General features: G+C 41.9%; 1 protein-coding gene across 1 annotated transcript; it reads right to left on the minus strand.

Annotated features, from left to right (window-relative positions):
- Positions 1–14,963: 14,963 nt before the first annotated feature.
- On the minus strand, positions 14,964–58,932 carry KDR (kinase insert domain receptor). Its single transcript, XM_028506487.2, has 30 exons — positions 58,563–58,932; positions 54,779–54,872; positions 52,633–52,829; positions 49,173–49,303; positions 48,764–48,932; positions 48,031–48,170; positions 47,216–47,393; positions 45,683–45,797; positions 45,433–45,596; positions 43,415–43,571; positions 42,232–42,355; positions 41,622–41,730; positions 40,627–40,947; positions 38,532–38,678; positions 37,881–38,012; positions 35,509–35,615; positions 34,949–35,084; positions 34,462–34,566; positions 33,009–33,122; positions 32,216–32,304; positions 31,519–31,672; positions 29,479–29,576; positions 27,143–27,265; positions 26,877–26,988; positions 26,515–26,614; positions 25,848–25,953; positions 24,586–24,737; positions 19,085–19,184; positions 18,522–18,607; positions 14,964–16,762 (listed from the first exon to the last, which is right to left on the minus strand). Exons 1-30 carry the CDS (start codon positions 58,627–58,629, stop codon positions 16,540–16,542), a joined length of 4,050 nt encoding a protein of 1,349 aa, XP_028362288.1. The 5' UTR covers positions 58,630–58,932; the 3' UTR covers positions 14,964–16,539.
- Between the last annotated feature and the right edge of the window lie 13,157 nt (positions 58,933–72,089).

Consider the following 72,089-nt stretch of genomic DNA (forward strand, 5'->3'; position numbering starts at 1 on the left):
GGAGCACACTGGGTCCTGAGCAATGTAAGTAAAAATAAATGTTTACCTCGGCTCCTTGTAATAAAACTATAAACCCTAAATTCAAAAAGAAAAATCTTAAAGCTGAAAAGAATAAACCCAAGTATCTCCAAAGGAGTAGCAATTAGACAGCAAACTTCTCATCAACAGCAAGTACCAAAAGATAACGGAACAATACATTCATAGTTGTGAAACCATTGTTAAGAAAAAAAATGCATAACTGGCTAAACTGTCACTCATGAATGAAGATGAAATAAAGGCATCTTTCTACTGACAAAGGTTGAGGATATTTTTAATGCATAAATCCTCATAGAAAGGAATGTATGCAAGAAGAAATTGAAACCAGAAGAAATAAATGCATAAACTATAGTGAACCAAAACATGGTAAGTGTGTTATTAAACCTAAATAAAAATTCATTTTTTGAAAATTAATACTTATTTTAGAGGATTTTAAGTCTAGTTAACATTGCAGTTGGGGACAGGAACAGTTTAAAGCAGATGCTTTTTAAATTCTTGTGTTGCAAGCGTTGGCAAGGATGTGGAGAAAAGAGAACACTTCCCTGCTCTTCGTGGGAATGCAAACTGGTGCAGCCACTGCGGAAAATGGTATGCGCGTTCCTCAAAAAACTAAACATGGAACTGCCCAGTGATTCCATTTGTGGGTATACATCTGAAGAAACCCAAAACACTAATTCAAAAGAATATATGCACCTGTATGTTCATTGCAATGTTATTTGCAATAGCCAAGATATGGAAGCAGCCCACCAATAGATGAGTGGGTATAAAAGCTGTGGTACATGTATATAATCCAATATTATTTGGCCATTATAAAGAATGAAATTTTATCATTTGGAACAACATGGATGGACCTAGAGGGTATTAATGCTAACCAAATAAGTCACAGAGAAAGACAAATACCACATGATTTCACTTATATGTGGAACCTCAAGAACAGTATAAACAAATAAACAAAACAGAAACAGACTCACAGATACAGAGAACAGACTGATGGTTGCCAGAGGGGAAGTTGGAGGGGAAACTGGGTGAAAAAGACTGAGAAGTGCAGACAGGTAGTTACAAAATAGTCATGGAGATGTAAAGTACAGCATAGGCAATAGAGTCAATAATATTGTAATAACTTTGTATGGTGCCTTTAGGTACTGAAAATATCGGGGCGAAACACTTTCTCAAGTATATAATTGTCCAACCCCTATGCTACACAATTGGCATTAATACAAAATAATATTGAATGTAAACTGTATTTTTTTTAAAATTTTTGTGTTGCCTGAGAGGAAGAAAGTGATTAATGTTTTACTTTCTTCAGGACAGGTAGATTTTCTCGTAGAGCATTATTTTTAAGTATTTTATGTAAAAATATTTTCATTTTCTAATCTTAAAAATAATATATCATGTAGGCATTGTATAACAAACCTCAGGTAAGATATGTAATTTTTCAATGCTTTAATATCTGACAAGATTTAACAAATAAATTTAATGCATTTTTAATTTCATACTTGTGCAAGGAGATTTAACGTATATTTTGAAAATTCTATTACCCCCAAAGGAGGTAAATTAAGAGTTGTGTATTCATCATGCCCACAGTTGGAGCATTTTGGGCGGAATAAGTGAAACTTTTAGAAGTAGCCGGCTACAGCCTGGGATGAGAGTCAGAACGCCTGAACCTGCGGTGCCATCCTGGGGAAGTCGCTCCGACTCTCTGCATGTTAGTTTTCTGTGTCTGGAAATATGAGTTAGACGATCTCCGAGAACCTTTCCGTGTTCCCACAGCATTTAGATTGTTCCCGAAAGCTCACTGTTTACAAAGGATGCTGCAGGGGCATTTTTGTATAGATAGCCACCTCCTGCATTTGTTTAATTTAGATGAATTCCTCAGTATAAATTCCCAGAAACAGGATTAGTAGGTATAAATATTTTTAAGGCTTTCAATAAAACCGACAAAATATATTCTCTCAATGGCTTTCCTACAGCGTTGCATCACTCGTATGAATTGATAAATCCGTAGTAGTTAATAAAGTCTTTAAAAATGTTCTTAACCTTAAGTCTTGAACTCCATCTCTATGAATAGGTCTCCAAAAGAAAGAAAAGAGTAACACAACAATGTTGATCAGATTGCTAATGAAAATAAAGAAAACTTGGAAAAGAAACACATGTCAAACCACAGCGACTGGTTGTTAGAATCCTATGCCAACACCAGAAGTCACAGTTTAGGAAGGTATTTAATAGCGTGGGGAAACGCTCACAGTATGAGTGCACTGAAAGAGCAGATCCACAAGACGCCGTGCATAGTCTAACCCCATCATGTCTTTACATATGTGTGTGTGATATGTATGTATGTAAGAATATATGCACATACACACTATATATGTGTTATTGATATTACTGTTTGGCTACTAACCTGTACATATATGCTAAATATATATGTATATATTCTAAATATGTATATGTGTGTATATATAGGAAACTTAAATCACTTATTACTTTCTACCCAAAAACATTATTTTTGGTTTTAACTATGCTTATACTATTAGAATATATATTCACTTACTATTTGGTTTTAACTACATATGTTCTAAATACACACACAATAATTTTTTTCATGCTCAGGTGTTCAGATAAAAACTCATCTGCGGAGAGATGACGGCGCCCTCGTTGTGGAGAGGACTGTGCCATTAACGCAAGCTGCCGGCTGCCAGGAAAACGTGGTAGGCCAGGCCCACGAGACAGCAGGCGCGCCGTGGGAGCCGCTCAGGCCCACCACGCTGCTGATGGGCTTTGTGCCATTAAACAGCAAGTGAGTTCGTAATTGCCGTGGTTTATCTCAACACTCCCTGCTGCTTTTAGCCCTTAACTCAAATGTGATGTTCATCAGCTTCTGCCAGGAAGTGAGAGGGAGAGCTTTATCAGAAAATGTAAAAAAAAAATCGCCTTGTAATTATTATTTTGTCTTAGGGTAAAGCCACCCTAAGTGCCCCCATGCAGCTTCTGGGGGGACATTATCTCCTGGAGACTCTGGAAATGAGTACCGCGGCATTTAGATTTCCATCCATGCCTGCCCCACTCCACCCACACATGCGCTTTAAAAAAAATGCCTCAAATCACACAGAGTGGCAATTGATAAGATATGGAGTAAGCTGTGTTTTTGTCTCAGCATATCCTGGCTGACCTGGTCACTCTTTACTCCGGTCCTACCTGGTCCTTGCTGGCCACAGAGCCACTTACTTTCCTGCCATCCTGTCTGTTGCACAAACCCTGTCGTCTGCTGCACTAAGTGCTCATGAGAGTCATGCTGTTCCCTTCAACACTTCACAGTGCAAGGCCCCGGGAAGATTGGAATGAGAAGCCCAGCAGGCTGCCGAGGTCAGTAGTAGCCTGAGACTAACTTTTAATTAAGTTCCTGGTGGGAGAATCTCTTGTCATTACAAGAAATCATTAAAGCTTCCACTTAGAGTGATTCAGTCTCTAGCAATGTCCCATCACAAGTCAGTGGATCAAAGATCCAACTGGCATCTGAAAGAGAGCAGTTACCTCACAATTTGCCTCTGCAGAGAGGATGCAAATTGGAATCTCAGATCAGGTGTTTTCCATCTTCAAATATTTCTGATTGGAAGACGCAGAGAGGAGACCAGAAGAGAAAGAGAATGCCAGCTCCCACAAAGGCAGTATGCTAACTACTCACCCTTGAGCATCTTATCCTGCCTGGGCACACACACTCTAGAGAGCCTGACTATTGGCCTGCTAGCTGGCCAACCCAAAGGAAAGGGACTTTCCCTAGATTTTGCTTTAAAACCCCAAATTCGAACACAGGGATGCATATATCTTTTCAAATTTGTGTTTTGTATTTCTTCTAATAACAACCCCAAAGTGGAATTGCTTGGTCATAAAGTACTTCTATTTTAAACTTTTTAAAAAAGATTTTATTTTTTTTTAGAGAGAGCAGAAGAGAGGGAGAAAGAAAGGAAGAGAAACATGTGTGGTTGCCTCTGGCACACCCCCAACTAAGAGCCTGGCCCACAACCCACCCAGGCATGTGCCCTGACTGGGAATCAAACCTGCGACCCTTTGGTTTGCAGGCTAGCATTCAATTCACTGAGTCACACCAGTCAGGGCTGTTTTTAATTTTTTGAGAACCTCCATACTATTTTCCACAGTGGCAGCACCAATCTGTATTCTCACCAACAGCGCAAAAGGATTCCCCTTTCTCCACATACACCCTCACCAGCACTTGTTGTTTGTTGGTTTATTGATGATAGCCATTCTGACAGGTGTGAGGTGATATCTCATTGTGGTTTTAATTTGCATTTCTCTGTGATTAGTGATGTTAAGCATCTTTTCATTTGTGGGTTGGCCATCTGTATGTCCTCTTTGGAGAAATGTCTGTTCAGGTTCTCTGCCCATTTTTTAATTGGATTGTTTGCTTTTTGGTGTTAAGTTGTACAAGTTACTTACATGTTCATTGAAGCATTGTTTACAATAGCCAAGACATGGAAGCAGCCTAAGTGTCCATCAATGAGTGGATGAAGAAGATGTGGTACTTATATAATGGAATATTACTGGGCCAAAAGAAATAATAAAATCTGGCCATTTGTGACAACACAGATGAAACTAGAGGGCATTATGCCAGGTGAAATAAGTCAAACAGAAAAACAAATACCACTTGATTTCACTTACATTTGGAGTCTAAGGAACACAATAAATGAACAAACAAAAATACATAGACTCATAAAGAGAACAAACTGATGGTTGCCAGATTGGAGGGGCTTGAGGTGGGAGGCTGGGTGAAAAAGTTGAAGGGATTAAGAAATACATGTTGGTAATTACAGAATGATCACTGCGAGGTAAAGCACAGCATGGGGAATATAGTCTGTAACATTACAGTAAATGTGTGTGGTGCCAGTGGATATGAGACTTGTCAAGGGATCACTTCGTACATTATATAAACATCTAACCACTATGCTGTGCCCCTGAAACTAACATAAGTAATATTGAATTTCATCTCTAATTAAAAAAGAAAAAATAACAGCTTAAGTCCCTAAAAAGATAAACACTCAAATTTTAATTGCAACAGTTTTCCCAGCATCCCACCCCAACTGTTGGTTATTTGCCTGAAAAGCCCTGTTTATAAAATGTGAAGATACTCAAAGGCATGATCACAAATGCTCTTCACTGATTGCTTTGCTCTTTCACCATCTCAGAAAGCTCCCCAACAACATCAAGTCAGCTATGGCAGAAAAGCCCCAGATGAGTTTCCAAAGATCAGGCTAGACCAGCCAGACAACGAGAGAGGACATAAACGAGCTCATTGTTATAGGCTCTATCAGCAGCTTCATCTAACACAGTTTACTTTCCGTTGATCTTGATCCCAGTTGGAATCAGGAATGGCAGATCTCTCTGTACGGCTTATGGAGAGATGTTCCTGAGGAGCCCTAGAATACCTGCTATGAGTTTGAGCTCTTGAATCAGCTGCTGGGATGAAAATCTGGATCTACTGCTTATTAACTGCATAATTTTGTATAAATAAATTAAACTGCCTGTACTCTAATTTTCTTATTTTTAAATCAGTGAAAATATTAGTACCTAGCTCATAGATATACATTATGAGATGTACATTATGAGATATACATTAGGTAACAGATATATAACTATAGTACTGTGCTTAGCACAGAGTGAGCTCTAAATAATTATTGGCTATTATTGCTGTTGTTATTATTATTTATAGGAAATCAATGAAAGGAATTTGGAAGGTGCCAAAGGAAAGGAATTTGGAGGAATTGCTGGCACATAAGGTGAGGGCCATTTAGCAGTTACTTTGCCAGAAGTGACACTCAGAGTCCCCTTCCTTCTGACAGACTGCAGCTCAATGGCCTTGCCAGGCATCCACCTGGCAGTTCTGGGGGGCACTCCGCCTTCACCAAGGTCACCTGGCAACTCACCACAGCATGGACCCTGTGTTAGCCGAGAACACTGAGCGAGCTGGCTGCTCCATGGGGCCTTGATGTGACTTCTTTCTCAGAGGCAACTCTCTTGCCCTTTCTCTTATATTAGGGAAACAAAGGGCCAAGGGCCTTTGGTCGTTTATGGCTGTGCTCCCCCATAGGTCCCTCTTCCTTTGGAGCCCAGGGCTTGCTGAAACTGCCATAAGCTCAGCCTCGTGATCCATCATCAGTGGCCGTTCGAATGATCTGGCAGGAAAAGATACCTGCCCTCAGTTCCTCTGGGGCAAATTCACAGTAATCTATGAACTGGCAGAGCACCCCTTCCTCGAGACTTAATATGTTTAACAGCTAATTACATCTGTGTAGGGATTACACTTTACATTGTCCAGCTTTATGCAAACAAAATCCCGGCTTCCTCAGATTCCCTTAAACAGCGCCTTATCTCTGGGAGGGAGATCCTTATCGGGGCCATATGTTAGAGGGCCTGCACAGTTTCCAACCGACCCCAGGAAAGTCTGGGGCCTAATCACTCTGCAGGCTCAAGGAGGGGCCTGACCGAGCTCCAACCTGATTCAGCTAAGAGGCCAAAGCCAAGGGAGGTTTCTCCCTGCCTTCCATCCTCCATAAACCTGTCAAAGGCTGAGTCTGGACAGCGACGGCCCACGTCATCTCCTCTTCCCAGGAGACCAGGGCTTCCTATGTTGACCTCCTTCCAACGTGGAGCTTGAGTGTGCAAATCCCAGCGGATTATGGGGCTCTTCATCCAAAGTCAAAGTGAAGTCTCTGCCCCTTCCAGGGGTGCTGAGAAGGATTATTTTGGTAGTGACACTTGGCTTTTTGACTCATAAGCTGACTACTCCCCGCCGCCCCCTGAGGTTACAAGTTGACACTACTGGCTTCCTTTCGCTAAGACGGGAAAGCACACCCCAGCAGGAGAACCACTTGCCACACGCACAACTTTCTCAAGGCTTAGGAGATTACCAGCTTTGGTAGACACTAAAAACACTCCTTCCCTTGGGTTATAACAATTCAGTGAAAGACCTTGTCTTAGGGAACTCCCGGGGGGTGGGATGAATGAGGGGGCCGGGGATTGCGAAAAGCAGGAAACATCTCCCAGTGGGAGGAGCCCAAGAGCCTGAGGAGCCCCGCAGGAGCTTCCCAGCCTGTGACTCAGGAAGAAACTTCCCTGAGTAACCCAGCCCAGACTCCAGCTCCTGGGCCACTGTGTCTCAGCACCACTTCCTGTCTCCAGTCTGCCCAGACCCCTGAACAAAGCAGAAGGCTGGAGTCCACTGCAGAGACTGACGGGCTGTGTATATATTCGGGTGTCATCTGTGGAAGCAGCTATTTGGAAAACAAAAAAATAACTTCCCTGCCCTCAGAAGAACTTGGAGAACTCCTGGAAGAGCCTACTTTAACCATTTGAGACTGAAACCTTGGTTATCACTTCTTGAAAAAGGAAAAGTAGGCATAGTACATTCCTTTTCATTGATTCATAATAAGAATAGGTAAGGCAAGTGTTGTGTGCACTGTCCCAGGCACCATTCTAGGCGATTTATGTCCATTACTTTATTTAATCCTCACAGCGACCTCGTGAGGTGTGTATTGCTATTATCTCCATTTTATGAATGAAGAAACTGAGGCGTAGAGAGGTCAGGTAGCTTGCACATGATCACTCAGTTCCAAACATGGATCCAGGCCTGGGTATGTCTGACTCGATGTCCAATATGCTGGGCTGAAAGGGAACATGGAGACCGCCTGGTCCAATGGGTGCTCTGATTCCTTAACTCCTCATACCTTCTTAGCTTTTCTCCAACAACCGTACGGGGCAATCTCTACTTACTCTGTGGAAGGGGGAGCCCATGAGTCACAAAGAAAAGAGCATGTGATTAGAAATCAGATGACCCAAGGTCTGACATTCTCGTGGCCTTTATCCATTGACCATTGACAAAACTTGCCCTTTGGGAAGACAAAAGAGAATCAGAGTACTTTCCGTGGATATCTCTTCGTTTATTAAAAGAGAGCCCTCGCATATGCCTATTTCCAGTTTCCCAACCACTCCTTACGTGAGACCCTTCTCTCCCTCCTCTGGGTATGCAGCAGTTTGTCAAGTTATCTCTTAAATGTGGTTACAAAAATGGAGTGACAGAATTCAAGTGGGTCTGATCAGCTTGGACACAGTGGGACATCTCCCTCCCTTGATCTCCACATGTTTATCTAGTTACTCAGCTTAAAATCTCCCTCACCTCTTTGGAAACATCAATATGCCCTGAAATACAGTCAACAAAAGCCCCTGATTTTTTTTTTTTTTGCTCCTCCTGGTGACTAGGAGAGCAGGATAAAATGCCAAAAATCAATTCGCTGAGAGCCAGTTGGCTGAAATTCCATTTGCCGGATGACTGACTTTATTGTTGCATTCTGCAGATATTGAATGCTTATTCCGCAGATACTGAATGCCTGCTATTGTCAGGCACTGTTCTAGGCACTGGAGATAAAGGGTGAATGAGACAGAAATTCCTGTCTGGCTGGGACTAGCATTCTTGGTAATAATGGAATTGCTCCTGACACTTTTGAGTTCTGACTCCTTTGTCATTTCAACATGCCTCAAACATCATTTAAGTTTTAATTTTACATTTCTAGCTATTGGTAAGAAAATTTCAACATTTCATATTGATGTGATTAGTTTGGATCCCTTTGTAGAATTTCAAAATTAATGGCAAATATATAATATAATATTCTATTATGCTGAATTTGATGAATTTGAATGAATCATTGGAAGCGATTAAATATTTTCATGAGAAATTTAAGCCTTTTGAAAAATTGAACATTCTAGCCTTGGTCGGTGTGGCTCACTTGGTCAGAGCATTGTCCTATAACCAAAAGGTCACAGGTTCAATTCCCAGACAGGGCACACACCTAGGCTGCAAGTTGGTCCCCACTCCTGGCATGTACGATGCCCCATCCAGGCACATACGAGAGACAACCAATTGGTCCTTCTCTCTCACATCATTGTTTCTCTCTCTCTCTTCCTCTCTCCCTCCCTCTCTCTCTAAAAGCAATGAAAAAATCTTCGGTGAGAAAATTCCATAAAGTTCTGCTTGAAAGACATAAAGAAACAGTTTGTCACAATTTCACAGAAAACTTCAATATCAATTGTGGTGAAGTTTATAAATAATTCTTAAAGGTTTGTATTTGCGAATATTGATGAATTTAATTTGTTGAGTTAATCATTGTGCAAACTGACCATTCGACAAAATGGATTTTTAGCAAATCGGTCATTGTCTAATTGATTTGGCCAACTGATATTTGTTTGTTTCAAGCCACAGAGAAAACCATGGTGCTGCATCCCAAACTTTGTGCACAGAAATTAAATTGATTTGAGTCAGCCTTTGAATCCTGACCAGTGAGCCCTTTCTTTTTCTACTAGAGTATAATTGACACACAATGTTATGAGTTTCAGGTGTACAACACAGTTATTCAACATTTATGTACCTTGCAAAGTAATCGCCATGATAAATCTAATAGCCATCTGTCACCAAACAAAGTTATTATAATACCATTGACTATGGTCCCTGTGCTATGCATTCCATCCCTGTGACATACTTATTTTATAACTGGGAGTTTGTAATTCTTATTCCCCTTCACCTTTTCACCCCTGCTTTTCCTCCCTTCTCTCTGGCAACCATCAGTGCATTCTCTGTATCTATGAGTCTGTTTCTGTTTTGCTTTGTTTGGTTGCTTGTTTTGGTTTTTAGATTTCACATATAAGTGAAATAATACAGTATTTATCCTTCTCTGTCTGACTTATTTCACTTAGCATAATACCCTCTAGGCCCAACTATACTGTTGCAAGTGGAAAGATTTCATTCTTTTTTATAGCTAAGTAACATTCCATCGTGCGTGTGTGTCTCACACATTCTTTCTCCAGTCATCTGTCGCTGGACACGGGTTGCTTGGCTATTGTGAATACGCTGCAGTGAATCTGGGGATGCATGTATCTTTTCAAATTAGTGTTTATGTTTTCTCCAAAAAGATGCCCAGAAGTGGGATTGCTGTGCCATATGGTAGCTCTATTTTTAGTTTTGGGGGGAAACTCTATATTGTTTTCCACAGTGGCTGCACCAATTTGCAGTCCCACCAGCAATGCACAACTGAGCTTTTTCTGAATCCTGACTCTCTCACACTACAGTCTTCCCAGGCACATGCCATCCAGCCCTTTGTTCATCATGCTGAGATAATCCTGATGCAAGTCTTTAATGGATAGGGAGAGTGGGAAGTTTAGTAATGAACAACACAGTCCTCAAATATTGTCTCCAATTTAAGGAGGTAATATGTGAGGCGTGCATAGCTCAAGGCCTGGCATATGGTAGGTGCTCATTAGTTCTCTGACCTTCAAACTGCTCAGGTCTCAGAGGTACTTGCAATATCTATTGTTATGAAACATAGAAACATAATGAAAGTTAAACTCATAATGCATATTTATCTAAAACTTCTATTATGTTGTGATTAAGCCTGCTCTAACATATGTCACCCAAAATTAATACTCATCGGTACTTTTTTTAAATGAAAAGTATTAACTAATTCTGTAAGATCTGACTCAGGGATGGTTTCTGGCATGACATCCTCTTGTCTCGCTCCTCAGGTACAGAAGCAATAAGCTGTCCTCCAGCACAAAGGACCACAAGCATGAAAGCAGGGCAGGATGCTGAAATTCACTGATGGGGAAGGTGATAAGGGAAGAATGAGGATCTTTTTCTCTGTTCATGACAGGTCCTCAAGGTGATTTGCCAACCATATTGGACAGGGGAGGGGGGAAAGGCACAGCAATATGTCATGGTTTATCCACGATGATTGAACTAAAAGAAAATTCATTTCTATTGATTTGAAGTACAGGCTGCTTAAAAGATTCTCGAGGTGGTTTACACACTTTGATTTGTGAGACGGATGTATGGAAGAAATGCTGCAGAGTACGTGATAATCTAATACCTCCTAATGACCAAGGAGAAGTCATTGTATAAACCAACCCTAGTTGCTGAAGAGTTCCTAGCAAAACTAAGAACAATGTTGGAATTTACTCTTTCTGTGTTTTGGATTTGCAGCCACTGGAAACATTTAAAATGTAGAATAGTAATATAAGGACACCACAGTGTTATTTATGATAAAACCAAAGATTCTTTCTGTTTTTCTACATAATGTCTGCCAACATGGCATTCTTCCGGAGCACTATAGGAACCCCATCTTGCTTTGTAAGTGAAAGGCAAATTGTGCAACATGAGGTAAGCCAGACAAAAATCAGCCTAATGTTCTCAGCCTTCTGTAAGATGGCTTCTTACTTGGTTGTTCCCAGGCACGTTCTGACTCTGAAGTAGGTTAAGTGCCCCCAGGGTGGAATCTATGTATCGTACAATAACTAGAAGGGTTCTTGAACTCAGATATTTATTCAATATCTGAAGAGAATCAGTAATGAGAACTATCCTCAGTTGTTAAGGTGAGGCTATAATAATACATAGAGTCCTGAAATAAGATTGGGTTGCTCCTCTCTGTGGTTCTGTTGCTAACCCTTAACCCATGCAACTAAGGAAATACTCGTAGTTTTGACCACGGCCTCCTAAGGTGCCTGGCATATAGTAAATGCCTAACAAATGCTTGTGAAAACCATCAGAGAAGATCCTTTTATGCATCCTACTCTGGCTTGCCATCTGGTCTATACTGTGCTGCCTACATCTTGCTTTCGGGTCCCTACTGATTAACTAAGTAATATTAAAAACTTTTTAAAGGAGTATCTGGCACATTGTAAGCATTTTACAAGTACAGTTAAGTATAAGCAAACAACAAACACATACATAAAAAATTGCTCGTTTAAAGTTTCCTATTAAGGGCTGAATCTTTGGTACTTGACTGTATGGGAGGCGGAGCTTCCCTGCAATGATTGCGGCATGACACCATCTGCTAACTTTCTCCTTAACCTGAGGAGTGAATGTGAGATGCGTTTGATCACCGTCTATCTAGATTGAGTTCTCTACTTTGCATCTGGCTTTTCATTTCCATTTATGTTCTCTCTGTGGCAATGAATGGAATGTTTTCAATCCTCTTTGTCAGGATAAGTCATTTCAGCTTAAAGAGATCACCCACACAGCACAGCACCAGGCTCCCATCAAACCTCCCCTGGTTAGAGTAGTTCAGAGGGCTCCCGAGGAGCCACAGCACGTCTGGTAGCTGGTGAGCTGCGCAGGGGCTGAGTCAGAGAATGAGGGTTCACTGGACACTGAAGAACTCAGCCCACCTTCCTGAATTTACTTCCCCCAAATGTCGCTTCCTGACAAAGGGAGGGCACAAGCAGAACAAAGACTGGAGCAGAACCAGAACAGAGTCCAGTTTCCTTATTCCCTGCCAATGCATCTAAAAATCGAGAGCATCACATAATTAAGGCATGAGGGTCCACTATCACCAGTTATTGGTAAGTACACTGAGCATAGGTTCTAAAGGACCTGGAATAAATGATAGGTGAGGCTAAAATAAACAACTAAGCCATATATTTCCATTCTTTCATTCTTAAACAAAAAAATGAGTAAAGCTACTGAATTTAGTGTTGTTTCAGAAGTGTCTAGAAGTTACATTAAAAGGTCCTATGCTGTGTTGTCAAGAAAGGTAAAAGAGAGGTCTTCTCACTGCCATTCACTCGATATCAATCACAGTTTACTGTAACCCTTGTCTTATCAGTCGTCTTCCTTTTTTTGAAGGAAACTTTTTCCCTGACTCAGGTTCCTTATCTCTGAGTCAGACCTGTGCTGGGACTGGTCTGTTCTAAGATTTTCAGTCCAGAATGTCAGGCCAGTTGGGCTGTTAAATTTCTCTCTGAGTTGCTCCTCCCTGAGTTGCCCACTTCTCTGAATTCAAAACAGAGTAAATTATTTTTACCTTTTTAATCTCTTCATCACCTGAGATCATTCTGTAACTGCCCCGCCACCAAAAAAATGGATTTCAAATTGCTTTTACAAAAACTGCCTAGATTTTCCCGCTTATACTAAGCCCTGATATGAAAGATATTCATGTAACGAATGCAATTTTATAGAAACAGATTAGAACCCCTTCTGAGGCACTCACTACCTACCCGGGAAGGCATGCGCATGGCACTACCAACTAAAGGAAAAGGGCATGCAAATGCGGAAAGATGTGCATGGAAAGTGATCATTCAAAGGCTTTAGCTTTCTGGGTTTGCCTACATTTTATCATCCTGGCAAAACACACCTGAGTGAGAGGCAGAAAGAAAGACACGCGAAGAGACAGAAAAAATTGGGTTTCATTAGCTGTAAAGTACGGTTGTGAGATTTTTACTTTTCTTCTTTCTTTCATTGAAGAGGACAAAGAAATGTGCATTAACAGGGAACCCTAGTCCACAGGTGATAAACTTGAACCTCCCACAAACTCCCATCCTCCCTGTTGATGTGGTTGAGGAGCAGGGCTGCTGGGGGCGGGGGTGGCAGAGACAGAAACAGAAGGGGAAGCTGACAGGGGAGTTTGGGAAAGGAGCAGAGCAAGTACAGGGTGAGGGGAGGGAGGGCGGGAGCCAAGGGGAGGCAGCATGGCCTCATCTAAAACACAACAAATGCCTCCAACTAAAGCTTTGAAATAAGGCCATGCAAGAAACACTTCAAAAAGCCACAGAGTTCTCTTCCATACAGGGGCAAATGAGGAGAGAAAAGCAGCTAAGAACAAGGGGCGTGGATGACAGAGGAAAGACAGGGCCAGACCTCACCTCCTAATCAGTCTGCCTGAGGTGCTGAAAGCATTTCTTTACAGTGTGAACTAGCAACCCAATCCAAATTCCTGGCACTGGAAATGGTGCCAGGGGCCGCTTACAAGAAACAAAATCTCTTTTTTCCTAAAATGAAGAAGATTCTGTTTTTCTGTGAGGTCTTTTCTATCTTGACTAACCTACACTCTCCTCCTATTCACTTACTGCACAACACTGTACTTAACGGGAAGGGCAAAGCCAGGCCTGACCTATAGTTTAACATCCGTCAGAAAACCCCAATCCACTAATGCCAGACAACAGCCCAATCTGTACGTGTTGTCCCCAGAAACCACACACACCATAGCCACATTGCTCACCGTAAACTCGTGCAGAATGTCTCAGGAAGGTGGCAGGGTTTGAAAAACTGATATAATGTGTATTCTCCCAATCACAGAGCGGGGAGCAGGGAGAGGTATATGAATGAATGGTGCTCCCGTGATTGACAGCTGCTGGAAGAAAACCAAGCTAGAGCCCTACCTAACTCCATGTACAAAAATAAATCCTACGTGCATTTGAATGGAAAGAAAAAAGAAGAAAATTTAGAGTTCGGGGGTAATTTAGAATTGGGAAGACCTTCCTGAATAACACTAAAACGCCTAGAAGCTACTAAAAAAAAGATAGGCATATTTGACTACACACATATTTCAAAATCTTGTATAAAAATATCACAAAGAATAGGGCCACTCGTTGGTATCGATGATTTGTTAGATAATTCTGCTCACTGAACTCAGGCCAAAGTAATCATTAAAAATGGCACCACTGGAACTGATGTTCTGACACTGTAAGTAGAGAGTAACCTGTTATGGGAACTATCAATATGCTCCCGCTTCCCTGCACTGCCTGGGTCTGGCCACCTGTCTCTGCATCTCCCACCCTCTGACTTCACGGCTGGCTATTCTGACAGGCATGGGGGTTACTGGAGGCCACAGATGCCTTAGAGAACTGGTCACGTGTCTCTCAGTACATGTTTCAAGACTCCCAAAACTGCTTGGACTATAATGAGAGTGCGTGTGTGTGTGAATTCTTTGTGTCCTGAGGAAAGGGAGGGAGAGAAGTAATTCTATCTCAAGCCAGAAGTATATACCTTCAAAATAGGTAGGATAATATTATACCATTTTTTTTACTAAGAATACTTTTATTGGTTTATAAAGTATATAAACATTTTATGAAAATATCCTTTATAAGAAAAATAGAACAAGTAAAAATAAAAAAACTACCACATGGAAATGACGTCTGATTTCCCTCCTTCGTTTTAGAAGTGAGAGAAGTGATAGATACAGTCATGATAACTTGCAAAAGGATTCCTTCAAGTTTTTCAGTTTTTCTTAATACAATGGCATCAATTACTGAAAGCATTATGACCTTTGTTATGCTACATGTACTGATAGAAAATGTGAATAGTACAAAGTTCATTATATATAATATAAGGTTTTAATATATTACATTTGTTTCTACATAAACAGACTATAAATATATGTGCCATAGCATGTTTTATAGTCATGGTTCCCAGCATATCACACTATGGTACCAAACGAAAAATACGTTTTGTTTTGTTTTTTAAAGGAAAAGAACAAAGGCAGAAATCAGTAGAAAGAGCTTTACATGTTAAAAGTCTACACAATACAATAGATACTGTTATAACTTCAGCTATAAAATAATTTTGAAAGCTGACTAAATTATCCAGAGAGAGGACAAACCAAACCAGCTTTTACTAGGGTGCAGAGGCCAAATGTCTAAAATACTGGCAAGTTGGGGGGACGGGAGGGGGGTGGCAGGGGGAGGGGAGAAGGAGCCACTGAGGGAACTCCTTCCCGGAGTCTTGACACCACAGCTTGATGCTGAACCTGCTGCATTCAGGCTCGGACACGTCACACAGGGCCAGACATGTGAGCGTTCATCCACGAGAAGCCAGAAGCTGGTTTGTACAGTCAGAATTCTTCAGCACGACAGGGAGCCTCTGTCTGAATGTCCTTTCTTTGTGGCGCCTGAATAAAGGATCAGCCTGGGAGACAAGCAGCCAGAGCTGCATCATTTCCTTCCTGGGGCTTGGCCAGGGGACACGTAAGAGTCCGGAAGGAACTCTCATTAGGAGTCGGAAACAGCACAAGGAACTCTCATTTAGCCCAACTGGGAAGAGCACGCAACCTTCTAAAACCAGTCACCTCGTCTGAAGCCTTTGCAGTGCCTCACAGCCCCCATGCCCACCTCCACTAGAGCCTACACAATGCACTGCGGGCTCCAGCACACTCTCAAAGGAAGCCAACATCTTCCTTTCTATCGGTCCAAACCCCACACGTCAGGCTTGGCTCAGGGCCCACATCCTAAACAAAGCTTCTTAGATGCACTCAGCCCTAAAGGTCTTTCTCATCTTCAACACCAAAAGCACTTCCATTGCCTGGATTACCTAGTTTTACAGAGGTGTCAACTCCCCACGCATAGCTACGTCTTGGAAGATGAAGCCATTTCTTGAACTTCTTCTGTTATAACCTGTGGGGAGACCCACAACAGGGAGTATCATACGTGTTTTTCCAATAAATGAAAAAGAGAATAAGGTCAACACTGGGGGAAGACACAGACACATTCTTGGGTCACAAGCATCTTGTCAGGAAATGCCTGGGGGGCTGGCTCCCTGCAGTCTGAGATCCATTTTTTTTTTTTTTTGAAATGAAAATCAAATGTGGCTACTTCCTGGTGGTGGAAAGAACAACACTTGAAAATCTGAGCAGCACCTCTCATGTGATTTCCAGGAGTGGGGGACTTGGGTGCCCCCTTTTAAATAGGAGGAAAGCTCAACATGGTCCCAGAGTCAGGCTGGAGAATCTGAGCTGTGCTGCCAGCCTGCGGCCCAATCTCCATCAGCTTCAAAAGTTCTGCCTCCTCGCTGGAGTACACAGTGGTGTCCGTGTCATCGGAGTGGTACCCGGACTGGTAGCCACTGGTCTGGTTGGAGCCTTCGGATGCCACAGACTCTTTGCTTTTGCTGGGCATCAGTCCACTGTGGAAAAAAAATGTAACCACAAGAGTTGGCAGAGAGAAGGCAGCTCTTCTGCTTCTTACCCTAACCCCCGCCCCAGCCCCATGAGGGCTGTAATCTCCCTGGAGACACCAGTGCCTATCTCTCCCACTTGTTAATCAACGTATCAGGTTTACTCAGACAATGTCTATTTTCAGGTACTAGCATGAATTTGTCCTTTCAGATAAGTCCTCTTATTCAGGTCCAAGTCTTTCAAGCCTGAGATGAGATGAAAGGCAGCTCTCCTGAGTTATGCAAAGGCTCCAACCAATGGAACATTTTTATGGCCTTACAGATTGACAAGTTTGTATACAATGATAGGAGCCAAAGGGACTCTTTCATGATATGAAAGGAAATTGGGATGTTCTGAAGCCCACTTGTGCTTCCCCACTCTGTCAATTAGAGGACCGCAAGGCATGTGTATGGCATCAATAAAGTTCTCGAGCAACGTTAAACTTTAATAAGTTGATGTGTGTGTGCAACCAAGCCAGACATGTCAGAAACTGCTTTTTTACTCATCAGAATCACGTTCTTCAGAATGACTGCAGACCTGGATCACTCAACAGCAAGAAGAGAATGCTTTCAATGGTGTGGATTCATGACAGATGGTAATCGTGTCAAAGCTTAGAAGCGCAGGCTCTACTGATCTAAAGCTTCAGGACTTACACTTCTTGAATCATTCTGAGATGTGGGTTTTTTCCCTTTAATAAGTACCTTACCAAATTGTTCATCTTAAACATTGCAAAAAGAATTTTATTAACTCTGTGCTCATACATGGTTTAAAAATTATTTCAGATTGCTAGAAATGCAATTTTTCTTTCAATCTAACCACAATAAAAATAATTTAGTGTCTCAAGCAATGGCATGGTAATTATCACACAGTCACTGCTCAATGGATATTATTTTGAATCCGCGAATAAAACATGATTAGCTCTCACAATGTCTTACCTTGGGCTTCAGGCAAGCAAAATAGCACAATGGAACATTTTAATGTTTTTTTTTTCCCCAGCATGAACATCAATAACCCATGGGTTATTGGTTTAGATTATAAGTAGATCAAAATCTTCTCTATTCTTACCTAGAGTGAACCCACTAGCAAATAAATAATTATTCTGCACCCTACTATTCTTTTTTAATTTTTAAATATTTTATTGTTATTCTATTACAGTTGTTCCAACTTTTCCCCTTTTCCCCTCCTGTATCCAGCCCACCCCCTGCTCCTACAGTCATGCATCTTATTATTTTTATAAATTCAGATTTTCATTTATTTGTTAAGTCAAAGCAGGTACATCTATTCAAAGCAACTACAAATTCCTATTGAACCTCATGGAGAAAATGATATTCAAAACATAGTATTTTTCCTACAGTTAAGTAAGGTGAGCTCAGCGAATAATATTTAAGAATCTAAACAAGTAGCTATTGGCTTACTTATATATTTTACTTCTCAAGGACAGACACATCTTTTATGTACAGGTTTGAAAACTCTTCAGGGATCACAGCCAATGATTTCTTTGTTATTTAGCCAGTACCAGACAAATCTCATAAAAATCATTTGATTCATTTAAAATTTTTTTAGGCTTACACTTCATTGTTTGATTTGTTTAAGCTCCTTATTAAGTTCGATGTAAATCTGCCCAGCCAACAACACAAAATGCAAAAGATCTGCAACTGCATTGAAAATCCTAAGTTCCTTCCAAAAATTCCCATTGAAATTAGTCTTTTATATTTGGCTGAGCCTTACCTAAAAGATGGAGATAATTTGGTTTTGTCTTCCAAGGTTTTCAGCTCTTCTGATGCAAGAACCATACCACTGTCCGTCTGGTTGTCCTTTTTAAGAGACAATGAGATGGCAAGGTGATTGAGTGTGTGCACGGACCAGCTACTTAATTAAACTGGCTTCTTAACCCACCCATCAGACAACACATTCCAATGTTCTGCAGAGGGAGGTAAAGGTACCCGAACCAGGAACTGCGCAAGCTGCACGAGTAGCTTCCTAGGAGTAGACCCAGGCCAGGAAGAAGACAGGAATTTAGGAAGAAGCTGAGGGACCCATTTTCACCCTTCTTTTCCCTTGATAGTGTTTACACTTGAGCGGAATTGGACATGAGGGTAGAGTATCTTGAATTTGTACCAGGGGCTTTCCTTGCTGAATAAGTTTCATTTCAGTAGCGACCCCATGACACAGACCCTCAAGGAAAGCCTTATAATTTGCCTCCAACTCTCCAATGCTTAGGCTAATATTTACTTAGCTAATGTTTCATCTTCTGTATAATTTTTAAGACTATTTTTAAAAGATGTACTTACATCTGGGATTACTTTTACTTCTGGTTCTTCCAGTGGGATATCTTCAAATGTTTTTACACTCACAGGTCGGCTCTTTCGCTTACTGTTCTGCAGATACTGACTGCAAAAGAAAAAATATTTATATTTTAGTGGTGGTATATTTGGCTGCAGATACCACAAGTGATACCTAAGTTCATTATCTTTCAACCACAAGTTTAATAGTGACCTTCAAAACATCCTTTGGAAAAAGAAAAACAAAACAAAAATCTTTCTCTGCTAGCACACACTGAAGGCTTAATTTCCTGTGAAAGTCCATTTAAAAGTATAATATAAATGAGGGGCCTAGATGAGCCCCTCTTCCTTTGAATTGTGCTTCTGAGGTCCAGGGCTGGACTAAAGACAACAACAGCAAACTAAGTGATCAACTGCCCTCTGCTTGGCTTCCGGATTGCATGAGACTCCTCCACTGACTTCTCAACGCATTACACAGTGTTTCACATCCGCCGGGCCGTCTCCTAGGAAAGTTTTTCTGAGTAATGTTCACAGAGCAAACATTCAGTGGAAGATGGGTGAAGGACACACCTGCAGATCTCACTGACTCTCACTGTAGGATGCTGAAGTCAGCAGGATCTGAAGACAACACATAATCTCCTCCGTCTACACATAATAAAGCCTTAGTGTGTAGATGGGGGAGGGGCTGAGTCTCACTATCCCCTATTTTCAGCCCACAGAGTTGTGGGTCTTAAGAAATGGCAGTGGCCCAAGACCTATGAGATATTCTGTCAATCTCAGAGTCTACACAAGCTTGGGAAAGTCATAAATATTCCTATGTCTCTGTTGCCTCATCTTTAAAATGTATTGGCCATAGCTTTCCCTCCCTGAGTTAGATGAATGAGGACAACGAGAGTGGTAAACAAATGGCAGGTGGTGAGTGTTCTTAGAAAGAGTGATGTTCTATCGATCAAAGCTTGTTGTCCTCCTTTGTGTTCAAGGGGGTGCCAGTTTCCTGCAGGAGTCCAAACAGGACTTGTCAGACAGTATGTCACCTGTGTCCAGGGGGTGCTCCTTCCCTCTCCTGTGACTCTGGGTGGGTCTGAGGGACCTGGTTAAAATTGCTAACAGCCTAAGTGGAGAGCAGGAAAGTCCTTTTCACAAGACCGGACAGAAAATTCACTTCTCACTCTCTCACCACACATAGTCTTCTGGACATGCTAACTTGTGTTTCCTTGTGTCTTCCGTGAACAAAGAGAGTGAGGACTCACTTGGGCTGAAGGTAGAGAATGGAAACTGAGTCTCCCACCCCTGCCCTAGGAAGCAGGTTCCTCTTCCTACAGAGAGAAGCCACTGAAGTTCACCAGTGACATCCTCACTCGGGAATCTCCACAAGAAACAAGACAGGATATGCAAGGGGAGAGGAAGAGCCCTCTTCTCCTAAGTTCGGTCCCTAAAAGTGGCAGTTACTAAAACCCATGGGTAGCATAGTCTATCACTGGTTCACTCACTCGTTCAGGACCCCCTCCCATGGGCCAAGCACTGGGCACAACGCTCCTCAACCATCGTCTTGTGGCATCTTCACAAATGGTACCTCTCTACGGCAGGATATTATTATCCCAACTTCAGATGACAATTTGAGGCACAGAAAGGTTAATAAACTTGTCCAAAATCACAGAACTGAAATGTGTGGATTATAATTTTGGATTATAATGAATAAGCACTAAAGAATTTTAAGCATGAGATTGACCAGCTCAGATATATCATTTTGAAAGATGACTCTGGGTTGAGAAGGGTAAGATCAGAACCAGTGAGACCAATGATGGGGAAAATTCCACTTATCTGAGATAAAGAAGGGCAGCCTGACTAAAGAAAGGAGATGCTCACGGGGTTTGGAGAAGTGGGCAGATTCAAGAGCTATTCAGGATGAAGAATCAACCAAAGCTGGTGATGTTGGGCACTAATTCAGTTACCTTAGAAAGGATAGTTGCTAGACTTCTGAGCTCAATAACTCCAAAAGTTGCATGGCCCTTCACAGTTAAAAAGGCATTTTCATGTTTTATAGCTCTTTCCAAAACTACAAAATAGGTTTTCTGTGTGTGTGTTTTAAAGATTTTATTTCTTTATTTGCAGACAGAGGAGGAAGAAAGGAGAAAGAGAGCGAGAGAAACATCAGATTAGTTGCTTCTCGAACACCCCCCACTGGGGACCTGGCCCACAACCCAGGCATATGCCCTGACTGGGAACCAAGCTGGTGGCCATTTGGTTTGCAGGCTCATGATCAATCCACTGAGCCACACCAGCCCGGGCAGTATTTTATTTCTCATTTGAAGATGAGGAAGCTAAGCCTTAGGGAGGAAACAGCTAGAACTGAGACTTAAACTTTGGTCTTAGACACTAAAGCCCATGGAAGTGATTTTTTGGTTGTTGTTGGGGTTTTTTGTTTTACTTTGTCTTGTTTTGTTTTACCCTACTCCATACTGACACCCTTGGAAAAGTATCAGGGAGGAAAAAGAAGAAAGCAGTGGGTATGACTGTTCAAGTTTTTATTAAGCACTTAGTGTGTGCATAGCACTGTTTTCTCCTTTACGTGACCTGTGTGGTGAGAGGCGGTGGGGAGAAGAGGATATGTGGGGTGTGAGACAGGTAAAAGATGGAGAAAAGACAGTTTCGCTTCCAGCTGCCTAATATCAGAGCCAAATTAAGGGACCACTAGCTGAAAGCATGGCTCTACAAGGAACATTTCATCATTACCAACAATTAACCAAAATGAAGAAAATGCTACGTGCCAAAACCTTTTTCTGGGAGAGAATGGAAAAGAAATTTTTGATATGTTGCTTGGCGTGGACATGAAACTCCCAGGGAAAAAGATGGAGCCACCGCAGATGGTCCCCAAACTGCCTTTGAAGAAAGATGAGTGCAATTAATATGTGTTTTCTTGCAGAAAGCACGCAAACTTGGGGCCAGAGCTGATCCTCAGGGAAACGAGAGAAAACCCTAAGTCTAGACACCGGCGGTCTTTTCTTCCCACCCTTCCCCTGCACACCTCTCAGCCCCTCTCTAAATAAATGCCGAACACATATTTTTTAACCAGGCAACAAATCATCAGGTTGGCTCCCACAGTGATGTCTCTGTCCAGCTCTATTTATAAAGCAATGGAATTGAAAATTAGAAGGAGGGCGCAAGCGAGAACGACTTCTTGACTTTTCTACTTGACTGGCAGCGTGGAAGAGGAGAAAACAAGTCTGCCGAGCACACCCCAGCCTCGTCTCTGTCTCCCCAGGGAAGCAGACCCACAGAGAGCATCAAAATGGCGTGTGCCATGCGCAGATGCCTGGATTATACCTTCCCTTTAGCCCAGATGATTTAAATGTGACCGTGGAGTCTTATTTTTATACGGGGAGAAAAGGTGGAGGCAGTTGGGAAGGGGTGCAGACAAAAGATTCCAATTTCCATTTTATTTTTCAAATTGTGGCTGGATAAAAGAGAAACTGAACTGGAAAGACCAATTCAAAACCCACAGGAAGAAAATAGAAGCCAGGCCTGTGTTCGGAGTGTGGTGTCACATTTGTCCACGCTTCTGGGGATAAATGTTAGCAGCCCTGTCTTAGATCCAGCATCGCATTTGGCACTTCCATTACACAAACATGACTTCATCGGCTCTCAGCACCATATGCAAAGCGCCCGAGCGAGCCAAGACACTGCCGACTCGGGTCCTCGTTCCACCTGGTCACTGAAAACCCGAGGAATAGAGCTCGTGATCACATGGCTTTCTGATAAACGAGGAGACAATAGTGTTGTGGGAATAATTACTGTACCAGAAGGCCAGCTGAACTTGAACTAAGATTTTTTTTCAAAGATTTTATTTATTTTTAGAGAAGGGAAGGGAGGGAGAAAGAGAGAGAGAGAATCAATATGTGGTTGCCTCTCACATGGCCCCCAGTAGGGACGTGGCCTGCAACCTAGGCATGTGCCCTGACTAGGAATTGAACCTGTGATGCTTTGGTTTGCAGCCCGAGCTCAATCCACTGAGCTACAACAGCCAGGGCTGAACTAAGATTTTTTAACATGGGAGTGGAACTGTGGGCTTTCATTCCATGACTCTTTCTCTCTGCTAGGCCCTCCTTGGTGTAGAAGAAAATGACATGGAGTTCATCAGAGGAAATGGAATCATTCTGGGGATATAAATTTAAGCAGCTCACATAAGAGCTATCATTATTGAGAGCTCCCTAAATGCCAGGCACTTAGAAATGCATCATATCAGTAATTCTCACAATAATTACTCTGAATGACCCAGTGACCTCACCTGGGTTGCAATGAAGACCTGCCCCAAGTCACACAGCTGCTCAAAAGCTTACCTGGGCATGCAAGCCACTTCTATCTGACTCAAAATCTGGATCTGGAATCAGAATATTGTATTCCCCCAGGTAATCACTCCGAACCTCACGTTCAACATCTGTATCCTAAAAGAGCACACTTCCTACCTTGCCTAACACAGAGTTATCATGTGGGCAAAATCTGATAATATATGGAAAAGCTCTTTGAAAAATGCCCAGAGTTCTTGACAAAATAGAATGGTTCACATGTTGCCTCCAGCTACTCTGAGCTTTCTTCTCACTCATAACAGAGCTCTTGATGACCCGTGTGGTTGACGCCACAACACTGACGGCTCAGGCTGCCTCCTCACCTGCTACATGGCAACCCGGCCAAGTGCTCAAAGGCCTGCACCCCTCCCTGCAGCCATGGCATGCTCCAGAGGGCATCGTGGCCCATGGCTGTCAGGGGGTCCAGTTACAGGAGGAAAACACCCAAAGGGGTGCGAAAGAAACAGAGCAAAGGGAAGTAGTCCCAGGCTTAGAAAAAGGCAATTTTAACATCATAATGTAGGAAACCATATCAACTTTTTCCTTATGCACAGGTGCTGGGAGAGAGAAAAAAGGAAGCTGCCTTCAGAACCCCTTTAGAAATCAGGGAAGGGCTGCAGTGCACATGTTTTAAATAAGCCCAGAAGCCTCATTATGTAATAAAACCCTAAAGATCAGACTTGGGCGGGGCTTCTGAAGATGTGCTGTGCAGGCTGCGGTGGGGCACATCCCCATGGCTCGCTGTCGCCTCGCCCCAGAGGCACAAGTCTGTTTTCACAGATGCCTAGAACTCTTCCTTCCTGGATCGTTCCTAACCTACTTAATTCACATTAATAAAAGAGTACATGGGGATAATTTAAATGCAGATGTCTTTGTAAAATCGGTCTCTTTGTCTGGAGATTAACAAACTATGGCATTCCAGCTATTTGCAGCTGCAGGGCTTAAAATTCTGAAAGAAAGAGCTATGGCAGCAATGTGGGCTACAGATGGGAGGAAACACACCTACCAGGCCCTCTCCGAGGAGCGCTTCTCTTTCTGTTAGTGTCAGGGCTGTGGCTGCACGTGCAAGTGGGATGCCGCAGCTTTATGAAATGTCTTCCCCCCACCCCCCCTCCCCAAGCTGACCTTGAGGCCCAACCCCCGGGGGATGTTGGCCAAAGACAGTACCTGATTCCTGCTGTGTTGTCATAATGGAATTTGGGGTCACACACTTCCTCTTCCTCCATACAGGAAACAGGTGAGGTGGGCAGAGAGAGTCCAGAATCCTCTTCCATGCTCAGAGTCTCTGATATGGGAAGAACAATGTAGTCTTTGCCATCCTGAAACAATAAACACAGAGTGCTATTGTTATGGCTTCAGTGCTTCAAGGGCTTTTTCATGAGAAACAAAGGGCAAGGGGCCTTCTTGGTTGGGGGTGTGTTGCCTTCATATCTGAAATGTAAAACTTTAAGACAACATTAAAAATGGCTTGCCCCAAAACAAAAGGGCGCTTGAAAGGAATGTGTGCCTGAAAGTATATTAAAGGAGTTCATAAGCAGGGAGATGGGCGAGGGAACACAGAACACTGTGGCCACAACGAAGACCAAGCGGGCTTGGTCACGGACATGGCAGCAGAGCACGCGGAGCCCCGCAGAGCTGAGAAACCATCCACACGAGCCAGGTCCTTCAAAGGACGTGTCAGCCAGTGCTGGCCTGTGGATTTCAAGGCAAGGGAGAAACTGACGACAGTCTAGAGAAAAGCAATAAACGTGCAGGAAAATGGGTCTTCTAAAAAAAGAGGCGTCGCAACTTAACTATTTCATCAAAAGAAAGAAATGAGGGGCAAGATGATACCTTTAAATGTTTGAGAGGTTCACAATAAAAACAGATTTGACCCACTGTCCCCCAGCTGTTCAAAAGAAAAGCTGGAGGAAATTGGCTTCCATTCACTGTAGTAAGAGGTGTTGACGGGAGATTAAATAACTTTCTAGTGGCAAAGGCTACAAGTCTAAAATCCTCCTCTGGAAGTTATGGGGGCCTGGGATTTTATTGGGGGAAAAATAAAGCCATCTATTTTGCAGGGTTCAGATGTGTTTTTGCCTGCAGAATATATTAAAAATTCCTTGAAATTCCATCCATTATTGATATTCTTTGGATCAACTAGTTGGTCAGTGTTGACTTTAACTTTAGAAGAGCATCTGAAGACTTAACAGAAAGGAACACTGTGAAGACTAAGAGTGGTCTGCTCCCAAGTTATGAATTAGGATCTCATCTGTCTCAAAGGGCAATTAGAGCTTTGAAAAAACCCCTCCTGCTCAGATCGGGAAGACTACAGCTTCTTATTCGGTGGCTGAGAGAACAGCACGGTGGCCACGGCAAGGTGTAGGCAGCAGAGGAGTCCTGATACCTAAGTACTCTTTTAAGAAGCTTCCTGGATGGAGGTCACAAACCTGCTGAGCATTAGCTTGTAACAGATTTCCCAAGTGTTCCACCAGCTCTGAAAACGTGGGTCTCTGGCTGGGCTCCCCGTGCCAGCAGTCAAGCATGGTCTGGTACCTAGGGAAGCAAAATATTGATTAATTAATATTAAATAAGTAATTTAATATTAATAAATAATATAGCATGTTATTTAGTATTATATATAATTTAATATTTAATAGATATTAAATTAGATATTGTAAGGTTTTACAATATCTATATTTAATAGATAATATTAAATATTAAATGATACCTAGAGGCATTAATTAACTGCCTCTTTCCTCCTGATCCGAGGCTGAAAGTAAGCACTTGAATGAGTAAATGTTTACAGAGAGTCCATCAGGAGGCAAGGTGTTAAACAGGGATACACAAGACATTTGATGCCTCCCCGCACTTGGACCATCAGGCGTGTACAGGAAGGAAAACTGCAGACCAACGGTTAATGAAAACGAACTGGATGGTATAGATAAAATGCTGTCATTTCAAGGAGAAGAGATCGCTCGGGACTTGAGACCATCAAGGAAGGACTGTAAGAAAGAGGCAGGGAGCAAACTGGGCCACGAAGGAGGAGTTCACCGCGGCAAGCCTCTCAGGCAGGGAGCAGAGGAAGAGAATAGAAGGATACTGTAAAAGGCTCACATTTCTGGTGTGGTGTAATCAGGGGCCCTCATCCTAGTTCCTTCTTTCAATCGCCTGCAAAATTCCTCATCAATCTTCACTCCAGGATAAGGGGAAGCACCTAGAATAAAACAGGAATGGGATGCTTGTTGTGTGATTTGATCTCTTATAGGAAGCCCTGAATCTGCTTCTTAAGCATACTGATCATCTAAATATTTTTTCATCCTTTCTTTCTTTTTTTTTAAGGTTTTACAATACAAAGCTTACAAGTATGTTTCACTCAAGAAACGTTGAATACAAGACAGGGAAAGGTGTGTTTGGGGTCACAGTCTGTTATCATTCTCTTTGGAGTATAGATGGAAAGACCAAGAGAAGTGACTCACCTAAGGAAAATATTTCCCAGAGCAAGACACCAAAAGACCACACGTCACTCTGAATTGTGTACACTCTGTCAAAAATTGTTTCTGGGGCCATCCATTTCAAAGGGAGGCGTGCCTAACAGGGTAGAAGACAAGGAATCAGCTTCCAACTTGGCAAGTTTCTGAAGGAAAACACTTCCTTTACTCGCGAACACAGGCTCTGGATGCTTGCTAAGAAGGGTTTGAATTCTGCAACTCAAGAGGTCACTGGGTTCACCTTTGAAACTTACATCTCCTTTTCTGACATAATCTGGGTCTTTATAAATATCCCGGGCCAAGCCAAAGTCACAGATTTTAACCACGTTCTTCTCCGACAGGAGGATATTTCGTGCCGCCAGGTCCCTGTGGATACACTGCAAAAAGAATCGTGTGTGCGTTAGGTCTCAGCACAGCTGATCTTTTCTACATCTGTTGTGACCTCATGCTTTAAAAAAAACCCACATCAGAAAACCAACTGATTAACAAGCACTGGGTTAATATCTTTTATCAGCACTTCAGGGGAAAAGTCTGAGTTTTGTTGAGATGCACATCTGTTTATTCCACAAACAGGTCCAAACTTTGGAGTTAAATAATTAAGTTATAGTATGATGAGGGAGTCATAAATAGACTTCTCTTGGACACAATTAAGAATGTGTTTCTGGTCACATCCACACATCCCTTTTGCCTGGCTCCATATACAGTTGAAACATGTTATTCTAAGGGACGCCCCAGAATGGGATTTATTTTGAATGAATGCACGGAAACCAGAAACAAGGGCTCTCACTGGTTTGTTGGTTTCCCCATTCCATATGTAACTGAAGCTGGGCTGGCTCTGATAAACAGTTCCCAGTGGGGTTCATCCTGTTTTCAAAGTGGGGGATTATCATAAAGGTCTACTGAAGCCACTGCAGCTTCTCACTAGCCAGGCTGATTCTCTGGTGCACTAGGAAGGAAAACCAGCTCTCCCTGGCTTTCTTTCTATTCTTTTCCCCTCCCACCCCTTCCCCCTCTCTAATGTCCCCCAACATCATCTAACTCCCTACTGCCAAGAAGCTTTAGCTCCACCTGGTAGAACTGCGAGAGTGTAAGTCAAGGGGGACAATTTTAAATGAATGAAAAGCTTTGATGAGAGTTCTCAGGTCAGTGCAGAGGTGATCACGTGAGCCGAGCACCCCTGACCGCCCGCACCTCACATCTGGGTAGTACTTTCCTCTGAAGGAGGCGTATTTAAAAACACATTGTCTAGCATGACTGAGCAAGACAGGAGGTTCCAGAAAAGAGACAACCCTTCCTAGTTTCTTTCCAACCTAAGTGCTTCCATTATTTGCCCAACAACCTGGTGGTATTCAATAAAGCAGGGGAAGCTAAAGGATCTTTAGCTTCCTCCCCCAGTCACTGAAAAGGACCCTGACTAAATGCAGGCTATGGCCTTAAAAAAGTAATTTTAAAAAAATCAGAATCTCCAAGAAGGGCAAAGAGCTTTTCTCTTTGAGAAAATCCTGTGAGACTCCACCTCCCTCCCTGCCCCGTAGGAGGAGGAAGACAAGCGCTCCTGGTGCTCCTGTCACGTCTGAGGTCCTGAAGCTCCGAAACCTCAGGAAAATAAGTGGGTTAGGGATGTCGCTCTGATTTAGAAGCAAATAAACAAAAAATAATAAACTCCAAAACTCTTTGTCTTTCTTCCCCCCCGGCAAACTGCAACAAATGCATTTTGTGAAACAATTTTTCTTGAAATTTAATTTGAATCTTTCTTGTTTAATGTTGAACCATCCACTGTACCCTTGTCCAGAGCAGTAGCTTGAATCAACCTTGCTCCCTCGGGAGTGTTTACACCCTTCAGAATATTTGTAACTTGTCACGTCCCCACCTCAGCCTTTGTTTGGCCTACTTTTCTAATTTTAGCTCTTCAGTCGCTCTCATCTGAAGCCTGTCCTTCCTGGTTTCTAATTATACTACTAACACATGTTTTTTGATGGATGGCAATGAATGTAAAAGTAAATTAAAAATAGACTCACACCAACATATCCACAAGGCTCAATCCCCTCACGTCTTCTAGGTCATTGCTCAAATGTCACATTCTTGCAAAGTCTTCCTCGTCCACTTTGTTTAAAACTGACATACACAGACAGAAGGGCACCCCCCCACACACAAGCACAACACTCCCATATACTCCATTACCCTTCCTGCTTAATTTTCCCCGCAGTGCTTACTCCCATCTAATCTGCTGTGTGTTTTACTTGCTGATATTTACTGTTTGTTCCTCCCCATAGAATGTAAACTCCATGAAGCTGGAGAGTTTTGCCTGTTTGTTCACACAGTATTCACACACTTAGTGCTGAGAAGACTGCCTACAGTTCATGGATGCTCATCAATCAAAGGCTCAAAAATCACAGCAATTAATTTCATGAAATCCTTATTACCCTCCCAGGGGGCAGAAACGGGGGCCTCCCCTAGAGAATTCTTTTACTCTTCCCCAGACGGGCGAATGAACTACAGTGCCAAGCAAACGCCAGCACCTGGCGCCGGAGACCTTATTTCCACACCTGTGAACTACAGGGATACTTTGTTTGCCCTTGAGCTCTCTTACCTTCCGAGATGCCAAAAACTCCATGCCCTTGGCCACCTGGAAGCTGTAACAGATGAGATGCTCCAGGGTCAAGAAGTTTTTGTACAGGTCTTCAGAAGCTGCAAGAAGATCCAGGAGTACGGAGATCAGTATTTCCAACAGAAACAATTTATTTATAAGTATTTTTTAAGAATAGTCTTCATTTCAGAACGTGCGAGTTAAATTCAGGAAATACAAGCAGAAAGAGAAGGCCTCTATCTTCTGTAAATTTGCTGAAACCCAGTATTATTAGCCTTCATCATACCCCTTAGCAAAAATAATAGTTTTTCCATTTCAGCCAGATTGAACCAGCGAGTCCAGGAGACAGAATAGAGGTGAAATTGGCCCAGATAACAGAGTGGAAGAGAACTTGTTCAAATTTTCTGTTTTAAACTTGTTTTTTTTTTTCATGTACCCAGAGGGATAAACAATAGTTTCATATCAAGAACTCTAAAAATAAAACAACAATATGCAGGGTCACCGAATCTTTTGTCTCCAGGCTTTGTCCTGGGACAAATGACAAAGGTCAAATGATAATCTACAACGGATAACTAAAAATACTAGAAACAGATTTAGTTCTCTCACTTTCAAGATGGGAAAGTGCTACAGATGCAATAAATCTGGCCTAGGAGGATGCTTTCTCTCCTTCAAAGATGTGAATGAGGGAACGCAGGAACGTGAAGACAAATGACGAATTTCGTAAACTGGAGGTATTTACTTTCCATGCAACTGGTACAAATAACCACTAAGACATTAATGTGTGTTTCAACACAATCTCTTAATTTTAGTCAGATAGGATAAGACACGACTTCTTTCCTGGAGTCAAATACCAAAGTACAATAAGTGAAAACTCAGTTGTAATAACTTTGTGCATATTAAAAACACTTCGAACCATTTTCTCAATGACTTTTATGCTCAGGGCTGCAGGGCTCTTGGTGAAGAACCAGTGAGAGCTCTTCATTTTCCCAGTGAGGAAAGGGAGGCAAAATTCTAGGCCAGCCCTCCTTCTGCGCCGGCACACGAGCCCAGTCCCTTGGGTTTGCAGCTCCCTGGCCACCGTTTTGGGAGAGAGAAGGACAGGGCTGAGGTGGCTCCCCTCAGAGTGGGTCCAGTTCCGCGAGGTCTGGACCACCTCCTCACGCTCTTCCAGACCCCCTTCCAGCCTCACACTGCCCACTAGGCTTCTCAGGGCAAGAAGTCAGATGTCAGTACTATCTGTGGCCTCACATCCAGGGAAAGAGAAGCGAGTTCTTCCATTATTTCATAACTGGATTATTCTAAGCTCACGCCTCACGAGGAGCCAGACGTCAGGAAGCCCTGGCTCTGCCTCCATGAGCACTCTCTGCTCCTTCTGGGGGAAGCGGGTATATAGTGTATCCTGGAGTTGGAAGAAGTCCTGGAAGTGAGGCTGGGAAGGTAGCACCACTCAGAAAGAACCCTAAAATATCATCAGAAATATGACCAGATAAAGAAAAGTGTATTTCTCAAGACGCCTCTGAGGAAGTATGGTTAGAAGCAAGACTTGGTAAGTCACTTAGGGTGGGGAAGAAGTACCAGATGGCCCCTACACTGCCTTGGAGAAGGCTGGGTATGATTAAGTGAAGGACTTCTGTTGAGCTGGTGAAGTAAGCAAGGTGGGGCTGAAATGCTTGGGGCAACGAGGAGACTAATCAGCCACCAGAGCGCTTTCTCTGCCCTTCTGGAACACAGCACTGAGCCTCTCCTGCTCAGAAATGCTGAACCAACATCTTGAGAGCATTGGTTTAATAGCTGCCAACCGCTTAGTTCTCCTGGGGTTCGAGATGGCTCAGGCTGGCCAGGCTTCGTCTTGCAGCCTCGCCTGCTGTTAGGTAGAGCTTCCATACTTCCCCTCTGGGGGGACTAAAGGCAGCCAGCCTAGAAATTCAGCTGTCTTTCAAATAGGAGGTAGTATTGGACTTTTCCCATGGCAGCATTGCTCATAGCACCCTGTCACCTCGTCTGTTCCTAGAAAAGCATGCATGAGAAAGCAACAGCAGGCACCTTCCTCCTCTTCCACATCACTGAGGGACTTCTCTTCAACAAATCCAGAGCTGGCTGAGCTCTGGCTACTGGTGATGCTGTCCAAGCGGCGTTTAGGGTCCACGGTGATTTCTCCAACGTATTCTTTCCCTGGACGGAATCGCGCCCCTTTGGTCTATAAAAAAGCACATGAACAAACTCCTTGACTACAGATGGACCACTAAAATGTAGCAAACTTTGAAAAACAGTTGTAACTACTTAAAAACAGACCAGAAGGACATCAATGTCAGGATTATGCAGTCTCCAGGCTAAAATTTTGGACAAGTATTTTTGATAATAGATTTTCTTCCATAGAGCTTCGTTCCTTCTTGAGCTCACACAGATAAATGCCTTGTTTCAAGTTTCATTCAGGCACACTTCCAACATTAGGGTGCTCTCCACAGAGGGATTTCCACTCCAGGGGACAGAGACTACTCCTGAGCAGCCCTTCCTTTCCTTAGCCACGCCCACCTTCTCCCCTCCCCAGGCACCACCTATCATGGGTCCATAGATGAAGCCACAGAAATAAATCATGAGAAGTCCAGGTCTACCCACAAGGTAATGTGAGAAGATCCCTCACAAGTTTTTCACAGAATTTTAACAAAAAAATCAACCTATACCAGTTTGAATTTTCCCTCTTTTTACAGTGCAGCCAGAGTTGAGGTAGGGAATGCCATACCTTGTAAGGGACAAATTCATTCCTCTTGCTCCTTAAGTAAGTGGACAGGTTTCCAAACTTGCAGAATTCCACAATCACCATGAGTGGGCCTGCAGATGGCACAGCATGTCAGGAAAGGAGAACGTGATTCACTCACGTTTCTCCCTAAGTGTTTAATATATTTTTCAACCAGAAAACATCATTAAAACACTACAACCTTTCTCTGGGGACAGAATCATAGAAATCAGCTGGTCATAAGCCCCTTATATGGTAGCTTGGCTTTTTCCAAAAGGCGATTCCACAAGACTGACAAAAGTTCAAAAAGAAAACACACCCATTTGCTTTTCAACATAATCACTTATGATGAGTCTGTTTTAGGGAGGCCTACTGTCAGTGTCTTTTGTTTCCAAGTTTGGGGGACGTTTACTTTTCTCATCTAAATACCTGCTCCACAAGTAACAGCCTGTATCATAGGAGTGTGACCTTTTTTTCATTCACATGAAGAGACGGAATAGTTTATAGTGTCCATATAACCTCCATGAAATATATTTATACAGGGTGGGGCAAAAGTAGGTTTACAGTTGTTCGTATGGAAAATCATACAGTAATTCATGAGTAATAATACAAGAGTCAGCCCTGTGTTTTGCATACTCATAACTGTAAACCTACTTTTGCCACATCCTGTATCTGGAAATCTGGCCGAGTATCCTAAGTTAAGGGAATCAAAGCCATGGGAGTTGAGTGGTTTCTCTCAAATAGCAACAGAGATGCACATGCCTGATTCGGGGAACTGGAACCACCCACAGGTACTCACCTCCTGGCTTTGTACAGGCACCCAGGAGGTTGACCACATTGAGATGGTGGCCGATGTGAATAAGGATCTTGAGTTCAGACATAAGGGCTCGGTGTTCACTGTGTGTTGCTCCTTCTGCAAATGCAGGGCAAACAGGGCAATCATAAATGTGGGCATTGCCTTAGGAAGACTGGTGCATCTCTGCAACCTCCTCTCCAGGGATAAGTCAACTGTAGCCCCCTTTACAGACTAGGTGCATTCCCCTAAAAGTTAAGTATAAATTATATTTTCTGATTCTAAATCAAATTCTTCCTTTAAGTGCATACGGAATGTTTGATATTTAAAAGAATTCATAGTGAAATCTTTTGCAAGTGGAGAATCCATCTGCAAATGGAATCATGCCCAGATTCTCTTCTTTTACAAAATTGGATTTTCATATACCAGGTTTACTACGCTTTTTGGGGCCTGATTACTTCAGTGCTTCCTTGTAAGGAAGCAATACCACGTATTAAATATCCTTGTGTGTTTGGGGCTGTGCTGAAGTTCCCACCAATCTGTGCCAAGCAGGAAACTTAACAAGGGCCAGCTGGTAAGGCCAGTTGGCATATGAGGCTGATGAGGCTAAAACTGTGAGTTTGATCCAGTGTTGGCTGGTACACTTCCCTGTAATTCACAGGCATGGCCCACACCTCAGGTCCTAATGAGCCACCTCAAAATTACATATCCCCTTGGCCACGAAAGAGAATAGGCAAAAGGAGAGAAATGGCTTTGAAATGCACAAGACCTACTGGCAAAGGGTAGGTAGCATCATCTCCATCAATAAAAACACATCATAATTGGAGCAAAAGGTGCTGTATGCATCACCTCCCCAAATTAAAATGGCAAGACCAGAACTCCATCACTGTTAGGATTGACAATTGTTCACAAAGGTTTTAATTTTCTAAATATCACCCATAATCCTTTTTTCCTAGCACAACCATTCATATTTTGCATATTATTTTTATATGTGAAATCTTTTACATATTCCAATTATAGGGAACATGTTGTTTTTGTGCTCTACTATTTTTACTTATTATATCAAATTTCTCTTCATGTTTCTGGATGGTCTATAATTATCTTACCAGTGCACCATAATATAGTACGAAATAATTTGTATATAACCAAGGTGGTGTTTTTCTCCCTAGAGTGAAGCCACTCAGGACAGTTGTGCAAGCTGTGTCCTACACAAGGACTCCCAGGCAAGGTAGGGAAGGAGGGAGTGGGCAGCTGAAACCCATCCCCAATTCTGCCTGCCTGGCCGTGCACCCCAGCACAAGGCTATAAGAGGACTTTTTTCCAATTTGCACAAAGGTATACAGGTTGACTGACTGCTGGACTGGTGGGCCACCCGACCACAGAGCCACTGATCCAAGCCTGTATAATGACCAGATGAAAGAGAGGGAGGGTCATACCACCACATGACTTTGCTTTTTACCTTTCAACATTTTGACGGCCACTGTCTTGCAAGTTGCTGTCTTGTCGATTCCAAAGGCATCTGCTTCAATCACTTGGCCAAAGGCACCACGACCGAGAGGCTTACCTACAGTCAACAACGACAGTGGCAACAAATTGGACTTGGTGGCAAAACGGACTTGGGCTATTATTCCACCAAAGTGATATGCAGATTCCAACTAGATAGGGTAACCATACATCCTAGTTTAACACGGACAGTCCAGTTTACTCCTGGTCCTGGCTTAATTATTTAGGTCTCTCTTCCCTTCACCCTCCAAATGTCCTGCTTTGGATAATTATAAGGGACCCTACTTTTAAGTGACTAAAAGGATGATTATTCAAATTCAGGAGATGAAATGCTTTCTGAACTAGAATCCAACCTTGGCATAGACTAGACATGTCATCATCCTAAAGAAAGAAGAGATAGCCTGATAAACCCAATAGCAAGTCAATACCACTTAAAAGCACACCTAGTTTCAGCCGGTCCCTGGGAAACTCCCATTTGCTGGCATCGTAAGGCAGGCGTTCGCAGTGTTCGTCCAGGGGGAGTTCATCTGGATCCATGACGATGGACAAGTAGCCTGTCTTCAGTTCCCCTCCATTGGCCTGGAAAGCATTACTCCTTTAAGTAACACACATTCCGTTGTTTGGCTGTTGTTTTGTGTGCTTGTTATTATTTTGATAGAAGCTCCATTCCTGATGTCTCATTTTTAAATAAAACTCATGGAGTGTGAGAGTAGTCCTATTATAATCCTGTTTCCAGTGTCCCCTCAACTAAATGAGCTCAGAATTAAGTTCTTAAATCTTAATTACACTAGACGGTCCAAGCCGTTTTCTCCTCTAGTGGCTTCTATCAATTAAAGCCCAGTGGTCCAGCCAAAAGAAAATGGGCAAGAATGTTATTGTATTGAAATAAACTGTGCTCACTGAGCCCATAACAATGGGAAGAAACAACTCAAAGAGGCCCAGTCAGCTTTCATTAATCATGAAAACCAAAGTGCATGGGGTGGAAGAGAAATTATTTTGTTACCCGCTTCACAGTCCGTAGAACAATGACAAGAAGTAGCCAGAAGAACATGGCGATCACTGCAGTGCCTACTAGAATAATGACTTCCAAGTTTGTCTTTTCCTGGGCACCTGGAAAGACACAATTGAATGAATATCAACCATTGGAGTCACATCTTTTGGTGTAAGATGACAAAGTTCAGGCTTACCAACAGGGAAACATCCTAAATAAAAAGCCCCATGCCTCTGACTCGGATGGCGTCTATAATATATTTCATGGGTAATTTAAGGTTTGCAAAACTTTGCTCGTGAAAACTTCCAATAAAATTCTAAAGCAATGAAGGATAGAAAGGTTAATGTCTTCAAAGACAACCATAGAAAGTGTTTGAAAGAAGACTTTGGTGGAAAGAAAACAGGTCAGGTTCTATAGAGAAGAAAAGTATTTCTAATGGGAGAAGATAAACATCCAGATTTACTCTGATAATCTGTGCTTTGATGTGTATGGTGTTTGAGAAAGACTAACAACAAACAAACAAAATACAAACAAACACATAAAGAACACTTTGATGTTTGCCAGATGGGAGGGGTTTTGGCAAAAATGGATGAAAAGGGGGAAGGGATTAAGATGTACAAATTACCAGTTACAGAAACAGTCACAGGCTGTAAAGTACGGCTTAGGGAATATGGTCAATAATGTTGTAATCACCATGTGTGGTGGCAGATGGGTACTAGACTTCTTGAAGCGATCACTCCCTACATTACATCAATGTCTAATCACTGTGTTGTACACCTAAAACTAATACAAAATGGTATGTCAACTGTAATTGAAAAATTAAAAAAAAAAACTCTCAGGAAGGGAAAGAGAAGAGAAAAAGCTGCAGAAGCTCAGGGTTCCAGAGGACAGCTCTGAGTGGGTGAAATTAAGGACTGGGGGCTTACCACTCGGAGTGATTAGCAAAGAGGTGATAAGGAAGCAATTATCACTTAGGGTCTCCCGTGGCTGAGGGCAGTGTGACTCAAGCCAGCCACCAGCTGTGAGTGGCCCATGGCGGCCTCAAGAAGGCAGAAAGACCAGTAATTAATGTGTTAGCAAAATAAGAGTTCACAGGTGAGAGACAAGCACCAAAGATGCCTGGAAGTAGATTTCGTTCCTCTGATGGTCATACTGAAGTCATTCTCTATACATAGAGATTAAAAGTCAATTTATACAAGGTAAAAAGTTCAGAGATTCAATTGTCTAGATAAGTCTGGGTATTAATATTCCCACAATAACATTTGGGAACCTAGCAGGGAAGGTAAACATTTACCTTGTCCTGTCTTAATATTTTATTCAGGTGAGAAGTAAATCTAATCCCTGTGCCAAAGGTACCCAGTCAGCCACTGGTACCCAGCAGCAGTTAGTGAAGGCAAGGCAGAGCAAGGACGAGGAAAGGACATCTCTCTTAGGATCTGCCCCAAGCCTGAAGCACTGTAGAAGTGACAAAACCACTGTGTCACTTGAAATCTTTATTTATTCCATGAGCTTGAAATTTTATTCGCCAGTGCAGTGTGTGAAATGGTAATAAGCCTACCCAGATTTGAAAATAAGTCAAGGTATCAAGATGCAATACTTGGCAACAGAGACTTGACAGATTAAAGGGACGGCAATCTAGACTTGGAGAGAAAAGTTAGGAGGAGTTCACAGAAATCCGTCAATGCCTCCGTCTGTCACCGCCCTCCTTCCCTCCTTTTGCATACCATCCCTTCACCCGCATAATGCGCTGTCATTGTCCCCTGATGGGTTATTAAGCAAAAAAGGTACAGGACTACACTCCCTAAGATAAAACATTCTGTCACGGATCACCCTTCCCACTGAGAAAATGCCAGACTTCACATCATTCCCGCTCGCACATACAAGTATCCTTTCACATTTAGATAAGAACCCCCAATTTTTCATTTCGGGGAAGCAATGGTCTATTGTTCCCAAATGAATCTTAATTATCTTTAGTCCTGGGAAAACTATGAACATTGGTGACTAGTCTAGATAGCATTGATTTTCATGACCAGGCAGTTATTCTAGTGATTTTCCAAATAAACATAGGGGTATAATTCCATATAACAAGCTCACAGAGTCATTCAAATAAAGAAAGAATCAGGGAAAGCCAGAAATTCTGCCGGCCTGGCTAAGAATTTTTCCACAATGAGAACTGCAGGGATAGAAAATGAGGCAAACAAAATTAAAATGACAGTAATTATGTTCTCTGGTTAAAATAATGCATACTCATAATAGAAAATTTACAAAATACAAAGAATATTTTAAAAACCACCTATCATCTTCCCACACAACGTGTATGAGTGTCTATAAGACACAAGCTAATTTTTAAAAACCATCTGATGTGCCCGACGAGGCCCACTGACCTTCCACAATGAAAAACGCCTCCACTTTTGCACACCCAAGGACACTGCAGGCCTGGCAGGTGTAGAGGCCTTCGTCCTCCTTCCTCACCCTGCGGATGGTTAGGTTCCGGTTCCCGTCTTTCAGTACAATGCCTAAGAGAAGAGGAAAATGATGATTTTCTTTTTTTTTTAAATATTTTATTTATTTATTTTTAGAGAGGGAAGGGAAGGAGATAGAGAGAGAGAGAGAGAAACATCAATGTGCGGTTGCTGGGGGTCATGGCCTGCAACCCTGGCATGTACCCTGGCTGGGAATCGAACCTGGGACACTTTGGTTCCCAGCCCGAGCTCAATCCAGAAAATGATGATTTTCAATTATGATGTGGCCTGGTGGAGTATTTCAGGAAAAAAAAATTAAACTATAAATGTCATCCTTTCTCTTGGGCTATTCTATCCAACTCCAAAGCAACCACTGCCTCATCACCCCTGGCTTCCATGAGACTTCAACCAGATCCTGAATACTCTCATTCTAAGGCTGTGTAATGAATCAGAGTGTAGACACTTAGATCGTTACCTTTTTCTATCTCTAACAAATTAAAAAATAATGTGGATTTTAGACAACATCTCCAGGACAACTCTGCAACCAAAGAGAGACAGACATGTTCTATTCACCTGAGTCTTCCACGAGTGTCTCGTTATCTTTAAACCAGGAGATCTGTGGAGAGGGATTCCCGGATGCTGTACATGCAACTTCGATGGTTTCCCCAATACTTGTCGTCTGATTCTCCAGGTTCACTGTCATCACGGGTGCCATGCGCTCTGTGCACACAGAGAGAAAATGCGACGCTTAGGTATAACTTCAAAAATGGTTTGAGTGCCAGTAAATTATTAAACCATTTAAACTTAGTAAACAGCACACTGTTGGTGGACTGAGCTGAAAACAGACAGACGTTGACATAACTGCCGTTGGTCCCCGAGGAAAGTGAAGTGAAATCAATAGGTCAGCCAGTTCAGGCAGGTCACTGCATCTCTTTGAACTTTCCTATTAGTGACTCAGCCTGGTAGTCTCACCCCAAAATGAAGGTTGTCACCTTTATGGATTTTTCATCTAATTAGATATGGCTTCCCTCCCAAGAATGTTCTAGCTGGTGACACCCTAGACTTCTGCCATGTTTCTCTTGGAAGGCACAAAACTTCAGTGTAACCAACACCGAAGTCAACACATAAAGAATGCTTTATATTTAGTTTGTACTTTTTTCAAAACTCATTTATACTACCTCTGTGGTTCGCTATCAGTTCCATGTTTGGAAGGAAGAGTATCAGCTTTATTTAATAAATTAAATCATTACAATTCAGGGGGTTAAACAACTTGCCCAAGTCTTTACAGTTAGGTGAATAGGTGAGCTAATAGAATCTGGTGGAACCTACAAGGCCAGACCAATGCTACTTCCACTAAAACACAAACAAAAAAAATACCATCAGGAAAGTCAAAGATTTAAGGAAAAGTAAGCCCATGGGTATTTGGTTACATGCACAGCAAAACTTTAGATTTACCCTTTTCTTATAAATCATCAAAGTGCTATGGAAATATCTTGTCTAAGATATTGAACACCAAAAGGAATCTTGCTGAAACCATCTATTTTAACGTTTAGCGAAAGGAGATTACCTCAGTAGTGAACGACATGGGGGGTTAGCAAATGTTCTGGATGCTAGTCAATTTCTAAGAATAATTTTTGGGAAACAACTTGGGAGTCCTTAGGGAAGCAAATCAGCTCTTTGTGGGCACACATCTCCCGGGCGTGGCCAGGCCAGGAGCCTCCTTCCCATCTCCTTCTGAATTCTTCCAGCAGGTGAACACCAGACCAGCCACCAAGGTGCACAGAAGACATGACACGTGGTAGTTTTAACAGGCCCAGGGATTTTGCCTAAACACATCTCTTCTTTTGACACCTGAGTCTTAACGCTAGCAAAACCCATCCTAATGTCTGTCCTAGATACCTCTTAATATATGCCGAGGCCTCTGAGGATATTATTCCTCTAAAACTTTAGTACAGATTAGTTTGCCTGAGAAGTTCCCCCTCCAAAAAGCAAACAAGCAAACAAACAAACAAACAGGACACATGCATCTTAGAAACTTGGAAGAAACACTGAGGATGGGAGAAAACAGAGGGAGAGACCACAAAGAGAAACTCCCCAAACATGCTGCTCTCCCTAGCCATGGAGCCACAGCTGCACGGACTCTGTGCAGGGCCCAGGGTTAGAGGAGGTACAGATAGTGGCTTCACGGGGAATTCACGAAGCTACCTACTCACGAAAATTAGCATCTCAGGGTAATCCTTTGCAGATACTAGTGAGTTATTCCACCATCAGGGCTGGAAAGAACCAAGCTATTCTGGGGGTGTCCAACTTTTTGGTGTCTCTGGGCCACACTGGAAGAAGAGTTGTCTTGGGCCACACATTAAATACATTATGACATGTTATCACGAAAAAAACCTCATAATGTTTTAAGCACATTTATGATTTTGTGTTGGGCCACATTCACAGCCATCCTGGGCTACAGGTGGCCCGCTGGCCTCAGGTTGGACACCCCTGGATCACTTCCCCATTATTAGCTTCTTCCCGCCTCCGGGACTTTCAGCAAATAAGATAAGTGTGCACCAGTTGACTTTATAAACTCCTAGAGAGCAGTAATCTTTACTCAGCCCCTGAAAACACGACATGCAAGACATTCCAAAGGCCTCTAGATGACCCAGAGTTACCTCCCTACCTAGGATTGTGAGCTGCCTGACCACGCAATGTCTTTTCTTGGTCTTCCTGTCCTGAGCAAAGCAGACATAGTTTCCTTGGTCCTGCAAGGATGCATTCTGGAACTCCATGATCAAAATGTCATTTGTGCTATTAGAGAACATGGTAGCATTCATTTTCCAAAGAGCATCCAAGTTCTTGCAAGCAGGTGTAGGCAGAGCCTGTGGGCCAAGTTTGTACCATGTGAGGTTCTCAAATGTAGCTCTATCTGCGCTGCACCACAAAGACACGCTCTCCTGCTCCGTTGGCTGGGTGCCAGGTTGCAGAATGATTTCAGGACCCTCTGAAATGTAAAACCCATGGTTAGAAGACAGTCATTCAACTTGGGAAGCACACTATTGTCTTCCTGTTGCCTTCAGGCTACTAGAAAGCACAAAGAGAAGTGACGGTCTAGCAATCTCAGGCAAAGTAATACAAGAAGACAACCCAGCTGGACAACTCAGGTCCCCCCAAAGTATCATTTTACCAAAATATATTATTTGGAAATGTAAATAAATTTTTACAAATATTTATCAAATATCAGCTAAAGCTTATCCATAAAACTATGATGAACAGACAAAAGCACCAGCATTTGGAGGGCACGGCTCCTATGTCATTTCAATTGTCTCCAGAGAACCCAACCTTGTCAACAGGTCAGCAGCAAGCCTACCAATACTGACTGAACCCCAACAAGCCAAGCACTGTGCTAAATTCCGATGAAAATACGATGCACGACTTGTGATTTAAAAGCCTGTGTGAAACCATTTTCTCTCCAGTGAAGTTGGATATACCTACTTCACATGATCCCCACAACTACCTAAGGAGTTTCAATTTATAAACAAAAGCATCAATTATCAGCCCAGGTCCTCTTCCTAAACACCATGGCACTCAAAGGAATAGCAAGGGCCACGGAGTATCAGACAGTTTAGCACCCCCTTGGCGAGAGATCCAGCCCACCCCTTGGAGAGCAGCACTTACTGGTCACGTGAAAGGAGATGACCCTCTCTCCTCTCCCAACTTTGTTGGTCGCTTCACATTTGTACAAAGCTGACACATTTGCCGCCTGGATAACAAGGGTACTTACAGTCTGTGAAAAAAAAATCCCAGGCCATAAACAATGGAGGCTGTGTTTACGCACATGCACTCAGAGTAAAATACAGCCATCCCCGCAACAACTATGACCTACCTACTGCATTCACCCAACTAAACTGAGCACTCTGAAATTCCTGCAAGTATAATTATGTCATTTTAGCTCACATGTTACACAAAACGGGCTCTGGAAACCATGTGTTTTAATATAACATTATTTTCTCATTTTTATACTTGTAAAATCAGAGTCACCTTACAACGGATGTGTAGATTTAATGACATATGTGTTTTATCTTACTCTAAGCTAGTAATAAGTCAGTGGTGCTTCTAAAAGTCAGTGGTGTTTTCAAACTGACTAATATGCTAATATTTTATCATCCAATTTATTTGATTATCAGTCTCCAATATTCCTCATATATTGTTATACCCTGCTTCCATGCCACCCTTCCATAAAAGAGAAAGAGAGACAGAGTTTCATATTAAAGCATTTCAGACTCACTTTGTTTCTTCCTTCAATTAGGGCAAATTGATTTTTGTTGACTTCAATTTTATTTCCCCCCTGGAAGTCCTCCACATTTCTCCATTCCTTACAGGTATATGGGTTTGTCATTAAGATAGCTTGCCTATAAGAAAGAGACAACAGATCATGCAACAGTTAAACATTTCTTTAATTCACATCTATAGTAAGGAACGGAGTCACACTTTCGTTATTATGTTCTCAGAAGGCCAGATGCCCAGCTGGGGGTGTGTGAGAGGCAACCGATCGATGTTTCTCTCGCACATCGATGTTTCCCTTCCTCTCTTTCTCCCTCCCTTCCCCCTCTCTATAAGTAAGTAAAAGTCAAATTTTTTAAAAAAAAAGAAATAACTTCCTATGCATCCTACTCTGTTACAAGACTTGGTGCCAATTAAAAAGGTCTCAGCAATGAGGAAAGAAGGTGTAGGTAGATTCATTCAGGATACAGGAGGGAAGCAGCTATTCTGGCAACAAACCTCCATTCATAAATTGGATCGACAAGACAATTCAAGTTAATTTAGTTCAAAGGAAGGCAAGGAAACTAAGAAACCATTCGGTTTCTTAAAGTAATCTCCGTGGGACAGTGGCCTCTGGGTAGGAAACGGTCAGCATCGGAGGAAGAATCTAGCAGTGGCCATCTAGAAAACAACAACAGGAAGTGAACTGCTTAGGGTGGTGGAGGTGGCTTGTTGTTGTTGTTTTTTTTCCCTAAGGATGTCTGCACTTGTGTTAGAACCTGATAAGCTGGGCCTGAGCCTCTGAGGGCTGGCTGCAGCTCATTCTATTGCTCTCTTGAATCCAGCAGCACCTCCTCGAGATGAGCCTTCTCACAGATAAGGAGGGATGAGGCATTCACTGGTTAATTGGTGTGAGGAGAAAACCCAAAGACTGGTGATTAGCAAAGTGAGCCAAGAGCCTGCATTTGGAGAGGTGTGCATCAGGGCTGACCTATGACAACGGAACAGCTAACCTCACGGCAGGATGCTCCAAGGAAAGACATCTAAAACATAAAACAGAGAAAGATGGAAGGAGATTAAGAGCACCCCCTGAGGGATAACTTTTTTTTTATTAGAGACAACCTTCTCAGCTTAGAATGGAGTCTTAGCAGAGCTTGGCTACATGAAATGCAAGATGGCAAGAAAAGAGAGGGTGTGGCCCTACTCACGTGGGGTTGTAGGTGCACTCTTCCTCCAGCTGCCAATACCAGAGGATGGAACTCGGGGGAGGAACGGCATACACTGTGCACGTCAGCATTTGGGTGGCGCCATACTTGTAGGAGTCCACAGGAGAGATCAAAGATTTCTCACCGATCTGGGGTGGGACTGGAGATGGGAAAAACGACTTTTGAAATGTCAATTAACTTTGCAGAATGGAAAGTAGAAGTTTTGAGCAACTAAAGCCCACGTTTTTCTAAGCAGGTAATTTTGCCCCCATTTGGTTTTTCAAAGAACATCTAGATTGGAAACAGGAGACCTGACTTTTAGTGATGTTGCCACTACTACTACCACCACCGGTGCTAATAAGGGTCATAATCTAGTAACCTGGATGACCGAAAATCTCTCCACGCTGGGCCTCAGTTTTTCTCATCGACATTACAGGGATATCTCTCCTTGTCCTTCCAATGTCACAAATCAGGACGAAGTGAAAGGCAGTGGTTGTGAATAATACAGTAAGTACATTTCTTATGCAACAAGCATTGTTCTTAGTGTTTTATATTGATTAATTCATTGAATCCACATAACCGCTGCTATTGTTCTCCAATTTACATGAGAAAAATAAAACTTAAAAAGGATCAATGATATGTCCAAAGTCACTCTCACCTTTTCTCTTACTCTGTCTCCCTTTCCTTCTTCCCTTCCCTTCTTTTGTCCTTTTTTCTTCCCTTTTTGGCTCTAAAGTCATTAATGTGAAACTATTTTCTCATCACTTTCAACTTAAAGCCTTAGATTATACTTTCAAAACCTGACTTCTTTTTTATGCTGATTTTATATAGTTGGGTAAATGCCAGGGCAAGTCAAATGTTCAGTGACTTCATGAATTAATGAGATAGGATTATTCACTGTTCATTTCTACATCTTTTTTTTTCCTGTTCATTTCCTTCTCCCCACCTCACTTAGCACCTTCCCAACTTCACCCCGCAACCCCCTACTGCCGAGTGGCTTCTAAGGGACATTTCTGGAAGCTGTTACTTTTAAAATACTCCCTGAAGCTGATGTCCCAGCAAAGAAATAAAGCCAGCCTCAAGAGACACACAGGGAGGTGGCAGGATATGTGGGGAAGCACCTTAATGTCACATGAGGAGATCCTGAAGTTTGCACACGCATGCCAGCAGGGAGAACAAAGAATTACAATGGAGAATCATTTCCCAGATGTGTTTGGAACAAGATATTAATGAGTTTACTGGGGGAGGGATGCTTTGGTCGAATAAATTTGCTAAACCTTGAAGACTATGTGTGTCCCCTTGGGGAATGGCAATATGCATTTGCATAATAAAGGCCCTGAGAGGCCCTGCAATAAAGATACCCGTTTTACATCAACTTAGCATTTGCCATACTTACTTGACCATAAAACTCATTTTCCCCCCACCTAGAGAATTCATTTACATCTTTCAGTTAGGGAAAATGAAGTTCAAATCATATCCTTAAAACAAAAACTCAGTATCTTCCTTTTACAGCCTCAGAGTCAAATCATAGACTCCTGTTTAAAAAAAAATGGAAAAGCTTCCAACCAGCTAACAGTGTGGACCTGCCTTGGCGTCACTAATACATCCACCATGAAATCAAACTGGAAGCTTCCCACAAAATTCAAGAAGAGCCTTACATGTTTGCAATGCCACCAGCACGATTCCGTGAGACGGGCAACAAGGTGGTGCCGCTTAGGCTTGTCGGCTGTCCCCACAGCCATTCTCAGCTTTTAGCCATGGAGGGTACCTTCTACTTTAACCTTGCGTTTGACCACCTAACGGTTCATCTGCACGGCCTGTTAAGCAAACTTGTCCAGAACACACTCTCCTACACCTCATTTCAACTCCACTCCTTTGGAGCATTTGTATACACAGGAGCCACCCTGCTGCTGTGAGTGAAGCAGCAGGTGACAAAGGAACAGCGGCCTAGCTGTTTAGGAAAACATGGCCATACTCTTTATAATAAATGTTGGGCAGAGAAGGAAAACTTACAGACTCACCATTCACAATCAGAGATACCACGTGGCTCTGCTTCTCCTTTGAGATGGGGTTGGTAAGAACGACAGTGTAATTTCCTGTGTCCTTTTCACTCACTTCCATAATAGTCAGTGCATGTCCCACTTTAACTGTGTGATTGGACTCAATGGGTCTCCCATTTTTATACCTATGGGGGGAAAACCCAGGAGTTATACAATCTAAAGATCTACTTTCATGTAGAACAATGCTTTGCATTTTATTTCCACGAGTTACCATTTTATTTCTGGAGCTGGGTAACCAAGGCACTTCACAGGGATTTTGACATGGTCTCCCACAGTGGCTTCCACGAAAGATTCCATGCCACTGTCAAAAGCGACAAAAGGTTTTTCTGAAAGGAAATAAAAACAGTTATTCTCAAAAATGTCAACTTATTGTAAGTGATCATTTGGGCTATTATTTCATTTCAAGTGAAGAGTCAAAGGCCTTGGGAGTCGAAGTTCAGAGATTCCCCATATTATTTGCTGTCAGTCACTTCCCAGCTTCTCCCACACCGCCAGGCTTCGGGTTTGCCTTCTCTCTCCCCAAGTGTACTCTGCAAGCTTCCCAACTGCTCAAGTCTCATTTCAAGCAGGTTTCCCTCTGTGAAGCTTTCTCTAAGTCCCCCTAGGACACGTGGGCACTCCTTCTCCACTTCTTTCATGACACTCTATACACACCCCACCATGTACCTCTGGACTCAGTCCTCAGACCTCTTGTCTTTATCTACCCTTCCTCTAGCCTCAGGTTCATACTCCTAAATTTACATCTATGGCCATGACTTGTCTGGGTACCAGGTTTATATATTACATATCTCCCTTGGGATGTCTCATGGGCATCTCCAAACAAACACTCAATTCCGTTTCCCCTAATCTTACTCCTCTCTCCATCTTCCATATTTCAATAAGTAAAATCACCATTCACTCAGCTGCTCATGATAAAAAACCCAAAGGTCATCTTCCATTCTTTTTTCTCACACTGCACAGCCAACAAAGTAATAGGCAGATTCTATTGACTCTAACTTCTAAAATACATCCAAAATCAGATCACTTCTCACCACTTCTACCTCCACCACTTTCGTCCAAACTACCCACCATCTGTCACCTGGATTATTGCAATTAGCCTCCTAACTGGTCTCCCTACTTTTGCCCTTACATCCCTAAAGTATACCACATTAAAAAAACAGAAACCAGTAATCCTATAAAAACATAATCCAGAACATGTCTGTTTCGGCTTAAAACCTTCTATGCATTCCCACATTATAAAACCCCAAATCCTTACCAAGGCTCATAAGTTGGGTGCCACATAAATTATCTTCTAAACTGAGACATGTATGTGAGTGAAAGAGAACAAGTGAGTAATGAGTAATTAAGTTATTTGTTCAAAGCCCCACAGAAAGTAATTCAGTTCAGCTTTTTCCAACTGCAAAGCTCATGCTTACTCAAGTAGGATCCTCTGCCTTGCAGTAAAATGAAAATTTAAAAACTATCTTAGATAATAACATTCTGCACATTATAGCAATAACAGCAGCAACAGCAGCTACTGCAAGTACTATTTAGTGAGCATTAGTGATATATTGGCTCATCTCATCATAAAATTGGAACTTAAACCCAAGCTATGCTCTTGACCTCTAGGTCATGTGACCTGCCTAGCAAGAGTTCAAAAATATCTTCTGAATGAACAAAACAGGAATCACTAGCTGACCTAAATTTATTTAAATCATCTTACTTTCCAAAGTACAGCATAATCCCAGGGGAGATCTTAGCTTACCATGGACCATGACGAATGTGCTGTTCTTCTTGGCCATCAGCCCACTGGAAGCCTTACAGGTGTACAGCCCTTGGTCACTCCGGGTTATACCATCTATAGTCAGGGTGCTCAAAAATTTCTTCACGTCACTCCCAGACTGAGTTTTTAGGTCCCGGTTTACAAACTTCGCATGCTGATGCTGAAAAACAGTTTAATGAACTTCCAAAGTCCAGCATAACATTACCCAGTAGCTTCTAGATACCCAGAACATCAAGTCTTGGCCCTTGGTGAGCACTATTTAATGCTACTTACAAAGACTTCAGAACTTTTAACATAGGTAGACAGCAAATATATTTAGTTTCAGGAGAAATAAATAGAACCAAGTGAATTAGGGTTTTTAAAACCTGAGATAGAGGGAACGAGATGGGTACGGACTGCAGAAACAGGCAAACAGGACTGTTGCTTAAGGACGAGCGTGGCTCACGCGCTTCTTGAAGAGAAATTCCCTTAAAGGGAAAATACATCAAGGACTTTTCAGGACAGAGAAATAATGCAAACTGGGGAGATGCAATCACCCAGAGAAAACTAATCTTCACAACCTGAGTGTAGCAGAGTGGGACAGAGTTCTCGGCGCTGCACCTTCTTTTCCATGATGCTGTCTGTTCTGCAAGCCTCTTAAAATGTGTGTGTGTGTGTGTGTGTGTGTGTGTGTGTGTGTGTGAGTTAAGACATTTACAATTTATCTGGCTAGAGAGGTCCCTATCTCTCTCAAGCAAACTCTATTGGAACTGATTATCAAAGTATTTAGAGATCGGGCTTTAAATTGTTAGTGTTACCTTCAGAGAAGGATATTCCCAGTTGAAGTCAATCCCCACATTTAGTTCAGTCCTCGCTGTACAATTTAAAACAAGCTTCTCTCCAACAGACAGCTCAATTCGGTGAGAGGGGCTCAGCACTACATCATAAATCTTGGACCCTGGAGCAAGTAAGTTGAAAAAACAGAAAGTGAGAAGGAAAACAAATCTATGACTTGGCATAAGTTTTTCCAAAAATGATGTAGCTTTAAAACATGTCACATCTTCTCTCCCTGAAGGCTTCACCAATACGTGAGAACTCCCGGAAAAACGGCCTATAGGGATTTACAAAGCAGATCTGTGGGGATCTCAAAGATGTCATAGCCCCATGGATAAAAAAATAGTAAAATTTGAGTAGTCAACAGCCAATGGTGCCAGCTTTAGTAAACCGCTAAACTTTCAATAAAATAGGTCTAATTAAAATAATGGAGGCCAAGCAATGCTCTGAACATTAAATTTTCCATAAAATATGCCTCAGTTCATAGCATTCTTTTTCATCCTTGCACTTGGCAAGAGAAGAGAAAACCTGCATTGCATATAGGTTTATTTGATTAAAAAAAATAGATACCAGGAGTTGCCCAACAGCATGTCTTGAATTAACATATTTTTAAAATCTTTTGTCCTTCACCCTATACCTTAATCTCCAGGATCTTAATATAGGAAACCAACCTTTTCTGTGTGGTAATAATGAATTAGAAAGGAACTGTCCTCTTACCTACAACCACAACTATGTACATAATAGACTGGTAACTTTCATCATTAATTTTTGCTTCACAGAAGACCATGCCGGCATAGCTGATCATGTAGCTGGGAATGGTAAAGCCGTTCTTGCTGTCCCAGAAAATTCTGTTACCATCAGGAACAAACCTCTTTTCTGGATATCTCTGGGGAGAAGAAGAAACATCAGATATTTAATTGAGTGCCATCCAAAAGTGAAACCATATAAAATGATGACTAAAAATGGACATTTTTAAGAATACAAATTAGCTTCATTTATTGTCATTTTCACCCTTCCTAAAATATCTTTCAATCTCATTCTTGATGTTGTATTATAAACAAGCTACCCATCTTAAAATTAGCTTAAAATTATGAAAACATAAGAGATGACTGAAGATACAACTTACTGCACAAAGTGATACATTGAGGTTTGAAATGGACCCACGACATGGAATCACCACAGTTTTGTTTCGGTTCTCCACAATGTACACAACTCCATGTTGGTTACTAACAGAAGCAATAAATGGAGATCTGTAATCTAAAAGAAAATTTAATTCCATTTAGCTAATGGCATTTACTAGAAAATTTAATTCCATTTAGTTAATGATTCTCTTTCAGGTTCAAAAACTCTGACCCAAGAAGTGAATGATTGGGAACGACATTTCACACTAGTCACACATCAATCTGCCGGTCAAGATATGGCTCCAAGGACATCCTGCAGGAGGGGTGTGCTTGTGTGTGTGTGTGTGTGTGTGTGTGTGTGAGAAACACCTGAAAAAAACCTCTCAGAATGGGATTGATTGTTTTCACAAGGATCATCAGTAACTACAGTATATTTTATAGGTTTCACATTTAAACAGATCACTCATAATTTTTTCAAAATAAAGGAACATACATCTTCATTTTATATAAATAGACATATACATTTTTATATGCACTATATTTTTATCTATAAATTTTAAAGTAAATGTAAACTTATATCTTTACACTTTACCTACCAAGCTTATTGATGTTAAAAAATGGAGTACTATGCAGCGGAAAGAAAGAAGAATTCCTACCCTTTGCAACAGCATGGATGGAACTGGAGAGTATTATCCTAAGTAAAATAGGCTAGGCTGTAAAGACAAATACCATATGACCTCATCTATAAGTGGAACCTAATCAACAAAACAAACAAGCAAGCAAAATATTACCGGAGACATTAAAATAAAGAACAAACTGACAGTAACCAACGTGGAGGGGGGAAGGAACTAACAGGGCAAAGAAGGGAAAGGGTCATCAAAGAACATGTATAAAGGACCCATGGGCAAGGCCAAAGTTGGGTAGGATTGAGGATGGGAGGCAAGGGAAAGTTAGTAGCAAGACAATGGAGACAACTGTACTTGAATAACAATAAAAAATAAATTAAAAAATTCATGCTTTCTTTCCTTAGGCAAATAATGTGAATGCCATGAAAATAAACTAATGGATCCCCAAAGGCCTTTAAAATAAACAAGAAATAACTAACAATTTTTGAAATGTTTTATGTGGGTATTTTAAAACTGCGAAGATTACATATGAGATTTTTTACAAAGTATTGTTTATTAGTTATTGTATTTAGTTTAAGATTCAGCAGTCATTAATATCTTCCATGACAACAACATGAAAAACCACCATGGCAAAGAGTGAGAAGAAAACAAAAGAGATTTTAATGTCGTTCAAACGTTGTTCATATATTTTAATATGCTCCCAGAATACTCTTCTGTTCCCCAGAGACAAAGTTGATGCGGTGTGAAGTCCTGCTTCAGACCTCAGAGGATGATGGCTCAAGCTGCCATGCCCAACACACCTGACTTAGCATTTTCAGCGCTCTTCAAGATGGTTGGTCCAACTGAAGGAAGAGTTAATTAAACCAAAGAGGACAAGGCCACTAATTCTCTGCAACAGCAGAAGTTTGATTTCCTTTCCAGCTGGAAAGTGCAGAAAGGCAGCCAATCCAGCCCACCACATGCCACAGCCATTATTTTGTGAGGCCGGGACCCACTTCCTGGCTCCATCCATTGCTGGAAGGAGTGGGGTCAGAAAACTAGGGAAGTAAGGTGGGGACCAGAGGGGACATTAAAGGACTGTCCATAGGGAATACTTAAGTGTTTTCTTTCCCATTGTTAAGCTTCATGACCAAAATCTTGAACAGCTCCCCTCTCAGACAGGAAACAGAATTTAATGGCATACCAAAGATGGGCAGTGTACAAATAAACAGCGCTAGAGCTTGCTACTTCTTCATAGTATCTACCTTTCATCTGTACGCTAGGAAATGTTATAAATCTTACAGAGCTAGTCTTTTCTTTGCTTTACAGAAGCCTTTGGAAACTGAATTAACCCCTTGACGTAAGACTAAAGCTATATGGTAAATCAATTCTATTTCAGTATCCCATGAAAAGGAAATAAACAAAAGAAACCCAAACAACCACCCATCCTCTCAAAATAAAATATTTACTGAAACCCATGAAATGAATTTTCACATGTCTCCAGGTTTCCTGACTCCAGGGAGAAGGAAATAAGGAGATATTATGGGAGAGGTTCATCTTGTAGTCTATTTCCAGACAGGCTGAAGGCAGGAAATCCTTGCAATCTTCTGAGAAAGCCTGGGCTCCCAAGACTGCCAGATCAAAAGGAGCCAGAAATTCTCGAAGATCTGAGCCTTGTCTCTTTCAAATTGTGCAGAGGAGAGGAGGGCACAGAATTCTGTCTTGGATTGTGCTTACCCTGAGCAAAAATAATCCTTAAATATTTTACAATCCAGGAATGACATACGTTATTTTGATGTGGTTTCCACGTTTCCATTGCACTGACTATACTGCATTCTCGAAATGTAAGTGGAAATATGCAAGTGTGTTTTCCAAAGCTGACTAAATTCTTGTTCTGTAAAAGATGCTTCTGGAAAAAGTAGAAGCCCTCTTCACCTACCTCAAATCCTTTGAGATTTAAAGAGTTATGTACATGTACAAATAATATGTCTGAAAGGCTTATCCTCACTGAAAAAAAATATTCAGTACATCCAAGCAAAATACTACCTACAACACTTACATTCCTCTAAATTATATGATAGGTATCATAGAGAAATTCAGGTAGTTGAAGAGTCTTGAAACACAAAAGCAAGAATCATTCACATTACAAATACTGAATACATGTAACATTGTGTGTTGATTCTACATGGATGTTAAGTTGGCCTCCATGGTGTCAATCCCACTTGTCAACTCTAGAGAGATGGGGCATATCATCCAATATCTCAGACCACACAAACCGAGGAAAGAAACACTGTCTTCAAAGGCCCTTTGATGCAGCACATTCATTTGTACCATGCAAATTGTTTGGTGCAATTCTTATGGAATTGTTTATTTTGAAGTGTAAGAGGGAAAAGAAAAGTTCCTACGTACAAAAAAGGTCCAGAGCCTTTGGCCGTTTCTCTGTGCATTCTTGGGAAAAGCTCTTACCACTGCAGATAACCTATCTCTCCACAGAAACTTCTCCATAATTCACTCTGAACCTCTCTTTTTAAGTATTTCTGAGGGTTTTTTTTCCTTCAAACATCAGAAGACTTTTTATAAATCCCCATAACCAATTGTGAACACAGATTTCCCTGAGAAACAAAGATCAGAACAAAACTAATTGGGTGAGGACAAAAGAGACGTAACAGAGCCCAAGCTCCAGAACAAATCAATAAGTCTTATTCTCAGAGGAAGCCTTAGCAGAGAAGAATTCTGTATATTCCTGTTGGCCAAGAGCCTTTCGGACGAGCCTTTTGTTGTACTCCGATTCTTCTTTGTGCCTATTGTGTTTTATAACTTGTAAATCGATGTAGGAAATGAACTTCTTTTAACCACTTACCTTGAACGTAGACATAAACAACTGAGGCCACGTCAGTGTCCTGGTAGAAGCACTTGTAGGCTCCAGTGTCATTTCCAATCACTTTCGGAATTGTCAGTGTCTTACAGAAGAGGCTGTCGCTGCAGTTGGTCACCTCCACTCTTTTCTCAAAGCTACTCTGATTGTTGGGCCAGACCCAGTCCACGTCCCTCTCTCCCCTGAAAAATTAATTCCAGGAAAGCATGACTGTGCAATGCCACACTATGCAGCTGTTTCTTAATAAGAAACAACAACAACACAGAAGATTCTGTTCTCAAACTTATATATACTTGGTCACACAGACTTCTACTGACAATGACAGGCTATATCAACAAATGACAAAAAGCCGTAGACTCAGCTTCAGAAATCATTCACAAGGATTCGTGAGTTTCCTATTAATTTACTCACTCATTTATTAAGTGTGTGTTATGTGCCCAACCTTATTCAAAACTGGAGATACAGCAGTGAGCAAATCACACAAAAATCAATGCCTTTATGGAATCTCAGTCCAATTAGAGGAGACAGGCAATTAAAAAGTAAATAAACTGCAATAAAGCAGACATTTTTAAAAAGTAATTAATATGTATTCTCTAAACAGTGGTAATAACTACCATGGACAAAATACATACAATGCAAAGAAAAGAGTGACGAGTTCTGGAAGGGCGGGACTCAACGAGGTAGGCTGCATGAACATCGGAAGGAACAGAATTCCAGGCAGAGGGAACACAAACGTAAAGGCCTTGGAGTGCGTACATAAGTGGAGTGCTAGGGAAATGGCAAGCAAGCCAGAGTGGCCAGATAAGAGCAAGCAAGCAGAAGAGTAAGACACAAGGTTAGGAAGGAAGGAAAGGGCTGCAACTGTCTACAAGCCTCATGGGGCCTTGTAAGGAGTGCGCTAAGACACAGGTTACTTTCATTGCAGCATATCTCTACAAAGTCCCCAGGGAGACAGTCAATGTCAGGAAGTAGGTAACATCATTGACCCTTCTTTCAAAGAACTTGAACTTTTCATGAAGTTGCAACTATGTCCATGGACTTTCATAGCTTGTTCAGGACATAAGTAATATTTATTCAGAGTTCAAAAAAGCAGTATGAAATCTTGAAGACTTTAAATATTCCTCATTGTTGAGGGTAAAAGGAAAATCTACTGAGAAATGTGTCTTGAAATAGCAAAGCTAGAGAAACAGCACCTATTAGGGTGCTTTTTCTCCCCAAGGGCTGGGTGTCAGTGACCTACTCTGGATAACGGACTAGGGTATCCTTTACCCTCTGCAGTCTAAAATAGATCTATGTCACTGTGCTGAACACCTGATACTCTACAATTGTAAACAATGGCAATAAGCTGCCAAGGTTCTTGGTGAACCTCCAGCACTCCTCTCAGGGAGCAACATTGCCTCTGCCCATCATTCTGCCCAAACACGCTGGTCCTGACCAGCTTCTGAATAATCACTATGTTAAACCCCAAGGTCTTCGACTTTCCTTTCTGGGGTAGGAGCTGAAAGGCAACATTTAAGGGCCTCTTCTTCTTGTCATAAAGGCCTGTTTCCCTACTTAGCAAAAATCAATCACAGCACGGCTTCTTGCTAGCAAGTGAGAAGAGAGGCATTCCAGAATATCAAGCCACGTTATGAAGTCGTTACCTGCGTAGAACAGGCACTCAGTAACATTAAGAGCTGAATATTAAATTGCTACTACAGTCAGAATTTTATCATGACACAAAGTTCTTAAAAACAGCTAAACAGATGCCCAAGAGCCACTCTGATTTTTATAAAATATGGCCCAAAACTTCTTTAAGTCTATCGCTTAAGGTTATGTACTCAATTTCATTTATTCATTCAATATTTATTGAGTTTCTACTATACACTATATGCCAGGTGCTACACTGGTCACTGGTGTGTGTGCATGTGTGTGTATGTGTTGGCAGAGGGCACTAGAAAAAAAATGCCAGCAAAATTGTGCAGAATTTTGGGAGAAGACCTTTCTCATTTTTTTCATTATTACATCATTTCTTAGAAACCCAGTTACTTACAGACAATTAATATAAATCGATTATACTGTATGGAAATTATTTTTCACTCCATAATGAGTTACTTAACACAGGGAATACGTATCTAAAATCAATCCTTACCAGCAAGTAATTTGAAGAGTTGTATTAGCCACAATTGTAAGGATGTCTTTTTGTATGCTGAGCCTAGGTGGATCGAGAGAAACACTAGGCAAACCTAGAAACAAATTGAATAAATGAATATAGTTGCCACTGATTCAGACCCAATAGGAAACACCTTCCATAAACAATGCACACTCCATAAATTTAAAAGACCTTTTCAGCAAATCATTGTATAAACCTGCGAATTTACTTTTCACCATTCCCAGTAAAAGTTCACAAGCTGTGTCATAACAGGAAGAATGGGCAGATGGTCATAAACCAACACAACAGTTCTGCAATTCATGGAGCGAGGGTGGAGTTCCTGTTTTCCTGCATTGCCAACTTCAAGGTCTTACAAAAGGATATGGGACATTGAAACCAAATGAACCTTCATCTGATGATCTCACTCCCTTGGGAAAGGACCCACTGACATTTCTTATAAAACGTAGGATGCACACATTCGAGTAAATTGCTGATTAATGAATACTACTTAGAGAGATTTCTATGTAGTTCATATGTATCCTGGAGCGGGTAGGAGTATCCACAAACTTGTCTCATTTTCCTTTATCAATTTTCTAGTGTACTTCCTCTGGTAACTGAACTGCTAAGGTTGAAAGACTATATTAAAACTAGGTGAGAGGAACTGAATGAAAGAAAACATTTTCTAATGTCATATAACATGCTTATTAACACACTTTTCCTCAGAGAATGGGCCTAGAAAAAGTACAATGCTAAGAAACTACAATTGAGGAATCCCAATAATCAAACCTGGGTTCCTCCTGATACCAAGCTTGGAACACCAAAAATCTGATTTTACCTAAAAATACCGTGGGGCAGATTCCTCACCGCGGGTTAGGTTACTCCCCGGCAAGAAAACTGAGTTCTCTGTCAACTAAATGCAACCAGCTATGAAGTGTGGAAGAAGCATCAGGGAAAGAACTGTTTCGGCTGCAATAGGCTTAACTGATATCTGGATCTTCAAAATACCACCTTAAAAAGAGATTAATGCTTGGTAAGCACCCAAGCTTAGTATGGTTGTTAACTCATATCAGCTAAGTACAAATGACTCTCTAGGCCTAAACTGGCATTGACCTTGTTGGGTAAATAAGAGGGTATTAACAAATATAAGAGAGTATGAGTAAACAGAGAATGAGCAAATATTCAGTGCAAATATCCAAGGCATTGAACCTATGGATCCCACTGGGAACAAGCTGCAGGCAAAACGAGCAACTGATCACACGTGTTCTCACAGACTCACCCAGACGTGCAAAATAAGTTGCTGACACAACTATAGATTTGTTGATAAATAACATGGTAAAAATATGGAATACAAAAATCTTAAAAACCTGTAAATTAACTTATGTCAACAAATCTCAAACTAACTGGCACTGGTACTGATTTGTGTTTCAGGCAATGTTTCCTAGAATTTCAGATGTGTCAGAACATCCCTGGGCCTACAAATCTGCCTTTTAACAAGCATTTCAGGTGACTCGATCACACATGGCCTATGGGCCACTCTTGGACAACCATTGGTCTTGGATGGTCCTATTCATTGAATTAGACAGCATTTTCCAATATGAAGGGAATAGCCACCCCCAAAGGAGACAAACAATAAAGCAAAAATGTTTAGAAGCAAAAGAAAAACCTTCCAATAATGGAGGCCCACTTTGTCTCAGAAAAGGAAAATGAAAACAATTCATTTGGATAAACACAGATATAAAACTTAACCAAAAGCCACTACGTTTTTCAACATGAGAAACCTGTTGAAAACAGTAACTTAAAATAATTTGTACAATGATCCAAACGAGAAAGAATCCATTGTCTGGGGGCATTCGTGTGAAAGATAAAAAGTGGAAGTGAAGACTAAGCCCCGCCCACCCACCACCAAAACAAGAGATTCTTGAAGAATCTCATAAATTTCTTAAACAGGTTATCTCACACCCTCCATGTACTTTCCTATGTCAAAAAAAATGTTAAGGTACTTTTCATGGGAAGCCAAAACACCACCATACTATTCTAAAGCTACTTTAACAACAACAACAAAAATATGCAACAAGGCTATCAATAATAGTAACTTTCAACTTGTATGTGTAGCCAACACTCATTCTTTTTCTTTTTTGCTCCATTAAGTTTCATTCATTTTCACTGGCAAGTTTGGGTCCTACTCTTCAGAAATTCTAAAGAAATAGTTATAAGAAGTACATATGCTACTGCTCAGTAAAAAGCCCCTCTATGTTCAAATCCCATAGCCAAAATTAATTAATTTGTGCACTGTTGCCCGTCCAAAGACAGGAAGGAAAAACAACAGTGCCTCTGTCTCTAAAATTTGATGGCACCAATTATAGTCCAATCCAATTAAGCAAGTCACACACTCCAAAAGGGCAACCTCATCATTACATTCAGGGCAGCGCGATTAGTTCACTACTGCTCCACGAGGAAACACCCCAGGCTTAAACGCAACTCGCTTCTTTGTGGGGGTGCAGAAGCACATGCTCCAGACCTTCATTCTCTCCCCATAAAGGGGAAAGAGAGAGAGGGTTTGTCAGGGACAAATGAGTGTCCCTGGTGGAGCAGGCCCTGGTGAACCAAATAATTAAGAAAATTCAATGACTAGAGACAAATGATGGAGTTACTTTATACATGGGTCATTTTTAAAGGCCTGATTCTTTTCTTGTGATATAAGGAATTTCCTGAATTATTTGACCTTTTTTCCCCATTTTCTCCACCCTCTCCCCTTTCTCACCCTCCAAAGAGTGCAAATCTGGAAATCAGCAAACTGTGGCTGCAGAAAACAGATAGGGGCTGAGGGTGGAGGGAGGAGAAAAATGAAAAGAGGAGAAAAGGAAAAGAAAAAGAGAGAGAGAAGGAGAGGGAGAAAGGGGGAGAGAGAGAGAGAAGAGGAGAAAAGAGAATTTACTTCATCAAGAGTATATGTGCTCCTAATCTTGAAGGAGATAAATATTTGGTGACAAGGAGAGTCAGAGTGGGGCTAAATGTAGGTACTAAGTCCGCTGGAGCAAGTTTTCTGACCTTGCGTTTACCGCAAGGACCAAAGCGCATTGAAAGATGGTTTTTACTAGGTGACTGTTATTTGCAGACACTTTGGGAAGCTGTCAAAGTCCCGGGCCCAAGCCCCAATTTCCCCTTCTCTCTGCGAGGAAAGTGGCGTCCTGCGCCAAGAAGGGAACAAACGTTTTCCTCCCCCTGGACTCCACCTCATACAGTGGGTGTGTGTGTGAGTTCCAGCCAAAAGGGAAGCAGCCCCAGGTCTCCGCTCGCCTCCCACAGAGGCAGACCTAAGTGCACGGTGCGATCCCAGCGAACTGGCTGGGGATCCCAGCAAGGCTTCCTTCTCTGCGCCGGGGCGAGGGTGGTGCGAGCCGCGGGACGACGTTTCAGCGCCGGTTCCCCCCCGCTGGAGCACCTCCTGCCAGGCAGCCTGGGGCGCCTTTCCACACCCGCCTCCCGAGAGCCTGGAGGGTGTGGGCCGGGTCCGCAGGACACTCTCCAACAGAAGCTCCTGTCCGTGGCCAGAGTCGTGTAAAGGAACCGGGCTCAGGGGACCATTAACTTTCGAGGTAATCTTGGGCCACTCACTGAGCCTGTTTCCTCACTGACAAATGAAAGAACACACAGTGTCAGGTCACTTTCAACTCTCCAGCTCTCGGATTCCGAGGTAGATCCGGCCTCCAGGTTCTCTCCGTGTCCCCATCTCTCCGCCCGCACCCGACCTCTCCGCCTTCTTTCTAGGGAGCCGGCTCCTTACCCACAGAGGCAGCCCGGGTCTCCACGCAGAGCCACACAGCGATGGCCAGCAACGCCTTGCTCTCCATCCTGCACCTCGCGCGGGGTGCAGTGACCACGGTTCTTTCTCCCGGGACCCGCCCCGCAAAGAAGGCGTGGAGGTGGAACGCGCGCCGCAGCGCAGGACTCCGGGGCGCGTAGGGCGAAGGTGTCTCCGCTCCCGCCGCGGCTGCAGAGGGGTATGAGGGTGCGAGTAGGCGAGGATATCCCGGCTGCAGGGCAGCACTGGACTTGTTGCAGCGCTCGAGTGATGCCCCGCGCGGGCAGAGGAAACAAAACCATACACTGCCTGCTCTCCCGGGGTCCCGGGACTCAGTGCTGGGTGAGAGCCAGGGCCGAAACTCTAGAGTCCGGGGGCGGGGCGATGCGGGTCAGGACGAGGGGCGGGGCAGGACCCGGTACCGGCTTAGAGGCGGGGCTCCCCCCACCCTGTTGACCGCCCGGCCTCTTAGCGGGGTACCGGGCTGGATCCCGGGCTTCCAACACCCGTTACATCACCTATCTCCCCACACTGGGCCCAGAACCCCAGAACCGCCCTCCCCCCCCCCCCCCGGGTCACCCGAGGGAGAGGAAAACACCTCGGGCACAGCAACCCTGTTTCTGGCAAAAATTAAAATGCAGCCATTAACAGTTTCGAAGCGTCGGTTGCTGAACCACCGAAATATTGGGGAGCAATACTGGGAGTTCAACGAGGGACACTGCGCCCTCAAAATGCAAGTCAAAGTTTGGTACAGTCTTAGGCGCAGTGCGAGCCTCAAGTGGCTGGGGGACAGGTTGAGGACTGGCAGCAGGTTGAAGCAGCTAGGGAAAAGCGGATGCTGTGCGGAAGGGAACCAGAATCTCAGACTCCAATAGTACCGGTGTAGTTTAAAAACCTGAATCTAAATGCCCTTAGTCACAATACACACTTGCCCAGTTCTCCAAGTTCCCGCTATTTTCTCTTTTACCTGGCGGCTTCAAGTGTTTATAAGTTACTTGTCTAGCCGCCAAAAGCAATTAATTTTGAGCCCCCTCCCCCAACCCGGCTTGCTCAAAAAACCTACCTCGGGCCTCCAGAGATCTGGAGGTGCCCAGGACTCTGGCGTGCCCGCGGGGGGTCGGAGGGTCCCCGGTCCCGCCAGTGGGGCTCTCTTTGAGAAAGGGCTTTTGTCCATCGTGTTACCCCACAAGGAGCCCCTAGCGTGACTCTTCTTGGGCCTTAGACTAGGCCCCTTTTCAGAGCACAACGTCCAGCCAAGATACCCGTAGGCGTAGGGGACAGACACCCAGCAGCCGGCTTCACTAGAAGCGAAAGCTCCCAGCCCCTGGGCACCCAGAACGCCCTGTACCAAACCTCACAACTCTGTCTGCATGTGTAGACTCCGTGTGGTGCTGTGAGGAGCAGAACTCGCTTTCTTTTCTGACCACATTTGCTCCTTCTTTCCTCTCCATTTCTCCCCACATGTGGGGAATGTTATTAACTGTCCCCTAACTTAGGGGCGTTCTGGATCCCTGTCTCCTAGCTCTCCGGTGCTTTGGGTGACAACTTAAAAGGACCATCCTTTAGGGAGACAAAGAGGAAGAATTAGTATTATTTCTACACCTAGTCCAAACCCCTTCTGAAATACACAATTAATGTAAACTGTTGCCTTTGTTCTGCTATTTAAAAAAATATTTTACTGTATTTATTCTCCTACTTTGACAGGTTAACTATTGAAATAGTTTAACTCTGAAATATAATGAATGTATATGATTAAAGTTTTTTTTTTTCCACATGAAAATGTTTAGAATGAAAAGCCCTTCCTTTGGCAGAGGCAAGCATTTCTACCTTTCCTTTTTGTCCTAGCAAATTCTAGCCACGTGTAAGTGTAGCTGCATCACTCTCTTCAGTCCACAAAGAGTGGCCTTGGCATAAATACTGTTTGAGAGCTGGCTTTCTTCACTATAAAATTTAACCTGGAGATAGATTATTCTACATCAATCCTCGGGGCTCCATCTCGTTCTTTTTAGTGGTGGCAGGGTGTCCCACTGGGTACATGCACTGATATGTAGCCCAGGACTTATTTATTTGTCTGGGGCAGGAGTAGCCTTAAAGAAACTCCTTGCTTCCTGCTAGTAAACTTAGCACAGAAAACAGGATGGGCTCTGGCAAACTTGGATAAGGGGGAGGGAGATGGAGCCTGATTTGGAGAAGGCGATTTTTCTCCATCTCTATCTCCAAACAATTCTTCTCTCTCAGCCTTAGTTACAACGCACGACACTTCCTTTTCCACATCTCACTTTAGAAGATAGTGTCTCCTCTGAATGCAAACCAGAACCTGCAGGCCATGGTAATAGCCCCCTTTAGAAGTCTTGGAAGGAAATGATGTGCCTTTGATGGCCACAAGACCAGAAGTTGGCAGGGTCTCAATGAAATGAGTCTTGGGCATTCCCTCCCACACAGCACTCAGAAGTGCCTTGTGTTCATGAAAAATGACAGTGTCTGTTAAAAAAAAAATCTGTTCCATTATTAGGCGCTACTGCAAATGAGTGATTTTATGAGTTGGTCTGTCAGTGGGTACGCCCCCCTCTTACCAAAGTACCCACGTGTGTTCAGTGCCCTGTAAATGGTGTTGACACGTTTGAGGGCAAAACAACAAAGAGCAGTACTAGGTTCGCAGACTCTGGAGCCGCTGGCTGGGCTTGACCCCCAGATCTACCCCTTACCATCCATGTGGTCTTGAGTAACTTACTGGTTGCACACTTATAAAATACACCCCAAATGGTAATAGATTGTACCTTTTTTATAGGGTTTTTGCAACAATTGAGTTACTGCCTGTAAAGCACTTAGACTAGGACCTAACACCTGGTAAGCACAGGTGCAGAGCACATAGTAAGCACCCCAGACACAATAGGAAGTCTTTGCACAGGTCAGTTACACTACAATGCATGGTCTCCATCGGGCTTCCCTGACCTAAACTGCAAATGAGGCTCATTCATCAACAGCAGTCTTTGAGCACCTGTGATGTGCTAGGTACTAAACTAAAGACTAAGGTTACAATGATGACAACAAAGATAATAAGAGCACAGTGAGTGGTCTTCACAGTAGCTCCACTCAGGGCAAAGTTGACTTACTCACAGAGAGTACCCTGTATTCTCGAGCTACTCCTCTGGGTTTCATGCACACAGAACATACATTGTTCACATCACCAAAGCACACTGCCTAAGTTAAGCTCTGTGTGATTTGGTTCCATTGCCACCAGTATTTTGGACTTCATGTCTTAAGAAGTAAATACGAAAATAAGCAAAAGGTTAATAATTGTGGAAGCTGGATGATGAGTACATAAGGGTTCATTTTGCTATTCTCTCTACTTTTCCATGTTTTTCCATGGTTAAAAAACTGTGAGTTAAGAGGTAAATCAAAGTGGTACCTGGTCTAGTAAAATACCACTGACGTTTTCACTTTGTCAGTGTCTCGGTGTTGCCTCTGGGAAATGGTTGAAGCAGAGAGGCAGGTGGATGGAAACTTGTGCTTTTGACAAATATTTCTATAACATTTTGTCAAAATAAGAAAGTGTTACTTTTACAAACAAAAGGTGTAAATCACGATCAACTCTGTCTTCTAGTGCCTGTTATATTTTCAAATACTACCATTTGTTAATTACAGATTTGCATGACACTTTCTCCTTTTTCATGTTTACTTCACTTACTTTGTCTTCAGTATTTATTTGTGCTGTAACTTACCAGAACCTGTGACCAGATGTGGGCAAGGCGTGTACTCATGGCTACCATGCACTAAGAGATTATGAGCGTGCCCTTTCTCTGTCATTATCCCCCTTCCTTACACACTCACATTTGTTTCACTCTCTGTGTGATTTATATTTTTAATTTAAACCACCAGAGATATGGAAACATGGAATGACTGACAGTAGTGGCCAGAGGGGAGGGAATAGGGGGATAATGGTGGAAAGGAGGGGAAGGGACTGGTCAAGAACACGTATGAATGACCCATGGACATGCACAACTGTGTGGGGATGGACTGTGGGAGCGGGGCATGGGCTGGGTGGAAGAGGGAGAAGGGGGAAAATTGGGGACAATTGTAATAGAATAACAATAACAATAAAAAATAACCAATCAAAATGTATTTGTAGGTTCAAGATAAAGAAAGTTATGTCACCACAAAACCAGGCTTGCCTTGGATGGGCATATCAGTGTTTGGTTTTATTCATAAAGACTTACAGTCTACTAAATATGAAACAACTCCCCATCCTATGTGGGAGACAGAACTTCATTACCTTCACCTGCAAAAGAATAATCTCAGTCACAATAAATATGTATGCTTATGTGCCCTCCCAAGCTCTCCCATTTAGTCTCTTGTTATATCTCATATGAGGATAAATAGAACGAGTTTTAATGTGGAAAACATGCAGGGAATTCAAATAATTAACTGGAAATCCACACAGCACCAGAAAAGGATGTTAGAAAATAACGAAAGTAGCCAACACCCATTGAGGCACCGTTCTGAACACTTCCCTTCACCCGTCCTGCACTCCGAGCATCCCGGCAGGGCAGTAAGCACTGTGAGCAGTCCTTAGTAAAGAAGAGAGTAAGGGGAAGGGCTTACAGGAACAAGTATAGAGGACTCAGGGACAGTAACAAGGGTGGAAACGGGAGGGAGGTGGGGAGGACTGGAGGGTGGGCTGGGATGGGGGTAAAAGGCAGAAAATTGTACTAAAAAAAAAGAAGAGAGTAAGGACAGTAAGTTATTTATTCTTAATTTAAGTAACTCTTCCTTTGCCTTCCTAAAACTCTTGCAAAAAGAAGTTGTTTTATCTATTTTCAAACAATTAATGTATAGTTTTCTCACCACTAGCTAATAACACAATACTAATCCAGACACTCTTTGCTGTTTAAATTAAGTAGATTTTATGTACTTCCCTTGGATTCTCTTACTGTAAGGTTCTCAGTGACTGAATGGAGAAGATGCTATCATTATTCTCAGGGGCGGGGCTGGAACGAGATGAGATTTAGAAAGTAAGAGGTGGAACGGGGATTGACTAGCAGGGAGGTAGGGATGCACCCAGGACACACTCCTCCAGCACTGACAGTTTCTTGCTGAGGACTGGCTTCCTTCAGGGAATGAGGAGGCTGAGTGAATTGGCGCCACTGGCTTCCTCAGCCTCCTGTAGTAACTGCTTTCATTTTCCTAGGTGGGTGGAAGGCCAAGAGTCACTGAGAATCACTCTGGGACAAACGTCCAAGGAACAATGAAAGGCAGGCACTTAGATCCCCCTCCTCTCTCCCCAGGAATCCCAACCCAACTGGATCTTGACCTTCTACCCAACCCCTGAACACTGGTCTTTTCCTCTGAAGAAAAGCAATTGCTTCTATACACCTAAGTACTTGTGCATTTGGGAAACTTCTTTTCTCCCACAGATTATTTTTTTATCCTTTATTCCCCTGAAAAAACTAGAATTCATCCTTCAATACCCAGCTCCATGCCCTTCCCAAGTAATATGTTTTGGTTTTTATTCAGCTGTCTTCTTCAATTGATACTCATTCAGAGGAAATAGGCAGAGGTTAAATCTTACCTGAGCAGGTAATTGGATTTAGAAGGATGGTTGTTAAGTTATAATAAAAGTGGTGAAATATATGCTGATGATGTTTATTTAATAAAATATATTTTGTACACTACAGACTTATCATGATTATGTCTAATTAAATAGAGTTATTGTGAAAGATACCATGGGGTTAAAATATATATGTGCTAGCTAAGTATCATGTACTTTACACTGATCATTTTTAGGTTGACATTTAAAGAATAGACATACATTTAATAAATCTATCCAGGGTTATACTGAATTCATGCTTTATCTTAGGTGAATTAATATGGGCTATTTTGTTATTCACAGAGCTAGGAAATTATTTTCCTTTTTCTATATACACAAAGCACTTATATGATATGATAGATGATAATATAGTCATATAGTTATATGAATGATTTTCCCTCAAAAGCAGGAATTAAGCCAAATTTATTTTGTGTTCTCAGTGCCTAACACAGTCTCTATGCATACTCACTTCTCAATACATTGATGAATTTCATGTAATTTTCACCATTTCCCTTTCTTCTCCACTTTCCTTTTTCTTCCCTCCCCACCCCCCCAATCACATGCTCAGTATCCATCACAATTATCTACAGAGAGATACTTGTTGGAATAAATATAGCTATACAACAGCGACATATTACAAACAGTGAACAAGTCCTTAATTTATTAAGTAGTGTGGATGGGAGTTTTGTTTTTGATTTTAAGTAATGAAGGAAAAGGAAAAGAATATTTCTAAGATTTGCATGTGCTATATAAGAAATATGTGTGTTGAACTTCATGGCTGTGCCTCTTGCAGATTGTAACCATTTTCCAACAAATTAACACCATCTCCCCTCTTAAAAGCTTATCAAGTTTTTCAAGAACCAAATAATGAAAAAAGAAAATCACTCTTGTTTCCAAGAAAATTGTTACAAGTTACTCATCCCTCACAGAAGGATATATGAGGGGGGAACCCCCACAAAAAAAGAAATTATTTATAAAAATTGTGTATTTATTCTTACATGTTTAAATTTCAGTCACCTTCAAAGTACTCTCCATTTGATGCAATACACCTATCAAGACTTTTTTTTCCACTGCTCAAAACAGTTTTGAAACTCGTCCATTTTGATGCCTTTTAGTGCTTCTGCCCTCTTTTTTCACCTCTTCCACACTGGCAAAATGTTTCCCTTTGAGGACTCTTTTCATCCAGGGAAACAAACGAATAAAAAAAGTCGCTAGGGGCAAGATTGGGTGAATAGAGAGGGTGGGGCACACGAGTCTTGGCATCTTGGACCCAAAACTGCTGAACACTCAGCGAGGTGTGAGTAGGTGTGCTCGTAAATCACCCACCATGAAATGGGCAAACACGTTGAAAGAGCCTTCAAGAAATTATTCACTGGAGTCAAACTCAGCCTCTCACAACAATTCCAGCTGGTTCATGACACAGATGGAGTTCCCAGAACACTCACCTAGCCAGGGACACCTGTACTACAAGGGGCCCGTCCTCCAGAAGATATTTCCAAGGTATTTTTGGGTCCCCCCTCGTATATATAAACTTCCAGTTTAGTTGTATTAGTTTGCAGTGTTGTTCACATTTTTTACAGAATAAAGGTAATGTTTCCCAATAATATTACTTCACCAGCATTGCTAGTCAATGACCGCAGAAGAGTTTTATGTGTTTTGTGTATAAATTTAGTCTCCAGAGTTTCCAAAACATGGGTGAGTATTCCCCTGAGGCACGAATGAAAGGTCTCTCTCCGGGAGTGTTTCTGGACATTCATTTCTAATACTTCACTACCTTGGTGCACATAATAAAAGCAAACGAAACAACTCACCAAGGAACACCTTGCACAGGGAGAAATTTATACATAAAATGAAAAATACAACTTCAGATCTAACTGATAATCATCCAAAAATTGGTCAGGCTGGTTGTAGGCAGATGAAAAGCCAGAAGGGAGTCATTTCATGCATTTGACCACATAATATAAATAGAAGTTCCAGATGTGGAGAAAATGAGTCCAGTAACAAAGCAACACATCGAAAATATTACACAATAAAATTGGCCTTTGGATTGTATACAAAAACACATTTCCTTATCATAAAAAACCTTGTCCCTACTTCTCCCTAAAGCTACTTAGTTGTCTGTTCCTTTTTTCTTTCCTTTATCAGAAAATGTTTTGAAAGAGAAGTTATCCCTCACCTTGTCTCTGCAAACACAGTAACTTCTTCTCAGTCTTGACTCTGCCCAGCATCTCCATAACAGCCATCCCGTTACCCACCTCCTCCTGAAGCTGGGTCTCTGCTTGGCGCTCGTTACACCGAACAGCCGCAGCTATCCAGCCAGGACCCTTCAGTGGCTTAAGCTCCTTCGCTCCACCCTAAACATAGGGAATCTCCAAATCCATTCTGGGTCATCATCCCTTGTCTTCTCCCACGACTTTCTCAAGGATCTCATTCCCTTTTGTGTCTTCAACTGTCTTCTTTGTTAGTATAATTCACAAAACTGTGCTCCCCTTTGTGATTTCCTATCGTAGCTCCAGACTCTGACCTCCAGCTCTTCCTGGACATCTCCATGTGTATGCTCTATCAATGTGTTAAGTTCAAAGTGTCCACAAGTGAACTCTGTCTCTCCACTCCTACACTGGCTCCTTCAGCCTTGTCAAGCACAGAGGCCTTCCGGATGCGCAGACTCCATACCTTGCAGCTGTGTTATTGACCTGCCTTTCCCAATCCACCCAAATCCAGCCTTGTGGACGTTACTTACATCTCTCATATCCATTCCCTATTTTCCTTCTCAATCTGCACCAATTCATGACCATTTGGCTTTTGTCTTAGACTGTCCCATCCTTCACTCTGCTGCTGAAGTTCTCTTCCTAACACATAAGGTTTGTCTGTCTTTTATCTTTGACAGTTGATATTTGCACACAGCATAAAGCCCCAAAACCTACGGCTGATATTCAAAGGCTTCATTGTTTGCTCATTTGCTGTTTTTTTCAGCTTACCTTCCCATGTACCATAAACATATTCAATAGTCCAGCCATATAGGGTCCATTGGCCACTTACAGAAAATGCTTTATATTCTCTTGTCTCGGGCTATGTTTAATGTGTTCTTTCAATTAAGAATGTACTTTATTCCCCCCAACTGGTGTAGCTTAGTGGATTGAGCATGGGCTTCGAACCAAAGGGTCACCACTTTGATTCCCAGTCACAGCACGGCCTGGGTTGCAGGCCAGGTCCTCGGTATGGGGCACTAGAGAGGCAACCACACACTGATATTTCTCTCCCTCTCTTTCTCCTTCTCTTCCCCTCTGTTTACAAATGAAAAAATAAAATCTTTTTTAAAAAAGAAAAAGAATGTACTTTATTGCAACATCTGCCTCTAGGAGGCTGGCCTTTCTTTAAAATCAGGTCCTAAGACATCTCCTCCCTCCCTGTCCCTGTTGCCTTGCCCATCTGAATTACTCTCTCACTGGTACAATACTCAGGATTCCTTGGGTTTTAAGCAACAGAAAAATCGACTCAAGTTGGCTTACATGTGTAAGACCATGTACTGTAAGTTGCAGGCTGGCTTCAGCTAGTTTTGTCATCTCACCGTGTCATCCTGCTATTTTTCTCTGTGATTCTCTGACTTCAGCCCTCACGTGCTCGTCATAGTACAAAACAAATGGCTGGACTTAACACCACACTGACTACAGACAGAGAAAACTCTCTGCCAGAAGCCCCTGAGAAATAATGAGGAAGATTCTTTGTCTTCAGCAAATATTTTTCATCTCATTTGCTCATTCCTACATCAATTATCATAGGGCAGTGTCTTCATCTGTTCCAGCTGCTATAGCAAGATACTACAGATTGAGTAGCTTATCATCAACAGAAATGTACTTCTCACTGTTCTGGAGCCTGGGAGTCTGAGATCAGCGTTCCAGCGCGGTCAGGTTAGGGCCATCTTCTGCAGACTTCTTCTTGTGTCCTCTCTTGGCAGAAGGGGCTGGGGAGCTTGGTGGGATCTTTCATATAAAAGCACTAAACCCATTCATGAGCCCTTCACCCCATGACTTTATCATCTACCAAAGACTTCACCTACCAAGATTTCAACATATGAAGTGGGGGAGAGAGGAACACAACCATTCAGACCATATAGCAAGCAGAATTGATGCCAATAGGCTTAGATCTATTAATCTGCTTCTGAAGTTAAAAGTGCAATCTATAGCATCAAAACTACACCATTAAAATGAGGAAGGCACTATTTCTCAAATAAAACTGTGGAGATGTTTTTAGAGAGCAAGGGAAAACAGATCTTAGGGAGACAACGAGCCGACAGCCATTGTATTCCCCACACTCCAAGAACCCATTATTCATTATCTGTCGTAGTGAATATGATATCCTACTTTATATCCGATTTATTTGGATATGTATTTCTGTCTTCCTCATTCATATTGTGACATAAAGAGCAGGCTTAATGTAGTTTTCATAAGTATTTTCTCTACACTTCCAGTCAATTGAAGACAAGTATTTTTCATTCTTCCTCTGAAATACTTCCCCTTCATCCACTGGTATCATCATAACAATAACTAATTGAGTTATCATGTGTTGGGCCCTATTGTAAGTATTTTCCCTGTGTTGACTCCCTTAGTCTTCACCATCAGCCTATAAAGTAGGTACTGTTATTATCCTCATTTGATAGATGTGGCAGCTGAGGCTCAGAGAGTTTAAATACCTTGCCCAAGGCCATGTAGGTTGTGTGGGGTGGAGCCAGGATTTGAGCCAATTTGGAACAAATCCAAAGCTACAGTCTAAAGCAAACTCTTATTCAGGTTCATCTCTCAATGAAATACACTCCTTGGTAAAAACAAATACACTCCTTGGTAAAAACAATCTCTTAGAAACCACTTCTTGTTTTTCAGCCCTCTCATTCAGAGCATCACCCAATCTTGCCAATTTTTCTTTCCTAACATCTGTTCTTTCTAGTTTGTTCTTCTATTAAATGAACCATTGAAGTTCTGACCATGTCTTGGCTAGACTTCTAGAATCATATATTTGAGAATTAGTCAATCTCATATCTTCAGCCAAAACTACCCTCCTACCCCCAATACTATTCTTTCTGACCTGATCTCCAATCTCAAACGTTTAATGTCTTTCAGCTCATAATCATAAAAGAATAAAACCATGAGAAATGAATGTTGGGTCATATTTGGAGTTGTTCCTGACAATAGTTCTTATGGGATAGTTTGTCAATTGACTCCTTGATGCTGTTCCTCCTGAGATGGAGCTCCTAGAACTGTGGGGGCCCTCAAGAGATTATACAAACAAGTCTTCAGTCAACAAGTCATAAGCCGCTGAACACAGATCTTGATTATTTGCATCTTGAAAAAGTATTGAAAAGATTCTCCACAACCACACTTGGCAACATAGAATTTCTTCTAGCATGCGACTGCCACAGTCTTCCAAAAACATCAACACCACAAGGTTTTGCCTTCTACTCTGTGCCCAGAAGTCTGCTCCTAAGGTATAGGTGACAAATTACTGAACAATTTCTACTTATTCAGCAAATTGTCCATCTCTTTTTGATAACAAGGTAATTATGACATATCTATGAAAACAATAGAAATTTAGACATTTAAAAAGTATTACCCATGAACTAAATGTACTATGCTATTCTTGTTTTTTACTAGAGTGTTTATTAGACATTTATTATTTTATTTATTTTCTAGAGTATTTAGTAATGTTCTCAATCCAGGCTACATATTAAAATCCCCTGGACCTGGAGCATTTTTAAAAAATACTGGTACCTGGCACCATCCTACATCAATTAAATCTGAATCTCTGGGAGGAAAACCTGACCAATAGATTTGTGTGTGTGTGTGTTCTAATGTGATTCTAGTCACATTAAACTCTTGTTTATGAGAATAAAAAACATCCTTCCAAAACTTAGAAATAAAAACATTCATCATAGCTCCAGGACTACTTTATCCATTGTGTATTATAGTCACTGTGAGCTTTCTAAAGAGTACCAAAAATATGAGAGAAATGTAAAAAGTAACTCATAAGAAAAAAATGTATACTTACCAAACTCAAAATTATTGAAAACAGTTTTAAATATTCTTCAACCAAAAATATATTTAATGTGAGATGCAAATGCATTTTAATGTATTTGCTATGATGCAGGGTGAGTCTTCCTAAAGAGCACTTGCAATATAAAAAGGTCTTATAACCAGAGGGAAAGGGGGTAGGAATAGGTAGAACAAGGTAAAGGGGGGTAAGTGGTGATAAAAGGAGACTTCACCTTGGGTGGTGAGCACACAATACAATATACAGATGATGTATTATAGAATCGCACACTTGAAATGTGTATAATTTTATTAACCAGCATCACCCAATGAATTCAATACAAATTTTAAAAACAAATAAATAAAATAAAAGGTCTTATAGTATTCTTGAATATTTCAAATTATAATTCAATATTTATAGTATGAATTGTTCCTATCTGCCGCTGAAGAAAATGTCAAGGAATAAAGGATTCTGAAGTCAACAGTTTGGTAACAACAATTCATTTCAACAGAGAGATTTACAGCTTCCCAGGTCTTAGCTTCAAACAGAAGATATGCTTTTATGTTTATTGAAGCAACTCTCCCGTTTCTTCTGAGCTGTGCTTTTTGTTAAATGCAATTCTGAATGAAAGGACTGCTTGGGGGAGTTTGAGAGGGAGGAAGACACCAAAATTGAGTTTCAAGAAAGATGAATATTTAAATCATTTTTTCTGATCTAGAAACATTGCTGAAATCAAGGTAGTACATGATGCTGTCTTTCATACTTCCTAGCTCCCAAAGTCAAAAGCCAAATTCCAATGAACTGGAGAAACATGTAGAACTAGCTTTTACAACCAGTCACAAGAATGATTCACAGTCTAAAATGAGGACCCCAGAACCACAACCATCCTTAAAATTCTTTGTGAGGTTGTGTTGCTAAAAGTTTCAAAATATCTGTATGTGTGCCTTTGTATACAGACAATAAACTAAAAACATACGCATCAGAACTTAACAGTGATTATTCCTTGGTGAGAAAAATACACATGACAAATTTTCTGCAAGAGTCACATAATACTTTTTATACATATAAGCAAAGAAGAAAATTCTTGAAGGACACACATCAAATTTAAAAATAATTGTCCCTTAGCATCAAAGTTGGGATGGGAAGATAGAAGAGACTTTATGCATTACTCTATACTCATATTTTTGAATACTTTTATTGATAATTTATATTTTAAATATTAATAAACATGTGGTATACATTTTGAATTTTTAGAAAGCTGTTAAAGGCTACACCCAACACCTCACTTGCCCAGATGGGTCCGGGAAAGTGAAGAGCGGTGCTTGGCCCTCTCTCTCCTGCTCCCTCGTGTGTTTTATGATGGCATCAAAATAGGATCTTGACCTCAGGAAAGCCCTAAGTTTTCACTAATAATTCATTTTAAAAGCTAAAAATGTATAAACCTCCTACTGTACAAGATATTTTCTTATATATATCTCCTTTATCTTCAAAACAATCCTATGAGGCTCAGAAAATTTAAGCACCTTTGACAGCCCACACCGCTAATAAATGGAAGAGCCAGGACTAAATCTACATATTTTAACTTCACAAATCAGTGTCCTTCAATTAAAATTGTGAAGCAATCAGGAACTTCGAACAGTAACGGAATACTGATCTAAGTTGGTTATAATTCTGCTGACATAATTCTTGTAAAAACTTGGTAGTTCTTTCACAACTTTCCTTGATATTCACTCCATAAGTCAAAATCCACATCCACAAATCTCTTTCAGATAAGAGTTTCTATACCTTGGGCTTCTGCTCAGGCTGCTGGGAAACAATGGCTTTGAAGTTTCCTAGAAGCACAATTGTTTAACTAAATAAGCTCTGAGACAAGATCTTAGATCTTTCTGCTAAACTTCCTG

Source organism: Phyllostomus discolor, chromosome 1 (assembly GCF_004126475.2).
Source record: "Phyllostomus discolor isolate MPI-MPIP mPhyDis1 chromosome 1, mPhyDis1.pri.v3, whole genome shotgun sequence".
NCBI classification, from domain to species: domain Eukaryota; kingdom Metazoa; phylum Chordata; class Mammalia; order Chiroptera; family Phyllostomidae; genus Phyllostomus; species Phyllostomus discolor.

Coding starts and splice junctions, on each gene's coding strand:
- KDR (XM_028506487.2), bottom strand. CDS start 58,629: ATGGAGAGCAAGGCGTTGCTGGCCATCGCTGTGTGGCTCTGCGTGGAG. Junction 49,304..52,632: donor TGTTTATGTCTACGTTCAAG/GTAAGTGGTTAA, acceptor ATTTTCTTTTAG/ATTACAGATCTCCATTTATT. Junction 32,305..33,008: donor TGCCTGTACAAAGCCAGGAG/GTGAGTACCTGT, acceptor TGCCATCTGCAG/GCCCACTCATGGTGATTGTG.